The following is a 72,089-nucleotide window of genomic DNA, read 5'->3' on the forward strand; positions in this document are numbered from 1 at the left end:
CTTGAAAATACTTTGCACGCCAACATAGCAATGATCAAAATAAAACATTTCCGACTTCTTCATTTCAATTAGGTAAAGAATGGCATTTCAACCACATGAACAATTCAATTCAATTCTATTCTGAATTCTATTCAGCAAAAATACCCTGTCGGCGTTGCAACGCATGCATCGTGAACTTGTAGATCTTCCGCACAGATAGTATAGCTTTGGGGGACTTCAGTCAACTCTAAGTATATGGTTTATGTGGTTATTAGAGTGACTTCCTTTCTAACAAATGTTTGCCCAAAAGTTGGTTTTCCGTGAAACCCCCTCGCCTGCAGTGGACCATAATGTTTATTAAGTTCATTTTCAATATAGGGGAAATCTAACGCTAAGTTAAATCCACACATGACAGTATGCATAAAATTCCCTGGCTGTTGGGTGGCATTATTAAACTGAGCTACGTAAACCCCCCACACCCCCCCCCCCAATCCCCCACCACCCGTGACCACACAAGAGTCAATTTGCTCAGCGCGTCATACCCTGGTGTTTACAAACAAATACAGAAAGAGTTTATGTAATGCATTTATTTAAACAAGCCCTAAGAAATGAGCAAATAGATCATTCTTAGGGATTCTTTGCTTTGCAAACATGCCTATTATAGATTAAAGTTTGACAGCATGCCAAAGTTATCAAGGTAAACTAGCACGCTGAGTGACAACTGAAAGTGGTTTCTCTTTGTTCCAGAGAGAGAAAGAGCACGAGAGAGAGAGAGAGAGAGAGAGAGAGCGCGCGCTAGGGAGATAGAGAGAGAATGCTAGAGAGAGAGGGAGAGAGAGAGAGAGAGAGCGCTAGGGAGATAGAGAGAGAGAACGCTAGAGAGAGAGAGAGAGAGAGCACTAGGGAGATAGAGAGAGAGAACGCTAGAGAGAGAGAGAGAGAGAGAATCACTGTCTGTATATCTCTGTCAGTGACTGCAACACAACATTTGAGCCTGACAGATATATATATCTCGCTTTGGCAGATCTATATTTTTATCAGTATCGGCAGTTATGCACAATATGCAGCTGATGTGTCCTGATGTGTTTTAAGTCCAACGTTTCAAACGTTTCCAAAGATAGTCTGTCTACAAGCTTCTCAAGGCCTGAGCTTGTATAGAATAGATCAGCTCATTTTGAACATTGTTGAATAGCTATGGGCTATTGGGCTTAAGTGGGTATACTTATTTGTTCGTTCAGTGTATAATTAAACTTTTCATTGAACCAATAATACATTTGTATTTACAGTATGTGTTTATTTGTATCTATTGCTCACAAGTTGAACATTCTCAAAAATAAACTTTAATCAAATCACGTGTTCCAAACGCATTAAAAAAAAATCCCATTGAACAAATATCGGTCCAAAACATCAGTAATCGGTGGAATAGACCTCTCTGAAATCGGTGCTTGACGACATGCAGACACGGGGGGAAAAAAATCGGTCGGTCTTTAAATGTTACACATAAAGTCGTCCCTCCTCCGGTCCAGCCGTCTCGGCGGTGGCGGAGCGCCATGTTTTACCCCCCCCCCTCCCCTCCCCTCCTCCCCCACCGAGAGCAGCGGAACTACCATCAATTTAGCAGTGGAGGACGTGGCCGCTCCCTTCAAGGATCAGCACAAACAGGCTGACCTGAGCCAGACTCTCTGGGTTCACCTCAGAGAACATCCATCAAGTGACACACACACACACACACACACACACACACACACACACACACACACACACACACACACACACACACACACACACACACACACACACACACACACACACACACACACACACACACACACACACACACACACACACACACACACACACACACACACACACACAGCGCTGTGTGTGTGTGTGTGGATGAGGTCAAAGCCTGGCATGCTCTCGGTGTTGCAATGGGCAGGTCACATGCAGGGCAGCGCTGTTGCGAGTGGATTCAAGATCTCATAATAAAATAAAATAAACAGCACGTTCCTGTATTAATTTATTGCTGCCTGTTGTGTATCGTTTCATCGCCGTCGTTGTTGTGTGTGTGTGTGTGTGTGTGTGTGTGTTTGTGTGTGTGTGTGTGCGCGCGCTCTCGCGAGCATGTGTGTGTGAGATCAGGACTGTTTACCAAACTCAAATACTATTGTTTTTCGTGGAGAGATTAATCCGTTTTAATACAGAGGGGGCAATCGGCCATTGTGTGTGTGCGCGCGTGCGTGCGTGCGCATGAGGGCGTAGTGCGCGCATGTGCGTGTTGGTGTGTGCATGTGTGTGCCTGCAGAAGACACAGACCACCCCTGCAGTGGTAGGTAAAGAGTGGGTCTGTCAATGAGCATTTGATTTGTCACTCAGCAGACTCCTGCCCTGACTGAGTCACTTAGCAAGGCCCCACCCGCCTCTCTCTCTCCCTCTCTCTCTCTGTTGGCCTGTCTCTCTCTCTCTCTCTCTCTCTCTCCCTCCCCCCTACCTTTCTCTTTTCTCCACCTCAACACAAGGTGTACCCAAGGGTTCACACTCAGGCCATCGATGTTGACACACATGCCTGGGTGCGCGTGTCTCACACCCATGTCTTTCAGCCACTCGCATTAAGCCGCGCTAAGTCAAAAATCATCATAGATTCCGTGGGCCGCCTCACTATCAACGTATCAAGGCGTTAGTTAAGATATACCGGCAGTTCTTTACATGGGACGACCGTTCCAACCTAAATATAACCCAAATGTTATCGACGGGAGTTCAGACCGATCCGTCAGTAACGTGTTACATGTAAGCTCATGCTCGCTCGGCGTTCCAAAAGGAAAACGGCTTTAGCGAAATTCCCACTAAGCCCACAAAAGAAGAACGAGCTATGCACTATGGTGGTCTTTCCCCTTTACTCATACAGTAATTACAATATGAACATCTGCGCTGTGAATTGCGGGCGAGACATGCACGGAATATTTATATTGTCCCCAAATCGTGAGATTGTACGTTTAACTTTCAAAGGCCAAGCCTTTTATTTCTCGCACACCTACTCAGCTGTGCCCAGCTGAGTCTGAAATGAGAGGACCATGGCGTAGGTATTAACCAAAGCCACATCTGAGGTGCACCGCAAGGCTCTGCAGGTGGCAGTCAGTATAGCCTGCTCAGAAAGAGGGCTGAGATCACACGGGAGCCTGTTTATTGTGCACTTCTGGCCTTTTAGATAGTCTAGATAGAAGAACAGTACTGGTTCTCAAACATGTTCATGTGTGACAGACACTCAAATGTGGGTGTGGAGCGGACTACCATATGAAAATATATATGTATATATATATATATCCACATTAAATGTTCAAGATTTTTCAATATGTTTCAAAAGTAGCCGTAGTACAAAATAAGATTAACGGTGGTCGAACTCTTCCTCATTTTGTCATTCCATTGACAAGGGTTCACGCCATTTACTCTAATTTCGCTCTGGATAAGACTGAATAAGCCTAAATTGTCGTCAATTGATTTAGGATGCAGTTTACTTTCGGACATGAGTCAGAGAGTTTCATTGGCAAAGCGAGCTACAGGGGACGGCGCAGTCACGCAAGGCCTCGAGGGTGTGGAAGCCGGCTACTGTACACGAGGCCAAACCACATCAAACGCTTGATTAATTGACGGTGTGATGCTGCTGAAGGGGAAGCAGGATGGATGGATTGTTGGTGTGAAAGGCACTCCTTGCACAGTTTCTGTTTCAGCCGTTGAACTTTCATCCCACGTAGCGTTTGGAAACCTCATTTACAGCACAGAAAGCGACACTTAACAGATAGCAACGGCTCACCACTCCCTCGGCAACAATGCATGTCTGTCCGTACTGGTGCCATGAGACACAAAAAAAAAAGAAAAAGAAAAAAAAGGACAAACCCCTGTGTTGTCTGGAACTCAACGATTGACGGTATGTAGGTGCTCTGAATGAAATGCAGGTCAGGTGAGAGTACATTTTCCCATGACAGAGGAGGCTTTGAAGACAAACGTAAAGACTTCAGACAAAGGTGTGAGATTATTTCCGGCGCTGAATATTTCTCCCACATATCTCTTAAAAAAGCGCCATCGAGTCAAACAGGAAAGCGGTGTGGGGCGCATTGGAGAGTCAGTTGTCTGGTCGAATACTGACCGGCGAGTAGTTAAGACAACATTATACACCAGGGGGGTGCCCAAAAGGTAGATCACAAAGGCTGTGCAGGTAGACCATATGACATGACCCTAAACAATATTTAACTTCAATATTAAAATATATATATATTAAAAAAAAATGCCACTTGAATTAAGGTGACTTGATTGATTGACATCAAAAGGGCCTGTCAGCTCAAACCCACAATGCAATCTTTTGTTTTCAAGAGTGTTGCTGTGCACACATAAGTAGCATTACAAATTAAATACAAAAGGAAAAACAAAAAAACCCTACCTAGTCCATTATTCCCCCTCTATTTCCCATTCCAAGTGCATTTGTCTTATACTGTATGGAACGCCAGCGCCGCTATTCCAAAGCCCCTCAGGTACACATTTAAACTATTTTCAGCAGGGGTATAATAATTGTTTCGGTGGGTAGATCATTTTGAAAGTAGCTCTCAAGTCAAAAAAGTCTGGGCACCCTGCTATACACTATATACTTTGTTGTCCGTTGTCTCTCAGTAGCCTAAACTGTCCCCCTCCTTTTCCCCTCTTGTACACCAAATCTCTTTGTAGAAAATAGCCGATCTACAAGCTCACACACAAATACAATGCTGCTACTTGTGACGAATGTGTGCCCCAGAATAGGGACGATACACTAGGGTTTATGTGGTGAAATGTTTGCTGGGATATCTCACTTTGAACATGCGGTCGCGTAAGAAAACGGCAGTCGAGAACAAGTTTGAACGTCGGGGTCGGGGATCCGTTTCCGTGTGACTTTCAGAGAGGCACAGAGACCGGCGCGAAGGTGTCCATTGCTCTCTCCCGAGCAGCTAATTGATATGGTGGTGCAGACAATGGGCGGGTGGGGTGTCACCCCGCTCACATTCCACGCATGCCAGTCTGTCTGTCAGTGACCCTGAAACGGAGCCCACTTTCCCAATTAGGGTCATTAGTGTGAGCCAGTAAGTGCCCCGGTCACACATGGCTGACAAGCAGGCCCACTCTGGCACTATGGAAAGACCCGGAGCTCAAAACTGCAAATAAAGCCCTTTGTTTTGGCTTTTCACGCAGTGCGGCCCGAAGATGTCCATCAAACCTGCATCCAGGGGGGGGGGGGGGGGGGTCTTCAGTGTGGGATGGAAATTCGGGTGGTTCTTCTTGCACTATACAGGGGGCAGTTCTTTAAAAAAAAGGTAATGTTTATGTTTATGTTCACGCGTCATGGAACGCATAGCTTTTTCAACAATTTCGTGCAAAATGTATTTATTCATAATATACCTCCTCCCACTTGGCTCAATATTCCGCAAACACAACATCAATTTCCACTGTTACGCGGACGACACCCAGCTCTATGTCTCCTCCACACCTACCTCCACCCTCCCCCCACCCTCCCTCTGTGCCTGTCTTCACGAAATTAAAGACTGGTTCACCTCATCCCTCCTTAAACTAAATGGCAATAAAACCGAGTTAACCCTCATTGGCACCAAATCCTCACTCACCAAGCAGCCCAGTTTTACACTCACCATAGACAACTCCTCGGTTTCCCCTTCCCCCCAGGTCAAGAGTCTGGGTGTCGTCCTCGACAGCACCCTATCTTTTCATACCCACATCAATAACACCATCCGGTCAGCCTACTTTCACCTCCGCAACATCAACCGCCTCCGCCCTTCACTCACCCCCAACAACACTGCCATCCTAGTCCTTTCTCTGGTCACCTCCCGCCTCGATTACTGTAACTCCCTTCTCTTCGGTCTCCCCCACAAACTCCTCCATAAAATCCAACTGGTCCAGAACGCTGCAGCCCGCATCATCACCAAAACCCCTGCCATCTCCCACATCACCCCCGTTCTTCACCAACTCCACTGGCTACCCATCAAATACCGCATAGATTACAAGATCCTCCTCAACACATTCAATGCCATCCATAACCTCTCCCCCCCATACCTGTCTGATCTCATCCATATCAACACTCCCACCCGGTCACTCAGGTCTGCCTCCTCCACCAACCTCACTGTTCCCCCAGCTCGTTTGTCCACCATGGGGGGTAGAGCTTTCAGCCGCTCTGCCCCTCGCCTCTGGAACAGCCTTCCCCCCGACATTCGAAACATGGACTCACTCCCCACCTTCAAATCCCACCTCAAAACTCACCTATTCAGACAAGCTTACTCCCACCTTGAGTAAAAGTCTGCTGCAGGCCTTTGTGTGTATTTTAAACTTGCTTTATTGTATTGTATTTCTTTTCTGTTTTGTTAGGAGACCTTGAGTAACCTGAAAGGCGCCATATAAATAAAATGTACTATTATTATTATTATTATTAAAAGACGATGACAAATTGCGTGGAGCATTATGTTTCGGAACACAGAGATCACGTACTGTCTGCACGAAGCTGAACGTAATGGATGGTGTTGCTTAGACAGCGATAGGCCTCTCAATGGCACCAAAACGACAGTTGATGGCAGTTGCTTCATCGCTCCATTTTGGACAGCAGACCACAATATTCATTATAGTACCAATATGTTTTCATGGTCTCCCTCAACGGAACACTTCCTAACCGCCATTCCTTGTTCGTACCATCTGTACGAGATTACAGGCTATTAACATTGTCAAGTCATATGGAAATAGATACCGATTCCGTGAATGGTTATTTTCCTATATTATTCCTCACAATAGTCATTATTGCGATGGGACCCATTTTAGATCCGGCGCAAAGAAAAGAGGGCATTTACATCTGCGGTCGCCCTTTTTTGTTGTATCGCCTTTAGCGAAACGCGACCGCGCTAACGTATCGTAGCAGATGTTGTTGCTCATTTGACTGCAAATTTGGCTGGGCAGTGTTGGATGTGCTGTGAAATGTCATCTGCGCTGATGCGATTGGGTCAGCAGCAGCACCCAATCTGCGTACTGCGATTGGTTGCAAGAGTACTGCATCCTGGAAAATATCCACTCATGATCAGCGAGTTCTACTCGATGTCACGTCATTACATGGTGGTGGCATACAAAGATGCACGTGAGCATTGCATGGGCTTAGAAACAAAATAAAGGTTTGCCACACTGTAGCTCGCTTTTTGCATATTTATTCTTGGTACCCCCAGCTTTTCGAGCACAGTGCTCTGCTTTGGACTAGTTAGGCACAACACCAGACGCCATCTTAACCCATTTAGACCTGAGAACACAATTCTACAAATGTCTTCTAAATCTAAACAGTTCTCTGAAAAACCTATCTCAAACTATTTAATGTCAAAGAGCCCAAAAATGGCTGCCGACCCTCATCTGAAAATATGTTGTTCCAGGGGACCCCCCCCCCCCCCAGAGGCAAAGATTTGACTCAAAAACGTTAGCTCTGAAAGAATATATATTCAAAGATCTACAAGCTCATAGAGTGCCGCATTATGAGCTTGTAGATCTGCTATTTTTCAATAGCTAAAGTATAACAATGCTTAAAACACCAAAAGGCATTCCCGTCCTGAATGGGTTGAATGAATGAATGAATGAATGAATGAATGAATGAATGCAATGCAATGCACAGGTCAAGTGATCACCTGACCATTGTGTGCAATGACCATTGAAAAGATTTGTAACATTTTCATACAAAGTGAAATACACAAAGGCCTATATTAATTAAACTCAACATCAGAAGGAAACCTCTCTGTGAAACGCTGTTGAGCCTAAAAAGCTGTCACAAATTCACAAAAATGATGAAGGTGCCCCAGAACAGAATGTCAAGACAATACAAACAGGATAACCCAACATTTCTAAACGGTTAGAAGTACACAGTCTAGGAACGGTGATGGTGACAGTTAAACCGAATATGGTGAACAGACAGAGGCAAGCTGTACTAATTACATGTGTTTAGTGAAATCCTAGGCCTCCTCAATAATTTAATCAAGATACAAGGACTATTATGTATAGAACTGTGAATCAAATCTACTGTATAGCTCTACCATTTGAAGGTTTTGATGTTTTCATTCCCCTGCTTTTCTTTTCCATGATACGACTCTATGGCACTTTTACAGTAGGCCTATATGACGACCATCCGCTGTGTCTGTGCAATCACTGAAACCATTAACTGGAACGACACTTTATCTGCCTTTCTGAGATAAGGCATGTTGAGAGATTGCGGGCCGGCTGTGGCCAGACACCCGAAACGATCACTCGTCAACTTTCAACGTTCAAGAAAAACGATAAAGGCAAAATTACTGAAAGAGAAATCAAAGGAGATTAACACCGAGGCCGCTTGACAGACTGCCGGTGCAGCTGGGGAGTTGCATGGGACTCATCAAGTCTCACACACACACCTCAAGCTGAAGCCAAAGGTGCTGAAAGGTGCTGAAAGGTCCTCGTGTAACAGATGGTATACTACTGTACAAACAGTGCGTTTCTATTTCTACAAATGTTAAAGCTGCAATCCGTAAACTCTTATGTCCCTCAGTACCCCAGATTCAAACCAGAAATCTACCACTCATCCAAGAGGAAATGCATGAGATTCATGAGGGGGGCCGGGGGTCACGGCCTGAACAGTTTATGAACCCTTGTCGTAACCAACACCAGGGTCAAAATGTCTCAATGGACATTTAGAGTATAGAGGCCATGCTCTTCCAACCACTGCAGATGTAGGCTACCACTTATACTCTACCATGTGTAACGCCCGGGATTCGAACTCGGGTCTCCCACGTGAAAGTCCAACATCTTAACCACTAGACCAAAGGGATATCCCTATATGGACCGGGGGAGATATTAGACTTTTGAGGCCATCAGGCAGAGGCTCTGAGCCACACTCTGCTACACATGCACATAATTGGTTACCGGTAATAATGGAATCAAAAGGTTCTATTTGGTTCCATCAGTAGACCCTCAGACTTAAATTGCTTCGGCATACCTCAGTAGTATGTAGTCCACAGCACTAACTAAAGCGCTTGAATATTTCAAATGATCACTCAAGAGTATGTACTGAGTGACCAGTCGTACCGACGGCGCGTATGTTTGTTTGACACACTCTCCGCCATAAAGAGCTTGTTTGCGCAGAGATCCTCCGACTTACGGCACATCACACCCTGAAATGTAGAGCCTTTATAAAAGCTGCCGTTTGATCTGTTGATCTCAGCGCCGTGTTGTGGAATCGGTATACAGAAATATAGGCCAGCCATACCTTTGTTTGTAGAAGTGCTTAACCCATTTTGACCCGACGTCGAATTAATTTTTTTTTATTTATTTTTTTTTTTTTTTCTGAAAAACCTCATGTTTCTATATCGGTGGTTCTCAATATTTCATGTCAAGAACCCTGAAAAATGTATGAAATTGGCCGCTGACCCCCCCATCTGAAAATGTGTTGTTTCAGGGACCCCCTCCCAGAAGGAAAGATTTGAGTTAAAAACGTTCGCTCTGAAAGAGTATATATTCAAAGACTTGTGCCACATTATCACGATTTTTCAAAAATAGCAGACCTACAAGCTCGTAGCGCGCCACTCGGTGGCACGCTATGAGCTTGTAGATCTGCTATTTTTCAATAGCTAAATCACAACATAACAACACCAAATGGGGTTCCCGCACAAAATGGCTTAAAGCTGCAGCCCTGCCTCCGCAAACAAACTGCCAGTGTTGTTGTGTATGACTTCAGCTGTGAAGTCATCCACACGATCTAACAGTATGGCGGGCGAGGAGCCATATTTGCTTAAGCCAAGGTATAGAATTGCTATCATTGTTTTTAATATTTGATAAAATAAACATGTTAATGGTGTGGTAACAGTTCAGTCATCTTTGGACGCCATTAAAATGGGGACATTATAAGTATTATTATCATAATTATTTTATGTCGTTAACAACACTGCACTCCAGTGGACAATTAGAGATATAGCATAGTAGACCCACACATGAGCAGCATAGAGCAATATTCTCAGACACAGAACTCTATCTTTGAGGACATGCAAAATCATAAAACACAATAATAAGAATATAAAACATGTCAAAGGGTACAAACACATATGCGTGTGGCGGTTTATTAGCAGCACATCCTCCTTACCTGAGCAGCAGAGCAGTCATCTTATTGTTCTTATCGTTGTTTCCTGACAGGTGGCTTCAGAATCAGCAGGTTGCGTCTGGGAAACAAGGCAGATATGAAAGGTCATAAAGCCATAACTCAATGTTCCTATTGAGGAGACGTTACGTATATATATATATATATATATAGAGAAGCACCTGCAGGCTGGCTGGGACAACGCTTTATTTCACAGTGGACAACCAATGGCTGTGGTTAAACTCAGGGGTTAGGAAGAGAGCAGGTGTGTATGTGCACGTGCGTGTGTGTGTGCAGCGTGCGAGAACTGTATCTACATAGCCTTTTCATCCCAAATTGCGAACAGAGGAGCAAACCATTAACGCACCTGTGGCGTTAACGGTTCCTACTACAGTAGCCTATAAGCAACAGCGAGACTATATTACTCAAAACAACACCTTTTTCTATTTTATTCCCCAAAGTTATACACATTATTGTTGTAATAAATATAATATATATTTGTGTATAATACGCTACTGCTTGTATGAATAGATCAGCTCATTTTTAACATTGTTTAATAGCTATGGGCTTAGTGGGTAAGTTATATCCCTTGACTCCTTCAAAACCGCTCTCAAAGGGCACCTACGGATGGCTGCAATTCGAAACTGGCCTCTGTAAAATCTGAATCCCCCCCACCGCTCCCCCCCCCCCCCTTTCCCCTCACTGTATATGTATCTTTTCCCTTTTTGCTTCCTTTATGATGAATTCCTGTTCTGTTCTTTAACTACATAGAAGTGTCTATTTGTATGTCTCTAAATGTTTTGATGAATTGAACAATGTGGACCCTGTTGTAAACAAGTGTAATGCTTAATTGGTTCGTCCACTCACAGTTAACAGTCTTTGCATTGAGTTTGTGCTTGAAATGTACTGTAATTCTACAAACTGTTAATAAATATTTCAATCAATCAATCAATCAATATATAGTTCAGTTTGTGTTTATTTTGCTTGCATTTACTTATTTGTTCACTCATTGTTTAAAGTTTAATGCTCTTTACATTGAACCAATAATAATTTTGTATCTATCTGCACTATAGTATCAGAAAGGATTTGCGTTTATTTGGATTTATTTGTTTGCTTATTAGGCCTATTCCAAATAGCCTGATTTACACCGTGTGAGCTTGCAAGATCTGCATGCCATTTTCAAAACATCAAGAATGTATATATTTTTCTACATTCTTAACAACACAAATACATATCAATTTGGGGATCTTTTAGAAAAACTTTGAGAATAGTGTCAAGTGTCTCTGTCATATGTATCGAATATTAAACAAGGTTTTTGTACAATTAAGTCTACTCTACAGACTTAACGAACAAACATACACAAAAGTTATTTTTTGTGATCATCATCCCAACCCAATAATTCAGATACCACGCACACGCACACGTCACGCGCACACACACACACACACACACACACATGACACACACCAAGTGTAATGCTTAATTGGGTCGTCCACTCACAGTTAACAGTCTTTGTATTAAGTTTGTGCTTGAAATGTACTGTAATTCTGCAAACTGTTAATAAATATTTCAATCAATTCAATCAATCAATCAAACAAACACACAGTCTTAGCAATTGTTGCTATTGCTAATGTAAAAGGTAGCCGAAATGCGAAATTAGCCCCACTATAGCTAATGTTTTCCATCATGTTGTAAAACGTTCCTAGAGAGTAGAGATGACATTACATTATAAATATAACCATACCTGGACCAGCGTAACCTGGTTATGAGACGCTGATGTCAGCTGCTTGCTTGAGTTGCTTAACTTGCTTCAGCACGTTGGCTATGTTGGTGGGCGTGTCCACACAAGCATGGTCACAACAATTCACAAATAACCCTCAACGTGACCTCGCGACTCGCGTAGGTAGCGGTGACGTCATGGGTGACGTAAGCTGTTGACGTCACGTCCGACATTTATACCATGTTCATTTGTTGACAAACTAGAGGTCTGGGGCTGCTACGTGGCCCTCACACCTCTATCTTCTCTCCCTCTCTTCTCCCCTCTCTCTCTCTCTCTCTCTCTTTCACTCCCCTCTATCTATCAGTATCTATCCTTACAGTAGGCCTACCTCTACCCCCTCCTTCTCTCTCCCGCTCTCTGTCCCAGCCCCTCTTTCTTCCCATTATCTCCACTACCTAAGTTATAGGCTGGCACAAACAACATGCAAAGCTCAGTCAATCAATCACAAAGTGACGCAAATACTCAATTGTATATATTAGAGTTGGCACGGCCTCATACAAAAGGCAGTGTCAGAAGCAAACAGGACACAATTTAAACTGAGCCAGAGATGCATACACAAAGGGACACAGAGACAAGTAACTGACAGACAAGAGGGATAGATTGACTAACTCCCCAATCTAAAACAACAACAACAACAACAACAAACACTGTACACCCATAATCCACCCCGTGTCATGAACAGCATCACTAGAATGGAGTCAGAGCCAGCAACCACAGGCCACAGTCTGAAGGTGGCCAGTCATTACAACAGCATACGGGAGGATGGACTGGCCGTTCGTCGCAGAAGCAGGATCGTTCACATGAGAAACTTCAACAACTGGATCAAGAGCGTCCTAATCAGTGACACACTGGGCAAGGTGAGAGAGGCCACCGCCACCGGCCAGACCCAGAGGAGCATCTCCGTGCTGGACCTGGGCTGTGGGAAAGGTGGCGATCTGCTCAAATGGCAGAAGGGACACATCGGACACCTGGTGTGCGCGGACATCGCAGAGGTTTCGGTGCAACAATGCGAGAGTCGCTACAAAGAGATGAAGAGGAGGAACGGCAAGATCTTCAAGGCACAGTTCATCCCCGCCGACTGCACCAAGGACGTTCTGTCAGACCATGAGAACTTGCGTGGCAGGCTGTACGACGTGTGCAGCTGTCAGTTTGTGTGCCACTATTCCTTCGAGTCGTACCGCCAGGCCGACGCGATGCTGCGGAACGCCTGCGAGTCTCTCCGACCCGGAGGGTTCTTTATGGGAACCACTCCAGACGCCTCCGAGCTCGTGAAGCGCCTGGAGTCGTCCGATGGTCTGGAGTTCGGCAACGAGCTGTACAGCGTTCGTTTCAACCGCAAGGGGGTGTATCCCCCGTTTGGGTGTCAGTATCACTTCAAACTGGAGGGCGTGGTCGACGTCCCCGAGTTCCTCGTCCACTTTCCCCAACTGGTGGAGATGGCCAAGAAGTACGGGATGAGTCTGCGCTACAAAAAGACCTTCTCCGAGTTCTTCGAGGAGAAGATCGCGGAGCGACAATACCGAGACCTGCTGGTGAGAATGATGGGCCTGGAGTCTTACCCGAGTGACCGGAGCAGGTATCCAGCGACTGACGGAGCACCAGGGGAATGCGAGCACCACCACGCCGAGCGACACACTTCACACACTGCTGGAGTCAGACTGCCTCTCGGGATGCTGAGCCAATCAGAGTGGGAGGCAATACGTTTATACATGGTTTTTGCCTTTCAGAAGGATTCTCATTCTCCTGACTTGACACAGAGAGAAGAACATAAATAGATTGATCAGAATCAGACAAGACTTTCTATCACTGTACTGTACTGTCTGTACTGTACTGTACAGGTTTTATGACATGGAGGAGGTGGACGTCATGTCAGATAACATCCGGCCCAGCCAGAGGACTTGAAGCCAGCCAACCAGCTGCCAACCTACAAGGAATCAAGGATGCACCAGTACAAAGAACAATCTCAGCCAATCAACCCAAACCCAAATCCAGAGAGGTAGGACAGATAATTCATTCAGAGCCTCCAGTACATCTCAGCCAGCCAGCAGCATGAAGAAACCTGCTGGCGTGCTTGCCAGACACGAATGACATTGACGTAAATCACGTCCCAGCAAGCACAGTCAGGACCTCCACAAATTAGTATTTAGTGACTAAGTGACGTCTCGATTGGGGCCAGATCAAGTCATACCAAGACTAGTCAGATCTGGCCCAGAACAAGACTAGTCAGATCTGGCCCAGAACAAGATTAGTCAGATCTGGCCCAGAACAAGACTAGTCAGATCTGGCCCAGAACATCACCTGAATTCAACCAACATAGATTCTGCGAAGATGAATCAGAGAGAGTCCGATTGAGGCCATATCATAGTCAGATCGGGCTCAGAATAAGCTATTATTTCAACTGGTGAAGACGTCCTGAAATTGATGTAAAGATCATCCCCATATGGGCTGTGATCTGGCCTAGTTGAATGTCACCGGAGGAGTTGGAGGAGGTCATAATCCGGGTATCTGACACCCACACTAAAAGTCCTATGCGCAGCGTTTTTAGTTTAGTTTTGTATTATCTATTTCATTATATTAATGATTCCAATTTCCATTTCTTGAGAATGGTTCTGTTATATGTAATTTACTTGAAATCTGAAGTCTGTCATTACCAAACTCAATAAAAAAAATCTAGAATAGGCTATAATACATGTCTGTATGTTTCTTATTTGATCCCTATTGTTTAAAGTGCATTAAGGAAGGTGCCATTTCTTATATGGCCTATATAGGCCATATATGAATGTGTTATGTTGACTGTTGTTTAAACGTATTTAATCTATTACCAACAACTGTTTGCATGCAGCTGAGCTGAGTGGACAGTGAGACTGCCCTTCCAGCCTGCTGGGAGGCCTTGGATTTGAGGTGGTAGAGTTGGTCAATGGTCAGTGTACCACCAGAGGGGGACAGTGTGTGTGTAAAGAGGTAGGCCGACCACCAACAATGTCAGATCAAGATCTAATAATGGCCCTGTGTTCATTGTGATTTAATTAGACTAGTGCAGAGATTCTCAAACCTTTTTATATCAGCAAACCATTTTATGGGGGAATTTCTTAGGTGAACCCTTGAAATTAAGCATAATCTAAAAATAAACCATACATCAATTTGTAGCCTTGAATAGGAATATTGTTTTAGAAAATGCATTTGCAACCCTGTGATTCCTGCGTTGTTGAGTCTTAATAATTAATAGCTTTAAACCAAAAAAGGAAATGCATTAAAATGCTATTCAAAAATAAATCTACTATAATGGGAAGGATACGCGTTTCTTTTTTCAGTTAATTAATGTGCTACCCCACCGTCACCTTCCTACAAGACTACCTGAGGCTGTGACACATGTACATACACCCAATATTCACATTCCTACAAGACTACCTGAGGCTGACACATGTACATACACCCAATATTCACCTTCCTACAAGACTACCTGAGGCTGACACATGTACATACACCCAATATTCACATTCCTACAAGACTACCTGAGGCTGACACATGTACATACACCCAATATTCACCTTCCTACAAGACTACCTGAGGCTGACACATGTACATACACCCAATATTCACCTTACTACAAGACTACCTGAGGCTGACACATGTACATACACCCAATATTCACCTAACTACAAGACTACCTGAGGCTGACACATGTACATACACCCAATATTCACCTTACTACAAGACTACCTGAGGCTGACACATGTACATACACCCAATATTCACCTTCCTACAAGACTACCTGAGGCTGACACATGTACATACACCCAATATTCACCTTCCTACAAGACTACCTGAGGCTGTGACACATGTACATACACCCAATATTCACCTTCCTACAAGACTACCTGAGGCTGTGACACATGTACATACACCCAATATTCACCTAACTACAAGACTACCTGAGGTTGTGACACATGTACATACACCCAATATTCACCTTCCTACAAGACTACCTGAGGCTGTGACACATGTACATACACCCAATATTCACCTTCCTACAAGACTACCTGAGGCTGTGACACATGTACAATTGTACATACACCCAATATTCACCTAACTACAAGACTACCTGAGGCTGTGACACATGTACATACACCCAATATTCACCTAACTACAAGACTACCTGAGGCTGTGACACATGTACATACACCCAATATTCACCTTCCTACAAGACTACCTGAGGTTGTGACAAACATACACCCAATATTACCTGAGGCTGACACATGGACATACACCGAATATTAGACTACCAATATTCAGCCACCGAGACTATTCTGCCGAATAGCCTAACATTCGGTAATCGGTTCAGTTGATTTTAGAGCCAAAACTGAATAGTCAAAGAACCAGGTTTACCTTCGTTAACCTAGTTTTGTTGTGATGACGTGATCAAAATGTAATCATGTCTTTTGCCATTATCATCATGTAGCTCTACAAGGTACGGCCATGAAAACAATAACAAAAAACATAATTTTAATCAAATTTGGCTATTCGGTTTTGGCCACAAATTCTGGCCTATACAAGACAGCCCTCATTACACCAATTATGAAATTGCTTTGCGGGGCAATGAATTATGATCAATGATAGAATTGATATATGGAAACATGAATTAAATCATACTATAATTATAGTTGTGCAATGTTATCACTGGTTTGAACACATAAATGAAAGAAACCTTCCAGGTACTTTATTGACAGTGAAATATGCATGGCCGTGAAAGACACAATTGGACGGCAAACCATGCAACAATTAATAATGCAGCATTAGAAATGTACATTTGTAAAACTTCGTCATCATTAAAAACAGAACCCAGGACGCCACTGACAGTTATCTGTAGTCAGTTGGACGATGGAATGCAAAGGGATTTTAGTATTAAAATGCCATTTATCCTGTAATGTGAGCTTTGTTAAAGTCGTTAGTACTGCAATGACAACTGTTGCGTAGTCAAGACATTCGTAAATGGTAAAATACTAGACTACTACCCATTTCAACTGTTAATGTTCAAAACACATTCTTAATTAATAAGCAGCATCACAGGGTCTCAATTTCAAGTAGGAAGCATATAGTGGCAGGAAGTGTGATATGTTTGATACTGTACTGTATGTGCAGTGGAGGTGGACACAGTAGGAGTGCATTTAAATGGTTTGAGCATCTGCACTTTACTTGAGTGTGTTGTAAGCTTGTAGTCTCACTCTTAAATATTCTCTATTTATTATTGTGAAAACAAATCTCAATTATTTTGGAAAATGTCTAAATATGTATACAGCAATGCACTGATGTTAAAAAAGAATGTGTACTTATTGTACTTTTGAATAGAATGACTTCAGTACTACAGTACTACAATTTGACAGAGCAATTTTCAATTATCTATGCTTTGAATCAAGTACCGGGTATGAGTACTTTGTCCACCACTGGTCATGTCATACGTGTGGTCATGGTAAGATCGGCTGAGAAACAGTATCATACCGTAGTTGACCTTCTAAAGAACCATGCCACCGTCAATACGTCATTGGCCAAATATTGTACAAAATGTCCTGTTACAGGCTTTATTCTCAGACTTCAGGTATTGTAAACTTACACCTTTACATTACATTTTCCTCTCTAGTTCTGACTGAGCTTACCTGAATATGAGCAGTTGAGACGAATAACCATCTAATCCATAGTAATAATTATGGATAAAAGGGGTCAGGACAGAAAGGCTGTTTCTGGGAGGGGTCCAAATAAATGATGCACTTGTCTTAGACTGATATTTGTAAATCAATGTAACGAAACATCATTGGACGGTTTTATGATCAAGCAGGGCGTTCATTTACGAATTGGACGGTTCATTGGACAGTTTTATGATCAAGCAGGACGTTAATTTACAAAAAAAAGAAACAAAAGTAAAAATATGTGGATAAGAGCTTTCTGCCCGACAGCAACGGTAATACTTAGTTGACTGTAGTCCTCCAGGGCTCTATATTAGGTCCACTTGTATTTCCCTCTACAACAAATATCTTCACCGAAAATAGCAGCTCACAATGCAACACATTGTGAGATCTAATAGGACCGCTATTTTCGCCCAAATGATCATACCAGAATGGGGACGGTGGGATTCATGTGGTTAAAATGCATTAAATGCAACGGTAAAGTAAATCTCTACAAGTTGATTTTCATACCATATACTGACATGAATGGAATACAACGGCATCCTCGAAAATCAAACAAACTGTGTGCTTTGTAAAAATGGTCGGCAGTAATGTCAAGTATATACCGTGAGTCGTGTGGCTCTTTTCGACTACGACGGGTACAAACCCCAGAACCTTCCATAATATGAAACTTAAAGCTGTTGTGAAGTTCTGATTTGTTTTTACAGTCATAAAAAAGCTGAAAATAGCCGATTTACAAGCTCACAAGCTCTACAAGTTCTCAGTTCTGTCTTATGGCTTCCCAAAACTCAGGGTTTCGTCCTGAACGGGGCCCAAATTAGGTTGTGGGAACCTCAACTGTAACCGAGAAGGAAATAAACCTGGAACACGGCGTGGCACGGCTCTTAGTTCTTGCAGTCGAAAAGAGCCAATGGTCAAGAGGATAAACATGCCAGATGGTCGTTATATGGTCCTTTAAACACTTCCTCAGACATTAAAATACAGTTCTACTAATGTTCAATAGTAAAAAATTAGTGCAAAGACAAAACACTTGTTGTAAATGTACTTTGTCCCTTCTTGCTGCGTTACGCAGCCTGCGTAGCAGTGGTGGGCAGAAAACACAGTGGCTTTTTTTTCTCCTTCTTTCTCTCAGCTCGAAATGAATGCACTTAAACCCATGGGAAGCAGGGTGGGAGAGCGTACCTATGTTCCCTTAACTCAACCTGAACCCCTATCATAACCTTAGCCCCAACTCAACCTAATAACTCCTCAGTGATTCTCAAACGTTTTTCATTTCAAGGACCCTCAGTGTGATATGCATGAGGCCAAGTATCCCAATTCGATACAATTGTCTATCTCTGGGACCCCAATCTATGCCATGAAATCCTAACTGAGTGAAATAAATGTAACCAAAATGGTGAGGGTTTTTCATTTGCACACACTCCCTCAGTCACAGACCCATAACTCCTCAATGACCCCTGGGGGTCCCCGGACCCCACTTTGAGAACCACTGCCCTAAACCTAACCCTAAACTGAGGGAACATAGGGCTGACCCCAGGAAGGGGTCATGGAACGAGTGAGAGAGAATTTAGAACACAGTGCAGAATGGTGTCTCTTTCATGTAAAACTTTTAGTCGGGCTACTCTGTCAAGAAGAACGGCTAATTCACCACTTAAAGGGGGACATGAAACCCAGGAATCATGGGTCTTCACGTGGGTTTGGTGGCGTGGTGATGAGGGTCCATGGATCTTCACATGGGTTTGGTGAACGTGGCGAGGGACCATGGGTCTTCACATGGATTTGGAGAACGTGGCGAGGGACCATGGGTCTTCACGTGACTTTGGTGGCGTGTTGAGGGACCATGGATGGACCTTCACGTGGGTTTGGTCGTGTCGTAGGAGCGGATCACATCAGACTGCGAAACGGCTCCATTTTCATCCTGAGAGAAGGCGTATCCGTCTGCGCGACAAAACAAGACTGCGCGTTACAAATCATTCTACAACCCACGTGTAGAGAGTGGGACTTTACAATGGAACCAGCCAATGACACTAGAAACTAGATGGTCACTGAATTATCTTTAAAAAAATAAAATAAGAAGAAATCCATTTCATCAAGAAACCTGCATAGATTGACACAACCTACTAACAAGGCGGTAGAAGAGAAATCTAGTAGTCCAGAAGGAACACGATTCCACACGATTAGGAAAATATTTAGAGTTCTAAAAACGCCTAATCCTAAAAGTTATAACAACGTATAGGTGTTCCAGGTCTAATTGGGATAAGGTGGCAGGACAGAAACGTGGTAGTCTGGATCAGCAGGACCAGAGTTAAGAACCAGTTAAAATAACAAGTTGTGGCCCAGGCGGTGGCGTAACCGTCTGGGCACCCGACTGGTAATCCAGTCGCAGTGTGCCGCGGGTTCGACTCCCGAGCCCGACACGGCCTTTACTGCATGTCTTCCCCCCATCTCTCTCCCGTTTCCTGTCAGCCTACTGTCTGTCCCTTCAAAAACTAATAAAAGGCGTAAGCCGCAAAAAAAATATCTTAAAAAAATAAAAAATAACAAGTTGATATAGGACAGAAAATGTAGTTTGGATCCACACAACCACAGTTGTGAATCAGTGAACTTACTTCATCACATGCCAGTGTCGCATGACGGAAATAGCCAATCTACTATTTGATCGACAGCGGCTATTAGTGTGCAGATCGGCTATTTCCGTGTGACACCGGTGTACACCGTTTGCATTTAGCAAATCGTTGCCGTCAGGCAGAAACCTCTCATCTCCATAATATTCAAAAGTAGCAGATGTACAAGCTTGAAACGCGGCTTTGAGCTTTTAGATCTGCTATTTTTTTATTTGAATCCTGAAAAGTAACAGTTTTGGACATAATGAGGTTTCCACCCGCCAGACACGATATACTAGTCCTAGGCTATTTTTGAGAATTTTCACCTATAATGACATTCCATAAATAGGGACGCCATAGTTACAGTTTAACAAGGTGGTAGAATAGCTACTGTAGAACCACTACTTTGACAAATACCAACAGCAGCTGAATCCATGGACTCCCATAGCACACAACGGCATTAAACCTAGACACACACACACACACACACACACATACAAGGGGTCTGTCTACCTACGTCACTATGCAACTAATCTTCACACACATTAAGTTAGGGGTTAAGGCTGCAACAATATCCCAACCGAACAAGAACGAATTTCGGTTCCCTCAAGGACAACAGTGTTTTATACCGCCTCACGAGTCGACTCAGCTAAGTTGATACCCGTCATTCTGTCTGGATCTCCACTCCACTGTTTATTTTCATCATTCGATGTGCTTTGATATAAGTTGTTTCGGAGATCTCGCCATTTCTGCCGACAGACACAATGTATAAAGTGTGCACTATCTCTCTCCATTAATTAACTGCCTTCCAGGTTGTGTTTGTCGCAATGACACAGACGAGGCGAGTGCTACAGTACCTTTGACTGGCGTCCGTTGCAGAAGACATGTCATGTTGTCTTCATTGGGTTGGGGAGGAATTGGCTTGTGCCAGATGGCAGGTACAGAGGCACAATAAAGTGGAGCTAACCCCTCCAATGCATGGCTTTCTGAAATTGCGTTATAGGCGTTATATTTGTTTAAGGCAGTTATGATGTAATTAATTATTTGCCAGCTAACTCTAAGGACTTTAGTGTTTGTTTTATAGCGCAGTAAACGTAAGACGTCTTCTGGCTGACAAGCCACTGAAGGAATCTGTTGGTACCTTCACCAAAACACCGGGACAACGCGAGTATTCTGTCAGAACATTGTTACAAGATCGACAAAGTTCTGACAGGCACTGCCAACGTTCTTAATTTAGTTCTTCTTCCTATTCAATCCGAAACAAAGGTTTGAACGTCGGTTGGAGTATGCTGCAGCCTTACGTCTACCTAACGACGCCACCATCTCCTGTGAAACAAACTGACCTTCAGACTGGGAATGACAGAGTCATCCCTTGCATGCCTGTCAGGCGACGGGGGAAAGAATGGCATTGTGGGTAAAGGCAGTCACACAGTATTCACAGCAGTGGGAATGAAGTGCATACTATGTACATGGTTTGATGATTCCGTGAAAACAACCATGAATGACCATCACGGCTGTGTGCATGTGTGTGTGCGTGTGTGTGTGTGTGTGTGTGTGTGTGCCACTCACGCAGCATATTTTGTTGGATGTTCTCCGTGTGACAGGACGTGTCGGACGTTCTTCTGAAAGCATTCTTCAGACGCAGTGCTCGTTCTGTCAGGCTGTCAACACCACACGGAAACACCAGACAAGACAGAGTTAAACTGTCCTAAATGTTAATTGAAATGTTGATTGATTTATGTTATTGTCTGTATTTGTACGTATTGTAATTGTATGTTGTATTTTGGACTTTTGACAATCTATGGTTACTTTACTGGACACCATGTGAAAAGCAATAAATACAGTACATACAAAAGGACAAAGTCCTAAATGTGACGGCACGAGAAATACTGGCCAAAGCTGGAACTGTAGGCCGGGCGGTATTGAACTGTAGGCCGGGCGGTATTGGAACTGTAGGCCGGGCGGTATTACAATTTACAATTTAGGCATTTAGCAGACGCTCTTAATCCAGAGCGACTTACAATAATCAAGAACAAAAGCATGGGAATACATCACAAAAGCATTTATCATAAAACATGTGTAAGCTAAGAAAGTAACAGTGGAATATCTATATTATGAGACTATACATATAAACTATATATATACTACTATGCTATGTACTATGGCGTGCTATGACTATATACAATGCAATTATAGTGCCGTCTACATAACATGCTATAAGTCTGTATCAGATGCTATCTAAGTCTAAGTCTGTATCAGATGCTATCTAAGTCTACAGAAATGCTATCTAAGGGGGTAGGGTAAGTGCTATGGGCCATGATGGAGTCTAAAAAGGTGGGTTTTCAGACTACGGCGGAAGATTGGGAGTGATGCTGCAGTTCTGACTGCAATGGGAAGTGCATTCCACAGTTTTGGAGCCAGAAGGGAGAAGAGTTTGGGACGTGTGGAGCGTTGTCCCGCCGTTTTTAGTGAGGGTACTTCCAGCTTCCCTGCGTTGGCTGATCTGATATTGGAACTGTAGGCCGGGCGGTATTGAACTGTAGGTCGGGCGGTATTGAACTGTAGGCCGGGCGGTATTGGAACTGTAGGCCGGGCGGTATTGAACTGTAGACCGGGCGGTATTGGAACTGTAGGCCGGGCGGTATTGGAACTGTAGGCCGGGCGGTATTGGAACTGTAGGCCGGGCGGTATTGGAACTGTAGGCCGGGCGGTATTGGAACTGTAGGCCGGGCGGTATTGGAACTGTAGGCCGGGCGGTATTGGAACTGTAGGCCGGGCGGTATTGCTCGTGCATGTAGCACGAGAAAAAGAGCGCGCAGCTGGGGGTTTAACACAGCGCGCTCGTTCATGAAATGATTCAGGCGCGAGTTAGCACTTCCGGCATTTTGAACACCAAATGTTTGGTGTCCAAATCGAGAAAATGTGGAAGTAGAGCCGCGGATCCTTCAAACGCCACTGAGCAACTTCCATTGAAATGAATAGCTGGCATAACTCTATGCCTTTAAGTCACCTTTTGCTGAGCACCACAGTTCCTGGGTCCTGAGAGCTGGCCTCCAGTTCCTGTACCTCATCCAGAAGGGTCTTCCACACGGCCCTCCTCACCCTGGAAGGGACAAAAAAGATATAATAAAATAAAACCATCCAGCCACCTTGAGAAGATAGCAGATCTACAATCATTTCCCTATATTTAAAGTGGTTAAGACGTCCATCTTCTGTGAATTTGTGTGTTTGTGAACATGTGTAGGCTATTTCTTTTTTCTTTTACATGTGCATCGCTTATGTCTTAGTCGCAAGTTTTGCATACATTTCATGTTGTATGTTTTCATGACTTTCCACGGGTAGGAAATGGGAAGGGTAGGGATTAAATGGCGATGCAAAGAATGCTTGACTGGTCAATACAGGAGATGTTCCACCCAATGAGCCAGCAGCAACAGTCCACACGCACGCAACTGCAGAAGACAGCCCCTTTACACCTCTGGAGAAGATCTCTGCTCCCTCTAACTGCAGATTAATTCAAAGTATTTAGACCGTATTGAGAGTACATGGGAGAGTATTTAGCTCACACAGAGAAGAGCACGTCCAGTAGCAGAGATGTGATGGGGATGAGCAGCAGAGTCATCCAGAACACGCCACAGGTGTACATCACCCCGGCCTGGAACACAAACCACACAATAATACATTCAATCTACTGTACATCAGGGGTTCTCAACGTTTTGGGCTGGGGACCCCCAGAAATGCTGTGGCCAGTGGCTCTCAAATTTAAAGTGGGGCCCAGGGACCCCTCCAGGGGGTTCCCAGCAACATGTGTTAATGCAGCCTGAATGCGGATGTACTGTACAAGACCAAAGCGTGCTCACAGCGTGTCACATCTGCTAAAGAATTTTTTTTATCTTGAAAGCGTTTGAAAAAAATATAATAATTTTGTTTCTTTTTTGTTTTTTTTCCTTCTTGTCTGGGAGCTTTCTCTGTTGCTGCCCCCTCCCCCTGGAATGCACTACCCAACCATTATGAAATATGCCCCCCTCTCCTTCAAAACCACACTCAAAACCCACCTCTTCAGGATGGCCTTTCCTAGCTGAGGCCGAGGTATGATGTCCCCCCCAAACGCACGCCTTTTATCGTCAATATTTATCTATCCAATAAAGACAGAAAAAGCCCCAAAAATATCGTAAAAAAAAAGAGAAAGAAAAGCACTGTATGAATCTATCAGCTATTATTATGTGGTGTGTACAGTGTGTGACTGTGTGTGCAGTACCTCTCCAGGCATGTCGGGGGCGATAGGGACGGTCGGCCACAGGTTGGAGTAGAGCCAGAAGAAGATCAGCCAGAGGCCCACACTGCCCCACAGAGAGACGTGGCTGAACTGTGGAGGCGTGCACGCGCACACGCACACACACACACACACGCACACGCACACGCACACACACACACACACACACACACACTTCACGTTTCCCAAATTTCAAGGTGTTTGTAACACCGACAATGGCTACTTGAGCAGGCGGTCATCCTAACTCACCACGGTCCATGACGACATCTCCAGGCCAGCTTTCAGACACACAGTGACCACCACACACTGCAGGGAGGAAAAAAAGAGGCACGGCCACATGAACCCCCGGAGCCGCCACCATTTTGGGCTGTATAGACGGAAATGATCACGTCTAATCTATAGGCCTACTGTACGCTTAATTACGTCGGTGTCCCACAGCCAGGGGGCGGCCTTAAGGATCGGGAGGCCCCGTTCATGACGTCATCATTTTAATAATTCATAATTATAAAAAACAAACAAAAAAAGCTTTGTGTGTCAGTGTGTATTATCGGACGCATGAACAGTATACACAGCCAAGTAGAAAATACACAAAAGCAGCTTGCTTGATTAAACATTTTTTTACTTTAAGGTATAACTGTCAGCGCTGCTAGTGCAGTGAGTGCACACACTGGGAAGTGGGAACAATTACTACTACCGGTACTACTAATTATTATTATTTTTTTCAATTGAAACGATTGAAACACATATAAGGCCGCCAGTGCCCACAGCGAAAATTGCCGGTCTACAAGCTGGACTGTGACACTTGGTGAGCTTATAGGTGGGTTATTTACACAAGTATAATCCAGTCTCAAGTGATTAATTAGGGTGGTTACTGTAGGGCCTAGGCAACACATTATTGTTCTAGGTCCGAGAACTTTTATGTCACCTAATGTAAACGTAAAGTGACAATCACAATATGTAATATAAATGGCAAGACAGAATGCATAAAAAACAGAAGAAGATGAGAAGACTGAATTAGTTTCCAAGCGGCTTCCTCGCCTGCTCACGTCACCAGAATTGCAACTTTCTAGTTAACGTATGCTGTAACGATAGTGATCATAACGTGCAATGTTTATGCTGTAACCGTACCACAATTCCACAAAGCCTGCAACATCATTATTTACCCACAAAATTAGGTTTTTGTATAACATAGTGTACTTACTGTATAAATCATGTTCCCTAGCAGGAGGTAGTCTGATGTCCTTCCATTCCATGACACGGTGTCTGCAACATAGAAACAATTGTCTCGGTTCAGTTTGATCCAAACATGGTTTTGTGGCATTTCGTTTCGGGTGCTTTTAAATAGACCATAATGCTACGCTACATGTGTAATGTTACATTACGAATACACAGCAAAAACAAAAAGTGTACACTTATTAGAGGGTGGTTACCCTGTCTCTCCTACACTGTCCCCCTCTCAGCTGTCCTACTGTCTGTCTCTCCTACAATGTCTCCCTCTCAGCTGTCCTACTGTCTGTCTCCCTCTCAGCTGCCATACTGTCTGCATCTCCTACACTGTCTGTCTGTCTGCATGGACTAAAGCAAAATAAAATCTCATGACTGAAAAAGTGTTGTCAGGACAAGGCCTAATATGTGCTGTGCTGTGTTTCATAAACAATTAGCACAATATGTAGAATTAAGATGTTTTGGTAGCCATACAGCCAACCAGTTGAAGAAATTACAAATCGATGTTAAAGTCAGCCGTACCAGCCTTGACAAAGAAAAACGATTTTTGTATTGCATAATTGTGTATATATATAAAAATAAATAAAAAAATATTGAAAAAGAACTTAAAATAGAACAACAAAAAACGTAAAAAAAATGAAAACGTAAAAAAAAGAGAAAAAGGTCAGTGTATGCGTGTGTGTCAGACTGCCACAACAGCTGCGTTCGCTTCCCGCGTTCACGCGTCTTACTTGTACGATGGCTATTCAAAGATAGCAAGAAGCTCTACATTAAGCTCACAGCGTGTGACTTCGTGCCACGCTGTAAGCTTGTACATCTGCAATGTTTTTCTTTTAATAGCCGATCGAAAAGCTTGCTCAAGTGGTGAAAACCATGTGGTAGTGCTGAGTGTACCGTGCTTGAAGGCCAACAGGGGGAGCCAGAAGAGAATGATGGAGTGGAGCAGGCCATTCAGACAGTGGGCCCCAAACACCTGCACAGAAGGAACCAGGGGGGCAGTCAGACAGATATTTCGTGAAGCCACTAAGGAAATCGGGACTTCCTGAAAGTTCATATAATGGCCTGTTGTGGCGCTGTCATTGGGCCCAAAAAAACTGACTGTATTAGACTGTATTACCTTAATAAACATGGCCATGAATACTTTCTGCGTCCAGTCACTAGTTAAAAGTCTCATTTCTCATTCTTTTTGGAAAATGATGGTCCCATTTATTTAAATAATTACCATAAAGTCGCGTATGTTCTGAGGGGCGTGGCTACCGTTACAGTCTATGATCGGGAGCCACCCCCCGTTCAGTCAAAATAAAAACCAACGAAGAGTAAGGGGGGGAAGTCCTGCCTCGTTGTCTGGGCCAGCCAATGGCCAGCTGGGCCCAAACGGAGCCAGCCAATGGCGGATCTAGAAATATGGCGACTTACAGTGCAAGGAATTACAGGCTTCATTTTACGTCGATGTTAGACCCGGGGAACGCTTTGTCCATATTTTTTACAGTCTATGGAAGGAACACATGCATGGGTTTCTTTTAACCACATGAAGCCCTAGCATTGTCCCTATTCTGGGGAAATAGACGATCTACACGTCTCAACGTGACACATTGTGAACTTGCAAATCTTCTATTTTCAGTGCAGAGATCTAGACATACGTAATTGATTTCTGATAGTGATCATTGGTATAGAATAGATAGTGTTTGACTAAATGGGGCTCCCCGCAATTAGCAGTTATATCCAATCAGTATGAGGGAATTCATACAGGATACAGCATAAACTACAGTGAAAGTGGAAGTGATGACACAAATAAATGAGCGGACAAAATAGAAAGTGGAAACACTATCAAATTGAAGGAGCTGATGAATGGGTTCTCTCTCCTGATACGGAAAAACAAAACGTTTTTTTTTCAAAGAGCCAGAGAGACAGGGAGACCCGTTATTACTGAACAAACACTCTATACAGTAGTAGTAATGATTATCAGAATATTATACTTTACTTTTTCCACAACAAAAAAAACAACCTTTGTAATATTTATATACGTATTTCACATTCACATTATTGAATGAATATGTAATATTGAGTGAATTAATTATTCTGCCATACAAAGCCAAAGTGCAGTAAATACATTACGTTTTTTGGAGACACTTATTTGTGTATCCCAAAAGTAAAATAAATTAGCCTTTGTGATATCACTTATATATGCCAATCTCTCATTTGGCTGATCAGTTGACACTTGAAAGAATTTAAAGAATAAATAACCGTGGGCGTATCCATGTGCACATCGCGTGCACATCATAAAAACTTTTTTTTTGTAATCTTAAAAACAATATATATATAAAGAAATTGAATTGATTTTTTATTATTTTTTTTTATAACGTAATTTTACGTCTTGGCACAGGGGGTTTTACTGCTTAAAACGTAACTAAACGGTCCTGGCACAGATTGAGCTAAGTACCGGTACATATTTGTTTGTAGTTACTGTACTTTGGCTTTAGTATTGTTGTGGTCCCAGGTAGACGAACATGGTTGGAGTTTGTACCTTAGCATTGAATCCCTGGGCGGTCTGAGACGTCTTGTAGAGCTCAGGGTACTTCAACATGGTCTCCTTTTTGCAGCAGCGCTCAAATATCCCCAGAGCCAGAGGAGGCATGGCTGTGAAAAGCTGGCAGACAAAACACAACAGAGCCAGAGGAGGCATGGCTGTGTGTGAACATCTGGCACACAAAACACACAGAGCCAGAGGAGGCATGGCTGTGAACATCTGGCACACAAAACACACAGAGCCAGAGGACGCATGGCTGTGAACATCTGGCACGCATCAAATGTACATCTTCATGTAAGGCAAGATGACACACTCTGGTAGAGTCGTGTGTGGGTTGTGGTGAAACTCCAAATACTATTGGTGAGATATCTTCACTAGTAGTTGCTTGATTAGAAATCCAAAATGAAACCCGTAGCACACAAGTAAAACACAAATGATTCTGACAATACATAACATTTGACACAGCTTAAAAATAAAAAATCGCTTTGGCCTGATTTTGCTATTTGAATTACGATCGGGATCTTCAGGAAAAGTTGTCCTTTGTATGACTAAATATGCAGTGTCATGTTTTTTTTTTATGTGCATTGGCTGAATCCAATTTGTTTGCATCCATTTATGTGCTAAACGAGTGACTTTGAGACATGTTTCACTGTTCAATGTAAGTAGACAGTTTAGCATTATCCATTTCCAATCAACGGAGCAACTATACTGAAGATATCTCACCAATGTATGGAGTTACATCATGACAAGTTAACTACACAAGTTCAGAAGTGGGTTGTACACATCCAGTTCGTCACTGGTGCTGGACAAAGAATAACAGTAAAAAATATATAAGTCTGCAAAACATCATTGCTCCTAAAAGTGTTTTTCTGTTTTCGGTACATTTCAGCCAAGCATTATGGCCTTCATCAAAGTTAACTACACAACCCAACCCTCTAACCTCCTAACCTAAGTGTAATTTTTTTTTCTTGAACAGCATTTGAGTATTTTATTCTAATAGTTAAGAGTCAGAAATAAAAATAGATGACTTACCACATTGTAGAGTCCGATACACCAGCGTTCGAACAAGATCTGTCCAGAGAAACCGTTTACAATGGCAAACCAGATCTGCAAACACAAAAAACGTTATATGAATATGAAAATGACTAAATTGCTGGACTATAATGTTGTGCTCTGGGCCAGCTGTGACGATCTAACTTGAGCAGCTCTGGCGACCACAGCAGTACAAGTACTATGTTCTACAGTAGTAGACACCTCTATGATGTAGACTAGGTTAGGGTTGTCCTGATCGGATCGGGTGATCGGAAATCGGGGCCGATCACATCATTTTCAAATGATCGGAATCGGATCGGGAGCAAAAAAAAAAACGTCATCGGGACATGCCTAGTATCATGATATTAGACTGGATATTGTCTGATTTGGGATATTGTATTATTGTGATATGGCATAAATGTGTTCTATAAAATAAGATTATCGGATCGGGAAAAGTCTGTATCGGCGGATGCTCAAAATCAAATGATCGGAATTGGATCGGGAGCAAAAAGAACCCGTGATCCCTAGTTCTACTGTAGTAGTACCTCTATGATGTAGAGCACTATGTTCTTGTAGAAGCAGTACAGGATGCACTTGGAGACGCGGTTGTAGTTCCATGCTCCGTGCACCAGCAGCAGGTTCCGCAGGTACTTGAACTTGAACGATCACAATGGATTCAAAACAAGACAAACAGTAACACAGCGGTTACAAACGAATAAAGACAGAACGAGATGAAAACAAATGTCCTCTGCTTCGAGGGAGGTGAAAGTTATCTCAGTATAGCAGAACTGATGAGTTTACAGGTTTGGCACAAAGCAGCGACGCTGCTTTGTAAGAAGCAAGAAGCTGGCACTGATGAAACTGGACAACCCACCTCCACAATTTTTTTTTATCTCTCAACCACACCACACTCTAGTGCAGGGGTTCCAAAGCCATGTTTGGGCTCAGATGATTAGTGTAATAGGCAACATTGTTTTCTCATTTAACGGTAAACAAACAAACACACAGAATATAAGTGTATACAGGATATCTCTGCACATTTCTATTTTCTAAAGTTACAATGTAATGACTTTTAAGACCTTTTTAAACGCCAAATTGGCCAATGTGTCAAATATTATGTAAGAAAGAGGCAAACATTGAAAAACTAGCTGGCTATTAATATATATTTTTATGTCCTAAAATATGTTTTAGGACCGAATCAAACTAGATGCAATAATGCCTACAATTCCAAGTGCTAGTCAGGGTGGGGGGGTGGGTGTCCCAAGTTCAAATATATGATTATTTTGAGGTGGCGCGGCCTAAAAAAATGTGGGAACCCTTTTATCTGGCGCCGTTCACCTGAGCGATGGAGTAGTCCGAGGAGTTGGCGGCCTGCAGTCCCTCTTGGCCGGAGATGCCCACGCCCACGTGGGCCGTCTGGATCATGCTCACGTCGTTGGCGCCGTCGCCGATGGCCAGCGTGATTACCTTCACCTGCTGCTTGACCAGCGCCACCACCTCGGACTTCTGCAGGGGAGACACCCTGCGTGCAGGCAGGACGGGAGGACAACGTCAGGGGACCGGCGGCGTGCCGAAGTATAAGGAGCCGTGCCTGAGGTGGCACGATCTGACGTTTGCCACACCGCGAGGCTGGTGTGTGTGTATGTGTGTGTGTGAGTGTGTACCTGCAGCAGATGACAGCCTTGCAGGAGAGGGCCAGGTCCAAAAAGTGCTGTCTGGCGTCGGAGCTGAGGGCGTACTTCAACGTCTGCCCGTCAATCACCAGGGCCAGCTCGTTGTCCCTGTGGAGCCGCGCCCCCAACACGCTGCAGTTATGAGTCAGGGCCTCCCGCGTCGCCTATATGACACACGCATGGAACAATGACGTCAAATAGAATCTCATGACTGAAACCTTTTGTCAGGCCAAGGGCCGATTCATACTCCTATTTTAGAGCTGAATAAAAGTCGGTTCGGCGCTGTAGAGCCTACAATGTGACGTCATTTGAGGTTCGGGAGGCGGGTACCGTCCTAAAGTCAGCTCTTCAGTGCTAGTGACATTTTCTGACGAGCTGAAATCATTTCGGCACTACAGTGCCGAAAAACAGCGGTAAAATGGGAGTATGAATCGGCCCCAAGTCTGAACTTTAATCTGAACTTTAATCCATGCAGACACGCGACATTCTAAATCCTACAGTACATGTACACGTACATGGACAGTATCTTCATTGATGACCAGCAGTCCCATGCTCTTCTTCAGCAGACTGCAGGAATAACCTGAGAATCAATCCAGGAACACAGAGCATGACAGGATACTCAAATAAAGGAGCCTGTGCATTAAGTGATATGTCATTATTTAAAACGTTAGGGTAAGTGATTTCATGTAAATGTCATGCCTGATTAGTTACACGCCTTACTTTCAGCTTTAAGGATTAGGCTCATACATCACAGTCGTAAAACACGGATGTCCTCACAAGCATAGTAACACAGACGTGTGCGTGCGTGCGTGCGTGCGAGTGCATGTGTGCGTGTCCTCCTGACCTATGTTGATGGCAGTCTCCTGCTTGTCCCCGGTGAGGATCCAGATCTTGATGTGTGCTTTAAGCAAGGTGTCGATGGTCTCTGGGACTTGGTCCTGGAGTTTGTCCTCAATGGCCGTGGCCCCCAGCAGCTGCAAGTTCTGTGTGGGAAAAGAAAAAAACACCAAGTATCACCTAAAGCCTGACTTATACACATACTTGTATACATTATTAATTTGGGGGTCCCTTGATATGAAAACATTCGAGAAACACTTCTGAAATCACACTGTCAAATGAAGGCAATTCTAATCCTGGTGGCTTTTTTAGGATGTAAAGAGCCCGGCTGCCACCTAGTGGTTGCTTCTTTTAACTGCAGTGTGTTCTCTTCATAATCATATCCAACAAGAGGAGTAATTCAAGCAGTTGAGATAGTGAGATGAGACTGAGGTGGTTAATGATAACAAATTATAATCCAATTACCATGATATGAAATAGGCTGTGTAATGAGTCATTTTGTTTTTGTTACTTTAAGTATAGGTTGATGCCAATACATACCGGTATGTAAGTAAGTAGCCTTGCCGAGCCATGAGGCCCATAGGGCAGGAGCCTATCTCCTGTTTCTGTAGCGTGAGGCAGCTTGTTGTACAAGTACACCCCCTGGACATGATGTACAAGTACACCCCCTGGACATGACGCTAGTATGTCACAGGGACTTACCCCCAATCCAACCCTTGATGCTGAGTGTCAAGCAGGGAGGCACTGGGTCCCATTTTTAGAGTCTTCGGTATGACCCAGCCGGGGATTGAACCCCGACCTCCCAGTCTCAGGGCGGACACTCTAACCACAAGGCCACTGAGCTGGTAATACCGCTATGTACTTTGACTTAAAGGACAACTTTAGTTATTTTCAACCAAGGTTCATGTTTTAGGTTGTTATTAGGGAAAGTAAAAGATGAGTATTATTATTTTTTTCATTTGCTGCTTTCTTTCATTTTAGCGATTTTAGCAATTTTTTACAAGGGGGCATTCAAACATGGGGCTAAATATGTATTTTCTTTTACAAAATGTTATCTGACTGACCTTCTCGATGAGGTCGTAGCTCTCTTCCATCTTCAGAGCGCGGTCACTGAGCGAGGTGGCTGCTCTCCGGTGCACCTCGCACCACGAGGAGTAGCTCTCCTCGGATACGTCGGCCACGGCGTAGCACAACGTCCTCAGGCCTGGAACGAACGCAGAGACACAGACGAGGAGAATAATGTGAAGAGTACAGAAATGTAAAACGTTACAGCGTCACACAAAAGCTAAGTTTATTATTCTAATAATTGGGGAGTTCCTGTGGATGCCAGCGTGGTCGCTAGTGATTGATTGATTGAACATTGTATTAACAGTTTGCAGAATGGGTACAGTTCAAGGAAGGTACAGGTCAATACAAAATCTGCTAAGAGGATAAAACCAGAAAAAGCACTAAGACTTGTTTCCATAAGGGTCCATCATTTTCAATTCATCAAAAACATTTAAAGACATACACACTTATATGCAAAAACAATCATCACATACACGGTTAGAAAAAAAGGCGAATGTGTACAGTAAGGAGTGACTAACACATAACGTACCTGGGGGTGATAGGGCTTTATTTGCTGGCTCAACACTGTGGAATGCACTCCCCATTAGCATCAGAGAAGCCCCCAACCCCCAAAAACATGAGGACGATTCTACATGCCTTCTAAATCCTGACAGTTTTCTGAAAAACTCTGAAAATATGTTGTTCTGATTTTCGGCTAAACCACTTCATATATGGTGTAAAGGGGGGTGGGGGGGTACGAATATACTGTATACGTAGCTGGCAGATAACCATGGGGGGGGCTGAAACAGGTATATGTGTGTCAGCGTTTAAACGTGGTCACCGACTGAAAGCTGTGTGTACGAGCAACACGTTTACCTTCCGTAGCAAACTGCTCCAGGTGCACGAGCGTCACCTCACTGTACTTGGAGCTGGCTCCCAGTCTCTCGTAGATCACAGAGTCCTTGCACACGCACACGCGCGCACACACACACACACACACACACACACACACACACACACACACACACACACACACACACACACACACACACACACACACACACACACACACACACACACACACACACACACACACACACACACACACACACACACACAGAGAGAGATTAATAGTCTGATGATCTTGACGAAAGACAAGTCAGCTGATCTACAAAATGTAGATGTAGATCAGATCATTTTGGCATGCAGTGAAGAATAAATCAGATCAGGGCATCATGTCCTATCACAGCCCACTGAAATACATGTTAGTAAACCTTAAGCAACTGTACATTCCAGTTAACTAAAATCTTATGTTAATGTAGTCAACATTTCAGATGACTAAATAAATAAATAAATATGACTAAATTGAATTTTATTCAAAAGTCTATGACTAAAACTACATAAAGATTTGCTGTCAAAATGAACACTGCTGCTACAGTGGAGCCAAAGACAAATTCCCATGTGTGAACAGTAGAATGTTAAAGGAACCCTAAAAGAAGTACAATGTTGTAGTACTTACTGCTCCCTTGCAGTAGAGTCGAATTTTCCCAGATGGAGTTCGCATTATCACCGACATCCTTTTCCTGGCACTATGACAACAGGACAAGAGGGCTCACAAAATTATATTTACCGATACGTATTATACAGTCAGACAGCCAAGACAAGATACAATAAAACTCTAGATTCAAAACAGATGCTGAATACATACTGGCAGACAAAAGGACAGAAATAAAGGCATAATAATAATTAGGGATGCCAGTAAAGGATAATTTCCCGTTAGCCGATAGAATTATCCGGGGTAATTAACGGATTTTTTTTTTTCTTTCCAACCCAAAATTAAATATGCACGTACTGTTGGCCTACACTGAATTAACATGGTAGGCGAATGGTAGACATGTATTTATGCTCAAACAAAAACAGCAGCATTCAGCAATACAAATAAATTGTTTTAGGCTTAATCAAATAATAAAGTATAAAGGCGTCGTCTTAAGGTGATACGGTGACCACCGAAACGGTCGTTAGTAAAAACAGAGAGGTGTGTTTGGGTGAGCAGCAGTGAGTCGCTTGTAGTTTTCGGTGGTCACCTTATCACCTAAAAAGGCCTTTAGTCAACAAGCTCTTCTACAGCTCTATGGGAAGTTTTCTGAAAAACCCATGTTTATATGTCAGTCTTCGTCAAACATTTTCATGTCAAGGATCCCCACAAAGATATATGTAATTGGCTGCGGACCGCCACCTGAAAATATGTTGTTCCAGGGACCTCCCAAAAGCAAAGATTTGAGTTAAAAACGTTTGCTCTGAAAGAATATATATTCAAAGATTTGTGCCACATTTTCACGATTAAAATAAATAGCAGATGTACAAGCTCGTATAGCACGGCACCGGCTTGTAGCTTGTAGGTCCTGAATGGGTTATAAAACTAAATAATATGTCAAGATCGAAGCAACCTACCACTGGCCACTTTTTATTAAGGATGATCAACATGTGGACGTGTTCTGGAGTCAGTCGCGAGTGCACAGTTCTGTTAAGTGTACTGTTAAGTTTAACCCTGCCGCCCGGGTGGAGAGAAAACTCTCTCGGAGGGAACCGAAGTCCCTGGTACTCGGATATTGCCTGGCTAAGGTAGCCAGTGTGGGGAAACTGAGGCTGTTTACTTTTAATTCCAAGGGAGATGAACTCTCCCGCAAGTAGCTCTTCACTTCATTTTCTGACCCAGTGTCCGAGGACGTAACGTAATGTCCAACAAGTAGCAGTCGGATTTGTGCTACTGTTTGCGTTCTCGTCTGTGCGTAATGGCCTACCTCCCTCGCTCCAAAGCTCGCATAGCGTAACAGCAGAAATAATATTTTTCTCCTTCTAGTGTCCTCTCTTAGACTATTCTCTTGCGCCTCCCCGAGTCTGTTTAATGTAATGACATAATAAACGAGGAAATTAACTGTGAAAAACATATTCTGATATTTTTTAACGAGTGGCTAACAAGCCGGTTAACTGTTAACATCCCTAATAATAATAATAATAATAATAAAATAATAATAAATAAATAAATGTGTTACCTTGTAAACTCAAGAACAGTCAGCAACTCAAACCTCTGTTCCACTCCAAACTGTACAAAAGAAGAAGAAAAGAAAATAACAATAATGAACGAATGATGTCATCATTCAAGTCAGCAGATTGATCCACTTCAAAGCTGTGACGTTCTGAGCGTGTTGAACCAAACCTTAATAATACTGCAAAATCGGATTCAGCCGAGTCAATTTAACTCCAAACCAAACCAAGTACCAAACCAGGTACGGCATTCTTTTTCAGTAATAAATGTAAACTTCATTTTGCAACTACCCCACCCAAACCTCTGCCAAAGTGAGCTTATGAAGGTTTTGTTTGAGTTGTAACTCACAGCCTGGATGATGACAGAGTCTGGGGTTCGACCAGCGAATACAAAACCCAGGCTGCTTGCAGCTCTCACCAGCGCTCCTTCATCTGGAACAAACACAATACAGTCATCATTGTATGGTTGTTAAATGACATGTAAACCTTGTACCGCCATATTTTAAGGATTATGTTATACTTTAGCTATTGAAAAATAGCAGATCTACAAGCCGTAGTACCGCGGCACTCGGTGCCGCGCTATGGGCTTTTGGGCTAGTGGCTAAAAAATACAACTAAAGTTTTGGACAGGTTTCCACCCGACAGCGATGATAAAATTACTCAAATGCAACCATGAGGAGCATCACTGAGTTGTGTGAATTGTCAGTAAGCGCCGCCACGCTAACCTTCAACACGGCGGCCACGCAACGTTCACACCTTAGTATGGCATTCTTTACCGTGCACACACAATACGAGTGGGATTGTGGGCTGTAGGGGTAAACGAATGCATCGTCTGGGTGCTCAGGAACAGTGTTTAAACGCATTTAGACCCGAGGACGATTCTACAAATGTCTTCTAAATCCTGACAGTTTTCTGAAAACCCCCATGTTTCTATGCCAGTGGTTCTTAAACATTTTCATGTGAAGGACCCCCAAAATGATATGCATTTGGCCGCCGACCCCCCATCTGAAAATATGTTGTTCCAGCCAGGGACCCCCCCAGAAGCAAAGATTTGAGTTAAAAATGTTAGCGGGCTATGAGCTTTTCAACAGCTAAAGTATAACAATGCTTAAAACACAAAAAAGTGGTTCCTGTCCTGAAAAGTTTAACACATTACAGGTGCATTTGGTTCCATTTCTACAGTCACAGAGTTAAATTAACACTGAGGATTTTACAGTGTAGATCGCTTTTCCCCCAAAGAATTCAGCTCAAGACCAAGAAGACAAATTTGGTGTCTCCCACGAGAACCCGAACTTACAAAAATATGTTATGAGTTGACCACGTAAGCCCTATTCAATAGTGAAAATAGCAGATCTACTGTACAAGCAAAATAATGCATATCATTTTGGGGGTCCTTGGATGGAACTAGCACCTGGTGAGGAGGCCTGGTAGATGATGGAACTACAGTACCTGGTGAGGAGGCCTGGTAGATGATGGAATCTTCTGTCTTTTCAGGAACGGCAGTGTGACATACTGCCATCATGGTCAAAAACTCCTGGATGACTGGTGCTGTGGCCTGGACACACGCACACACGCACGCACAATACTTGTTTAGGGCAGTAAATTACAACGTAAGACGTCATCTGGCTGATATAAATACTGCCCTCACTGCGCCACTCACTTCAGAAAAGTGTGATTTTATGTGTTTGCGAGGGTAAAATAGTCAATTGCTAGGGTCTAATAGCTGGTTGATATGGCAAAACAATGATAGCTATGGCTAGAATACTGTTGTTAGGGTGGTCTTTAGGGCAAAACACTCCATGGCTAGGGTCTAATAAGCAGTTGCTATAGTGAAAACATGGTTGCTAGGGTCGAACAGGCGGTTGCTAATATAAAATAGGTGGTTGCTAGGGTAAAATAGTATGTTGCTAGGGTCTCATAGGCGGTTGCTAGGGTAAAACAAGTGGTTGCTATGGTAAAAACATGGTTGCTAGGGTCGAACAGGCGGTTGCTAAGGTAAAATAGGTGGTTGCTAGGGTAAAATAGTCTGTTGCTAGGGTCTCATAGGCGGTTGCTAGGGTAAAACCATGGTTGCTAGGGTCTAACAGGCGGTTGCTAAGGTAAACATATGGTTACTAGAGTAAAACCCTGGTTGCTAGGGTCTAAATAATAATAATTTTCATAGCATTTGTATTGGTTGCCCTGGTAAGTCATTTGTTTACATGGTTGTGAAGGTAAATTATTTGTTTACATGGTTGCCATGGTAACTCATTTGTGTACATATAGAGTGCATGGTTATTAATGGTTGCCATGGTAACTCATTTGTGTACATATAGAGTGCATGGTTATTAATGGTTGCCATGGTAACTCATTTGTGTACATAGAGTGCATGGTTATTAATGGTTGCCATGGTAACTCATTTGTGTACATATAGAGTGCATGGTTATTAATGGTTGCCATGGTAACTCATTTGTGTACATATAGAGTGCATGGTTATTAATGGTTGCCATGGTAACTCATTTGTGTACATATAGAGTGCATGGTTATTAATGGTTGCCATGGTAACTCATTTGTGTACATATAGAGTGCATGGTTATTAATGGTTGCCATGGTAACTCATTTGTGTACATATAGAGTGCATGGTTATTAATGGTTGCCATGGTAACTCATTTGTGTACATAGAGTGCATGGTTATTAATGGTTGCCATGGTAACTCATTTGTGTAGAGGCCTTGTGTGACATCACAGCCTCCCCCCTACATAAGCAGCAGCACGTGCAACATAACAGCATTCTCACAGAGCGTGTTGAGTTGACCAGCAGCATCATCATCATCCACTCTGAGAAACACCGTCTGATACAGCCCAGTGCTAGCCTAACGTCAGTTATTTACCACTTCAGTGTAACTGAACTGTCCAAGTGAAGCCGACACAACACAACAATGTCTTGGGCGTTGACAATGGAGAAGGAGGAGGCTGCTGCTCAGCTGCTGGGCGGCATGCAGATCAAGGAGGACACCACGCCAGGGAAAGAAAAAGCCGTGGTTTCCGCAACCGGAGCGCCGGCGCCGGTGAAAGCAGAGGCGCCGGTGAAAGTAGAGGCGCCAGTGAAGGTAGAGGTGCCAGTGAAGACAGAGGCGCCAGTGAAAGTAGAGGTGCCAGTGAAGACAGAGGCGCCAGTGAAAGTAGAGGTGCCAGTGAAGACAGAGGCGCCAGTGAAGACAGAGGCGCCAGTGAAAGTAGAGGTGCCAGTGAAGACAGAGGCGCCAGTGAAGGTAGAGGTGCCAGTGAAGGTAGAGGCGCAGGAGGACAGTACCGCGCCACAGGACAAGGGCGACAAGGCGGCCCAGTCCTACTTGAACAAGGCCGTCCGCAGCAACCTGGTCAACTGCACCAGCCAACTGGAGGTCGTCAAACGTGACCCCACGTCTCCGCTGTACTCGGTCAAGTCCTTCGAGGAGCTCCAGCTCAAGCCTCAGCTGCTCCAGGGCGTGTACGCCATGGGCTTTAACCAGCCGTCCAAGATCCAGGAGACCGCTCTGCCCATGATGCTGACGCAGCCTCCGCAGAACCTGATCGCCCAGTCGCAGACGGGGACGGGCAAGACGGCCGCCTTCGTCCTGGCCATGCTCAGCCGCGTGGAGCCCGAGCAGCGGTACCCCCAGTGCATGTGCCTGTCACCCACCTACGAGCTGGCGCTGCAGACCGGCAAGGTGATCGAGCAGATGGGAAAGCACTACCCGGAGGTGAAGCTGGCCTACGCCATCAGGGGCAACAGGCTGCCCAGGGGCAGCGTGCTGCGGGAGCAGGTCCTCATCGGCACCCCGGGCACCATGCTGGACTGGTGCCACAAATTAAAGTTCTTCGACCCCAAGAAGATCAAGGTGTTTGTCCTGGACGAGGCCGACAACATGATCGGCACGCAGGGCCACAAGGACCAGAGCATCCGCCTCCAGAGGATGCTGCCCCGGGGCTGCCAGATGCTGCTGTTCTCGGCCACGTTCGACGAGGGCGTGTGGGGCTTCGCCCAGCACATCGCGCCCGACGCCAATGTCATCAAGCTGAAGCACGAGGAGGTGATGCTGAAAAGCGTCAAGCAGTACTATGTGGACTGCAAGAGCCAGGAGGACAAGCTGGAGGCCATCTGCAACATCTACGGCGCCATCACCATCGCCCAGGCCATGATCTTCTGCCAAACCAGGAACACGGGAGACTGGCTGATGGAGAAACTGAAGGAGCAGGGCCACCAGGTGGGGCTTCTCCATGGAGACATGCGGCCGGAGGATAGAGCCCGGGTCATGGAGCGCTTCCGGGACGGCAAGGAGAAAGTCCTAGTCACCACCAATTGTCTGGCGCGAGGCATCGACGTCGAGCAGGTCTCCGTGGTGATCAACTTTGACCTGCCAGTGGGCAAGCACTGTGATCCCGACTACGAGACGTACCTGCACAGGATCGGACGCACGGGCAGATTCGGCAAGCGAGGGCTCGCTATCAACATGGTGGTAACTGGCGGCAGAGACATGGACGTCCTGAAGAGCATCGAGGAGCATTTCAACCATAAAATTGAGAAAATGGGCACAGATGATCTGGATGAGATAGAAAGAATCACCGGAACGGTGTGATGGCAGAACTTGATGTATACTGATTTAAACCAAAACTATTTCTAACTAACTAACTTCTATACTGGTGGTCATGACTATCAAACAAGCAACAGGACAAAAAAACACACACAAAAACACCATACACTTTAAAGAAACTAACAAAACAACATGCAAGCAATCGAGAGAGCACACAAAAAGGTTGCCAACTGCCAATGACGGAGAATAAGTTCCAGCTAAGTTGAACAGGACAAAGAGACGTTTGCCGTCTTCAAAATGGAAAGAACGCAGAGCACAGGAATGTGCTCAGTGATGATATCCACCAAGCAAGTAAGCAGCATAGTGAGCATACAAGAACATGGAGATCCCTCAACTCTGCTACCAACTGAACACCTTTACTACACAAACATGTCTGCAAATGAGAAGATCCTCTAAGACTATCTTCTGCCAGGGCCAGGCCATATAGACATTTTAATCCTATTAATGTAATTGATGAATGTATGTGCTTTTACAAATAAAATGTATTATTATTACCATTATGAAGATTTCTGCTTCCATTTTTTTCTCCACATTTTTTCATATATTTTTCTGACATACTGTACAGGTTCTGTAGTGTTATTACTTTATAGTAGTGCCACGTAGTTGGGTCATCTTAAAATCGTCTCATAAGATTTGTGCTCTCAGCTCTCAGAGGTGACTCTGTATCGTTTACGTCAGTCACTCATATTTGATACAGTCCGTTTCTGGCGAAAACGTAATAAATTCCATTCGCTTTTTTTGCCGTCAGTTGATCCTTCATATTCATATGAGTCGATTCAAACCACCAGGATCATTTGTTTATATTTGGGATGCAGTTCTTATTTGACGTGATATATAAAAGAAAAACGACTTTCAACTTGGACTCCCCATTTTAGGCAATAGGTGAGAGTTCTAAGGATTTCTAGCAATTAAAGCTGTCATCCATCCGTCCGTCAGTCAGTGATGTCGATGGATTGCATCCATAACTAATAAAACAATGATTTTAACCGATGGGGTTTATGGTATAATATGTAAATACAGTATAACTAGTACTCATGTTATGGTAGATAATTATAGTCATGTTTGTAATTTGTATGCATGGTTGCATAACTCACATGGTTTTCTTGAAGATTAGAGAGTAAGGTAGGATCATTGAAATGCCCTTCATCAGCTGACTCCATGTTGTGCCTTAAAGAAAACATGTATACAACATGATTAAATCAGTAGTTCTCTTAACACGTGATTGCATGTTAATATTGATTATAATGACAAAGAAGAGTTCAGAGCAAGACACGTTGAACCATGTGTGAACTCTAGCGTCCATGTCATCATACTCGGCAGGCATATCAGATCCACACACAATTATGAGGTTTGCAGGTGTAAAGAAGTGGGGTAAAGTTTGTGCAATTTCCATAAGAGAAAAACGTGGAGGGAGGACAGGGTGAGCAAGGAGAAAAATCAAACGGTAAAACTATGCCAAAGAGAACAAAAATCAAGAGATATCTACATAATATCAGTACACATCCTATATTTAAATTGTCTACTGGGGGGGTCCATCATCCATGTCACTCCGACTCAGACATAACCATAAACAAACCAGTATACCGGTACGCCCTTATAGTTCTAGGCTCTAAGACAAGTTAGCTCACTGTGTTCTTTTAAGTCACAAGCAGCTGAAAACTCACCCCCCTTGGATTTATTGATGTATTATTTTGTTTTATCCAGTTTACATTACATTTTTATTAACTGTCATTTTGCCAAATTTAGTCCAAGGAGTGTTTTTCATGCTAAACTAATGCTTGGAATGGATTCAGAATCATGAAAACACCCTAGTTTGAAACGTCACATTACTTACACATACACACTTAAGCATAATGAAATTTAGAAAATATTGCCTTAGGGTATTAGCAGTGTGCAGATTAGGGTAGTTTTTTTTAATCCTGGCTAGTAGACCTACTGTCCTGTCAGAATCAGTTGAGAAACAAAATAATCCAATTTTGTCCAACCTGAGAGGAATTTTTTACTTTATTTACTGGACTAAGAGCCCCAGATCCGACCACTATGTCCACATCTGGACGGATGTGCATATACCGACGGACCTTTTTTTTTTTGAGTGGTGCAACCACTCCAAGGAACATCTTTAGTACCAAATATGACTATGTTTAGAGTACCAATAGGGGGTGCTGTTGCACCACTCGATTCAGTCTGATCAGATTCTTTTTTTTTAATAACTTTTAACAAACATTTTAATGAAACATTTAAATTATTTCAAATGAGCCAGAGATCAGTCCTTTTTGGCAGCAGCCTTTCTCATTGCGGCCAGGACGTTGCCGAGCTCTTCACGCTTTCTCTTGGCGCGGACGTGAGTGCCAATCCTCTTCTTGATGAACTTCAAGGCTCTCTTGTCCTTGGACACCTTGAGCAGCTCCATGGCTCGCCGCTCGTACGGAGCAAATCCACAGACTTCGCGGATCATGTCGCGCACAAACCTGGAATGTTTCGCGAGACGGCCGCGCCTGCGGCTGTGCTTTGGCGCGGTCACATTCCTGGTGACGGGGTGGCCTTTGCTGAGGCCTACGGCCATAGGGTAGCGTATTGCCATGTCGTATTTCTTCAATGGCGGTCAAACTTGGCGAGGACTGGAGGTGAATGCGGTGCCTGCCGCCGAGTCCTTCATATATACAGTACGCGGGCTGTTCGGAACCCCCGATCTGACCGATATGCCCATATATGGGCATGCCAATAGTATGCTAATGACATCAGGTATCTCCATATATGGGCATAATAGGAACACAGGTGGTAGACAGACAAGATACATAGATCTCCATATATGGGCACGGAAGGGACACAGACAGACGGGTACAACAGGTATACTCTGACAAAGTCCGGACACCAACTGTACATGACTGAGACACATTGGCCGGATGCGGCAGTGCGCCGTAGCTTGTACAGTAGATGTGAGGGTCGGGTATGTCCATACAGTATATGGGCATAGCGGGTTTGTTCATGGCCATGTCTGAGTCATAGTTACATGTCTATAATTATATGGACGCAGACAGGTTAGTTTATGGTCATGTCAGAGTAATAGTGTCTATATATGGGTGCATCATATGGGTGCATCAGGTTTGTTTAACTGTGTGACGAAAGCTGTTCAGAAATCTGTAGGTTCTTCCTACAGCAGGTGGTGCAATTCCATTTAACAAAGAATATATACGGTGTATATATACTGTAGGGTTGAAAGTGGTTAATTAACTATTGCGTAGAGTCCGTCTATTAAAACCTATTCAGACAGAAGCTCTATTGAACCAACCAGGAGAATAGTGGGCGAAAGAACACAGCTCGTGTCTGTATGGAGGACGCATGTCTCACCCGTATGTGAGCCCAGCGATGGTGCACTTCTTAAACTGCATCACGTTACACGTCAGCGTCCCCGTCTTGTCAGAGAAGATGTGTTTGACCTGAAAGAAGAGCAGCGAATGTTTCTGACTGCTGACCGCTAGACTCGAACAGACTGGACTACAGGACCTAGGGGGTCCTCAGAGTTACTCCAGGTGGGGGGCCCTGCAGAATCTTTGTGCGGGGAACATTTGGGGGAAATGGCAGAACTACTGCTTGTACGACCCAAACCTGGGTCCCCCTGTGGGAAACAGTACCTGTCCAAGTTCCTCATTGAGGCTGGATGTTCTTGCCATGGCGGACGTGTCAGTGGGCTCGTGGTGCATGTCTACATCCTGAAGACACAAAGCACAAACATTCATCAGCAATTCATGTCTTATTGGGCCCCGAAATGAGGCAGATACACAGTGTTGTTTTCGTCGACTAAAACTAAGACGAAAAATGTTCGTCGACTACCTTTTCTTCACTTCACAAACTAAATAAAAACGAATATATGATGACTAAAACTAAGACTAAATATACTGACAATTTCGTCAACAAATAAAAACTAGACTAAAATGTTAGTAAGGGACTAGTGGACAAGAGATCCAGTTTTATTCTGGGTTGCATGCTGAAAATAGCAGATATACAATCTCACAACAATCTGAGATTGTATATCTGCTATTTTCAGCATGCAACCAAAGTGTAAAATATGTCATTACAACGACATCAAGGCCTGTCAAAACACATTTTAGTCGACTAAATCAACTGTAGATTTAGTCGACTAAAATCGTATGACATTTAGTCGACTAAAACTAGACTAAACACTAGAACATTCCAGGTGACTAAAATGTGACTAAAACCAAGTGAAAACTATTCAAGAGACTATGACTAAAACTAAAATAGAAAATTTCTGCCAAAAACAACACTGCAGATACATAAAAAACATAGGAAATGCATCTTTTATAGTGGCAGGTGTGTGTGTGTGTGTGTGTGTGTGTGTGTGTGTGTGTGTGTGTGTGTGTGTGTGTGTGCGCGTGCGTGCGTGTACCCAGTTGATGAAGTAGGCCTGGATGAACTTGATGACCTCGAGGGTGACCAGGAGACTGATGGGGATCAGGTTGTTGAACAGAATGATGAAGGTCAGAAAGTTCAGGCCAAAGTTGGCGGCGCTTCCATCTGTCACATGATCAACACAAACCAATCACAATGCTTCCATCTGTCACGTGATCAACACAAACCAATCACAACGCTTCCATCTATCTCATGATCAAACATGAACAAACCGCTCACCGGTTACAACAATGTCAGAATAGAATCATTCCTGAAGACCAAAAGCTTCATATTTCCCAGAGCCAAGGGGATTCCCTCTTAGGCTAGTGGTTAAGATGTTTGGATTTAGAGTCCCTTCCCACACGGGAGACCAGGAGCAATTCCCCCAAAGTGGATTGGTTGCGAATGCCACCGTGCTACGCTGCTACCAAGAGCAAGGAAATGTTTATTTGTCTAAATTAAATGACACTCACTGAAAGGGATTCTATCAGCATCTATAACAAGTAAACTCTATTAAACATGTAACTAACACACACACACACACACACACACACACACACACACACACACACACACACACACACACACACACACGTTGACTCTGAGCAATATATTCTCTATTGGCTAGAAATGACACATCAGTGATCGGAGGTGGCTTGGGTTTTCACAAACTGGTCTTAAGCTATTCATATCCTGGTGTTTAAAAATCGACCTAACAGTTTCCATACACCAGTTGCACCAACTAGCCTTAAAGTCTTCTTCTCACTACTTCTGGGTGTCAGTCTTAAGCCTAGTCAGGAACATCATGTTGCAAGCTCGGCCTGCCCTACACAGAAACAGCGATGTTTTGATCTAATATTTATTGTGGTCAAGTTCATTCTGGTCTTCTCCCGTGCATTGAATAACATTAACTGCAGGAGTATACCGAATATTTAGATTTAACTGTCATTACTCTTCATCGTGTGGAGTGAACATCTTCACTCCTGTTCAATTAAGACTGAAAGAGTTACATGAGCCAATTCAGTATGAGTTTGTGTTACAGTGTGCCATTAATAAATGCACTTGACTGTAGTTCAGCACGGTCCTTGGTGTGATCTCCATGTCCCACTTTGCTGTTAATGCGTGTAACAGTCCAAAACAATGAAAGATAATATATTGGTTTGGCTTTAGTTAGGACTAGGTCTAAGTTTGGTCGGTGCAACCAACATGAAGTAAATTCTAAAAGACTGCTTGTAACCGACTAATGTCTCTTTTCGATTATTTGAGGTGTAGCCCAGAACCTTTTTGTTTATGTTTATTAGCCCCATTAAAACCTGGAAAGCATCGGTGTCATTTTAGATTTTTGCGTAGGCTATTCAAAAATAGCAGACATACAAGCTCACAGTGCGTCACTTCGTACCACGATGCAAGCTTGTACATCTGCTATTCAAAGTGTGAGAACTACTGATTTAAGTAGGCATTTGGCGTAAAACGTACTCATTTAAAAAAGCTAAAATAGTTGATCTACAAGCAAGTTCTAGATTCCTAGAACTCAGGGTTAGTACCACCTCCTGAACAGGGCCCAAAATAAGCTTTTCTGAAACCTGGCTATTATAGCGTACAGTATAGAAACTAAACCATGAAATACAGTCCACGGCACGGTTCACCTTAGTTCTTGTAGTCGTAAAGAGCCATTAGCGATTAGGTTAGGTGTAAGCTGTAAAGACTAGTTGGTGCAAACGGGTTCAGAATGTCTGGGGAATGAAAACGCGTCTAAAGCAAGGAGGGCCTTTTTAGGGTTAGGGTCAGGGTTCCCCCATTTGTTTTTACCTGGAGCTGGTGGTGACACAGCAATGGCAGAGAACATACAAAAACACACATTACACATCACAGCTAAAGATAAACATGACCTGTACTTGTAATACAGTACCGCTGTGTACATTACGTGTGCATATATTCATCTTTCACTGAAAGCACGCATGACATTTGGTACAGTACTACTACAGTGGCACTGTGATCGTATTACTGTGCTGTGTGTGTGACGTGTGTGTGTGTGTGTGTGTGAGTGTGTGTGTGTGTGGATCATACAGTATTATGTGTGGACCACGTCGGCTGTGCGGCACGTTTAAAAACAAACAGCGGCTGTGGCACAGCGCGTCGTTTTGCACAGTCGACGAACGGCACTCACAGTTGAGGTCCATGTACCAGGCGGCGTCTCCCACGCGCCTCTTCCACAGGCTCTGCCCCGCGGAGCAGGCCAGCGAGATGGCCAGCAGGCAGCCCACCAGGAAGAGGATGAGCCAGTTGGTCAGGCGCTCCACGCTGGACAGCTTGAGCGGCGGCCGCCGCGAGTTCTGCATGAGCTTGGTGTCGTGGCCCGTGTACACCACCAGGCCGTGCACCCACTGGGTGTTCCGGAGCGTGGCGCCGCGCAGCAGGATCTGCTCCGAGCCCACCGGCACGGGACTATAGGGTGGGGGGGGGGGGGGTGCCAAGAAGGAATACACACTTTTTGGTGAGTTGTCTGCACTTTTTGGTGAGTTGTCCGGACAACTCACCAAAAAGGGTAAAAGGGGTGAGTTGTCTTGTCACCCCAAGGGAATGTGTTCATTTTAGACAGCTTTTTTTTAAAGTCTTTCTTCTTTCCGCCATTAACCCATTGAATCTGTCCCCCTTAAGATACAGTATACACCATGAGGAAAACTTGAGAGAATGTCAGTTTATATTAGTGCAGATTGAAAATAACTGGGCGAACATTTAATTTTTGTAAATTGTAAAACTATGCCTAACCCTAAACTTATTTCTAACTCAGTAAAAAACTCAGTAAAAAAACAAAATGAAGAATAGAAGAACGGCAGCACCGAGCGGTCTGCGCGGGCGATACCTTGAGAACCACCCGCAGTAGAGTGATAAAAATGATCACCTGTGTCCGTCCAGCCGGACGCGTCCCACAAAGTCGTAGAGGTGACGGTTGGGGCTCTCACACTCCAGCTGACCACTGAGCTGCGTCAGGCTGGCGGCGTCCTTCAGCCTGGCGGTCACCTGGAGACCCTGTGGGGGGCCGAGGCCACCGTCGTTACGCACCGAATGAAGCTCAATAAAACCTCACGGCTGAAACATTATGTGTGGTGTGTGTACGTAGTCCTAATGTGTGGTTTGTGGAACAGTTTGCTAAACTTTGAGGCATAAATTAGGGCTTAAATTGATAATTAAGTAACTTGAAAATAAAACGTAGTAATTATTATAGCAGAATATAAAGTACACAATTTGTGTTTGAGATGTCATGGAGTACGAAGTATAAAGTACGAAAAGCTACCTCAAAATTGTACTCAAGCGCAGTACTTCAGTAAAGATACTTATAGTTCATAGCACTGAAGACGGATGAACTAAAAGGAATGTCGAACAGTGTCTTGCCTGTCGTATCTTCAGGTTGGTCTCTCCATCCAGGTTGGAGGTCTCGATGTAGCACATGGCATGTGGCTCGCTGTCGGTGACAACCACAACACAGTGCTCGTTAGTGACCACATCAACAGGCTCTGTGCGTGACTGTAGTCCCAGGCGTTAATTCCCCATAGCCTTGTTTGACTGGCTTTGGACGGGAAAAGGTATGCGACCTTCTGAAGTGAAAACCCGGGACCACAGCGATGCGCGGAGCCTATAGAGCGTCGCAGTCCTGCCCCCCCTCGAGAGACCCAGAAAAGAAATCCCTGTTCATTTTTCTCATAGACTTTTCAGAAAGTATTTATTTAAAGTTGTTTACGCCACGGACAAAGCCAACTCTTGTCATGACAAATCATGACAACAAACACAATTTTTCGAAATGAAAGGGGGCGGGACTGCGACGCTCTATATAGAGTAGCAACAAGTGGGTGCGTGGGGAGTGGTCCCTGACCTGGACGACAGCAGCACGAGGTCGGCAGGAAGTGGGTCCCCATCGGCTGCTCTCACTACATCCCCCACAGTCACCTGCAGAGCACACAGCACACCAGCAGGGGGAGACAACACACACAGACACTGATTTTATTTCATTGACCTTCCATAACTGTGTGTACAAATGGAACAAAATGGAATTGTGTTTCACTTACAAGCATGTAAGGAAAGCTACATGCTTCAAAATAATAGCATGATGCAAGCATGCTACTTGATCGGCTATTTTTGAGGGGCCTCTCCTCCTATATTCAGCTATTAGTGTAGATTTTCGTCTTCGACAAACCCATTGACAATGAATGGAGATGTGGACGAGCAAATCGTCTATTTCTGTCCTACACAAAGACAAGAGAATTTACGTCATATGTGTCTGAGCAAACACACATGTTGATGATGCACTATGATAAGAGCGCCCCTCACTTCGCACGGGTGTGATTTTTGTAAACTAGGTCCTGGACCTCACACCACTGAGTTTTGTTTGTTTTTTAAATAGCGGATCTACAAAATCGAAGCGCATCGCATCATGACTTTTTGAAAGCTTATAGATTGTAGAATAATGAGCTTGTAGTACTGTATATGTGGATCTTGTTGAACCCCAATTAAGAACAGTATTAGATTTCCAAGACCTACCTTGGCCCAGTCAACACTCTCCCATGTCCCACTGCGCAGAACTGGAGGAGGAAAGGACATTTTAACATTTAATCAAAATAGGATTATCTTTGATCTTTTAAAAAGATAATCCTGCCTTTAGAATGCAGTGAGTGCCTGCCGTGTTCAGTGGGTACAATTTCATCCCTGTCAGGTGGACACCTTGCATGTCGACAAAGCATGTCTTTACCATTCGGGAAATGGTAAAGACAACCTTTTCATTGGTTCAATATTCACCACAGAGCGGGTCGACCTTCTAGTATTGTATAAGATTGTGTTGCAGGTTAAACTTTTTTGAAGATTTCATAGATAGCTTCGTAGACTTGTCTGACAGCACTATCATGAGTGCTGTCAAAGTTCCTTTCACACAGAGATTTGACGGACCCCTGGTGGGGGAGTAAATCTGGGGGCCCCTGTTAAAGACCCATGATGTAGAGATGCAAGGTTCCTGCCCGACAGCAACGATAAGGAGACAGGTAAGCTTTCTGGACATCGTAAATGTAAAATAATAAAGCGTGTCTGACCTTTGGCTTCTTTCTGGTTCACCACTCTGTCGGCTTTGTGCCGCTTCTGTACACAAACAAACAGATGACGTATAGTCCAATTACTGCTGCAACTAGACATCATACAGTACGTGGCTACGTAACTCAGTCAACTAGGTGCCAGACAAGCTAATGCACAATAAGATCTGTGTATGCTGGCTGTGGGTGTGAATGAAGTGCTGCTATGATAGACTGACTGACCAGGGATCAGATTACTGCAGCACAATACAAATGTGCTAAATGTGCTGCAGTAATATATGGGGGAACATATATCCTCGTTAGTCAAGTGAGTCGAGAGCAGAGCACACTCACAAAACGAATCAAACGAACTGTGGAAACTCTGTGGAATCAAAGTGCACTGTGGCATGTGATCATGGATTACATATTCACTGAGGTGAAAACACAATTGTCTCTTGCTGTAGGCTACTACAGCTGACATCTCGCCTATACTGTGGTGGTAGTCTGTCTGGTAGAACAGCATTTTAGGGTTTGTCAAGACAGCTTTTGAGAACATTTGAAGCGGGAAATAGACAAATATTGATTATATTTTATCAACACTTCCTGTTGTGTAGCACTGGACGCACCTGGCATAAATGACTGGACTACTTTCATTACTGTAAGCAATTAAATTCTTTGTTGTGTTACTTCTGGGTATTTTTTTTTATTGCATCGGGGTCTAATCACCCGGCCGGGGTTTATTTCTCAATAATGACCCCATTGATTATCCCAATTGCCTAAAACATTCTCATTTTGAGCTCTGAGTTGAGTTTTTGTGTCTTAAATGTTAGGAAGTTGCTCCGCCTCTAACTGTGTCACAGTCACTCACCAGGTCTTCAATGATCTCCTTGAGAGCCGCCACCAGGAGGATGAGCACCAGAGGAACCAGGGTGGTCCATCGCCCCGTCGGAGACACGTCTGGGATTTGCTACCAAACGGGAGACACGGAAACCAAAACACACACCATGGACATAAGAACATAACATATACTGTACATTGAAATTAGTCTTTTGATGATCGATATGGCAAGGGGCCATGGTAGCTTTTATGGGAGTCCCAACTATTTCAGGCATGAAATGAAATGAAATGAAATGACCATTTAACATGCCCTCTCCCAAAAAGGTAATACATACAGTATATCACTGGTTATTTTCCAAATTGGCCTGGAAAAAACATCAGGTGATCACAAGGGGAGGTAAATGTAAATTCAGATGTTTTTTCCTTTTTCTCCATTGTACTTAGAAGTACCCAGGACTTTTTCCTGTTATGCTTTTAGCCTTAATGTCTGACTGTACCTCGTGCTGATTACATTACACACTAATAAAGTATTCAATCAATCAATAAAAAAACACTGGTATGTTCAGTCAACTCAGCAGCTCACTCACAGGGGGGAGGAAGGCAGTAGCCGCACGCACACATGCGTGCGTGCTACACAATATGAACCGAGTGGTATATTATATTGTTATTATAATACTACTGTACCAGGCTTACCTGCAACAGAGCGATGAACAGGAAGAAGGAGTTGGCGGCTCTCCGGAACTGAGCGAACAGGAATCGAGGCAGGAAGGTGAGGACATTGTACTTTGCAGTGCTACGTAGGCGTGGAGGAGGACACCACAGAACCACACACACACATCATGTCATAGGGGTGCAATGAATCAATAGTTCAAAAGAAATTGATTTGATCGATTTATTATAAAAAGTAATTTGCTTTAAGAAAATACTTGATTTGGGGTATTCTTTTTTTTTATTTCCCCACTCTCTCTTTAATACAACATAAATGGATAGCGATGTCCAATAGCACAGTTTCCACTTTCGAAGTAGAAGTCCCTATTTTGGAGCCTGAAATCCTGAAATGTTCCCCACAAAATCAGTCTGGACTTCAGCCCATATCCCATTAAAACCGTCCGTGCCGGTCGTGGTGTGCCAACTAGATTTGTTTAGGAACCTTGTCACGAAAACGTTTGAGAACTACTGATTTAGAAGGCATTTGTAGAATACCGGTAAGTCGCAGGTCTTAAATGAGATACAGGAGATTATCAGAAATAACAACAACATGACCAGGCCAATCAGGGACAATCATTGTAACAGCTGTTCTTTATTAATTACCTAACTGTATTAGTGCAGAACTTGGTGCATTGAGGCTGACTGAAGAGGATGAGCCTGACGTCGTCTTCACTCTGTGACGGCGAGTCATCCGTGGATGCGGCCGCATCCTCTGTCCTCTCATATCCTACAAACGGGAAGCAAGGTTATTGGTTATTATTATAAATAAATAACTCAAACTGGAATTGAGAACAAACACAGAAAAAAAAGATGATAACTAACTGAAACTGTATTGTGTGTTTACAAACTAAAACTAATTAAAGTCAGACAAAATGTCGTTAGTTTTAGTCTTTATCCCATACACAAATTGTGTATGAAATCTATCTTTAACTGTGGCAGTTTTCATTGTGAACACCTTTTTTGTATGGTTTATTTTATTATTACACAATACCTTTTCTGGCATTTGTGAATCTCGCCCCTGACAAGTGACAAATACTCCATATTATGACATTAAAAATGTCACAATGTTCACAAAATTAAATGACAGTACCAAGTATCAAAGCAGCTATAAAAACTAAATTCAATGGATAAACACAAAGTAAAAAATAAAAAATAAAAAAGATGAAATCTAAACTATAATACAGTAACCTTGTGGCGAAGGACTGTCCATTCAGGAAACATGTAGACACTTCTTCATGCATGATTGTCTATGCTCCTAATGGCCATTACTGTACTCTCTGTGTCTACCACTCCTTTTCTCTCCATTTGCCTGGGCTACTGTCAACCACACCCTCTTCAAGCGAGAATAGATACATGGATTAAGTTTGTTGTCCTGTATAGACGATAAGCAGTGGATAATCCAAGTAACAGATCAATTATAAAAAATAACCGATAATCGTAAAATAATAAATACATAAAGATAGTCGAAATACCCCATCTACAAGCTTTACAACGAGGCAAAACGCAGAGGGAAAGCGAGCTTATCGATTATTCGACTAATAAGAAACAACCCAAAAACATTGATAGAATATCCGCCGAGACATTCGATAAGCCTTGACGCAAGGCGTATCTCGAAGCTCTCCGTGTGTAGAGTTCTACTAGACGCTGTCAACCGGTCAGGCTAAGGAATCAGTGTTTGAAAGTGTAACAGCACCCTGGACAGTTCCTAATCCGCTGCCTTGGCTGCTTAACTAATTAGCTCAGGGTGTGGTCTGGTGCTTCAAGATCCTCTGGCTTACATGACTGGATGAATGGGACATGTCTTTTACTTTGTGGTAACTAAAGAGTTACACATCCAAATACTCAAATTACTCATTTACTATTTAACTGAATGATGGATACAATGTATGTAACCTAGATACCATACCCTGATGGAAAATGCAGTTTTACTTTTTTTTTTCCCTTCTTACTACAGTATGTTCATTAGTACTTTTAATACTAGTTTACTAATTACTTTTACTGTCTTGTACTGTCTGTCTTTGTTTCATTTGTCTTGTTCTGACCTTGATTGGGGGGGAGGGGGGGGGATATTTACATACAGCAAAATGTACACATGTTTATTCATTGCTGCATCAACAAAAATAAAAATAAAGTGTTACAAATTACTGCAACCTCGCCTCCTCTGCCCTCCATGGCAAAATTGGTGACCTTTAAGTATGGGACCATCTTGTGGACTAACACATACCATACCGTAGCACATTGAGGTCGTGCAATATGTGATCTGTTGATACAAGGACGTTATGCGAAGTCCGTAAGTGGGTCACATATTGTAGCAGGTCAGTCACCAATTTCACCGTAACACCACCATGCTGAGGGAACCGAGAAAACTGAATATTGAGATCCGGCTTTTGTACTTTCAAATTCACTTTGGGAGTCACACTGTTGGAACTAAACTGAAGAATTGTACTAGACCTCTACTCACTAACATTTCAGAGGTTAACATTGTGTTCTTTACTCAATTACATTTATTTGGAACATTTAGGTAGATTTTGATTATTACCACAAATTATAAATCAACGAATTAATTTGGATTTTAGGCTACCCAGCTGTATATAAAGTCATCAGGTGACCGGGGTGAGAGACATAAAATGTATACATAAATATATTTCACATCGTTGATTTTCTTTTTTCTGTTCCTCCTTGTGTCTGGAATGTATCATCAGTATCATATCCGTAAACATCAGTACAGCTTGGTTTTGAGACTTTTACTTCCACTCTTCTTAATGGGGAAGCTGCATAGTCTGGCAGACTGTCTGGGTTGTGGAGTGGGAAATTTGGTATATACGGTAGTCTTTTTTTATTGGCCTAAAATATTGTCTATATACTGTACATACATTCATGAATCCCCTTGCTGACCGTCAGCTGTCAGTATTGAGCAATTTTTATAGGGGTTACCATTAACATTCTAAGGCAAAAATGTCAAACTTTCCTTATGCTTTAAGTAGCATGTGACATGTCAAACTAGGGGGTTTTCATGATTCTGAATCCATTCCAAGCTTTAGTTTTGCACAAAACACAGCCATAGCCACTTGCCCAAATGTGCCCAAAAATGTGCTGCCCTCATCCCATTAAGTGACCTCATCATATGTTGGCTATGCCATAGCCGTCATGGCTAAAAAAAACGGCCATAGCCGCTACGTTTTTAGCCCAAAAACGTTTTTTTGTGCAAAACTAATGCTTGGAATGGATTCAGAATCAGGATCATGTAGTGTTTAATTGCAGACTACAAATGGGGTCCTTGACCTGTGGTCCCAGTACACCAGGAAAACGTGTTATAAAGATTATAGATCGTGACTTACTTTAACCTAGCCATGACTTACTTTGACCTAGACATGGTTGTACATGACGCTCTAGACCTAGAATGCCTGTGATCATTTAATTACTTAATTTTCATGTGAAATACTGTACATACTGTATGAAACAACAAGAGCCGTTCTAGGGCTAATGACGCTCGTACTGTCATGTTTCAGGGCAAACTTTAACCTTAGTGTTTTCTACTTCAGTTTGACAAAACAAATACACAAAATGTATGAGAATAATAAATATATATCAATTTAGCAGTCCTTGAACATGATTGAGAGCCACTGCATGAATGCATGGTAATAACAATGTAATGTAGGTTATATATTGTAATAATAATGTAATTTAGGCTATTTATTGTTATCCAGTGGCAACTAAGCGAGGGGCTTATATATAAGCCATATACCTTTGAGTCGTGCGCGGAGGTCAGACAGGCTTCTGCCCAGCGGCATCACAGCTCCGTGGAGCCCGGCGAGGGGCTGCTTGTTGCGGGCTTCGTAGCCTTCAGATGCCGCATGTCAGTCAGCACGGATCTCCAGTCCGGGTGAAACGCTCCAGCAGGCTGTGTCAGTCAGTACTGTCAGTGTCACCCAGTAGGGTGTCACCCCTAAAGTCACACCAATAAGTGTTCCGTGTCGCTGTCGCATGTCACGTTATTGAAAATCATTTAAGCACCAAGATGCTGATGTTACTGACGGTTAAGAAAGACTCACAGACTGCTTTAGCTTGCTGTTTATTTGTTGTGTAGCTCTTCTTCTTCTTCTTCTTCTTCTTCTTCCTCTTCTTCTTCTTCTTCTTCTTCCTCCTCAAGTTTCTCTTCTTCTTTGCGTTTAATACTTAGAGCGATTACTCATAAAGAAAACACTACTGCCACCGTCTGACATAGAGCAGTGGTTCCCAAACTTTTTCATGTCAAGGACCCCCAAATTGACACTAATTAACCCACGGACCCCCATTTGAAAAGATATGCCAGGGACCCCCATAAGAGAAGATTTTTACCTTTTAATTTTCAAGGACCCCCAGTTTGACATGCATTATTTAATGGTGTAACGCGGGAACCATTGCCAACTTATGCCCTGCTACTATATTGCCCACAACCTATTGGGTGTGTCCTTACTGAGTGTAATGTGTTCTGATTGGATCTCAGCTAAGAGAGTTATGTGTTGTGTTCAGTTCAGCCCGCGAGTATTGAGTTGTCTTCCGGATCCCAGAGTGTATGGTCGTCGAGTGAATAATCCTCCGTCTGTGCCAGGGACTAAGGACTGACAGCCACAAAGACTGTTTACAGTGTGTTTACAGTGTATATGCGTGAGCTACAGTAAAGTTCCTGACTGCCTGGAAATCCTTGTTGTGGCATTATTGCACCCACTCGCCTCCAACATCACATGAAGTGTAGTCAAAGTAAGTCCGCAACAAATGGTGTCTGAAGTGGGATAAAGTTTGATCAAGTCATTCAAGTGCCTACAGAAAGGACTGTTGTACCCTGTATGCTAATGCTGCTAGCCTACAGCTGCCCTGCTGTCAATGCTGTGGAGAGGGACGTCGCGGTTACCGGGTCACGTGACTGCAGACCAGTCTGGTCAAAACAAGCTGATCTACAAGCCACTGGTCCCCACTTCCCCCAGCAAGAGACCAAGCACAACAGCGAACCGCCGAACGTAATCGCCGCCAATCTCCGCCTGGATAGGTGAAGTAATAATAATAAAAAAATATAAAAAAATAAAAGTTGGAAAAAGTTGAAAAAACAATAATAAAGAGGAGATCATGTCACAACAGCAGAGAGGTGAGGAGAAAGCAGGTGCTGCAGGTGCTGATCAGGAGCAGCCACCAGCTTGGTTGGGCATCTTAATGCAACAGATGCAGCAACAGATGCAGCAACAGATGCAGCAGCAAGATGAACGTTTGTTGCGAGTCCTAGAGAGGCTGGAGGATGCAGCCATAACTCTGCAAGGGCCTCAACCACAGGGTCTAGACCAGGCAGACATTAGTCAAGACCAGGGAGCACCAGCCTCTACTCCCTCTTGTTCTTCTGCTGATGTCTGGAACGAAATCCTTATGTCCTTAGAGAGAACGGCTTGGGAGCATGGGTGGAGCTACGCAGAGAAGCTGGACGAGCTCTATGAGCAACTGAGTGCCTCCGAGTCTGAAATGTGCTTCGTCTACTCCCTGCCAGAGCATGTAAGAGAAGACTACGTCCTTCTCACTGACCAGCTGACACTGCGTTACAGTCAGTCTGTCCCACCTTCTACTGTTCGTCATCACCAGGTAGGACAGCTGCAATTCACAACGGCCACAGCTGTGGAGCGGCCTGCTGCTGATGTAGCCCTTCCAAGCCACACCTCAAAAGTTGAACAGCAACATGGAAGTTTCGATGGACCGGGCCTGATTAACGATGCAAGCGGGTCTGTGATGCCTCCGCAAGAGGGAAACGACACCAACCCCTCACCAGTCATTGCTAAGTGTGAGACCGGATCCGACTTCATACTGGAAGCTGATGGAGCCTTACAAGAGGGAGGAGAGATGTTCATTGAGGGTGAGCCAGTGTCAAGCTACATCACTGGGAATTCAGTGGGGAGCAAGACAGTCTCCAAAGTGCTTCTCCTGAACCCTCCAACCTTCCCACTGGAGCCAGCTGACCTGACCGACAGCGTACACTCAGGCCATGGCCTTGTGGACAAGGATAAAGAGATGCCCATTCAAGTCTTTAAACTGCCTCCCCTCAGCACCAACCCACTGAGAGACCCCTGTCTTGGGATCAGGGGAGCCATGGAGAACTCTCCCCCGCCCACCCTAGAATGGCAGCAAACGGTTGATGACATTGCTGAATCCGGTGAGGTGCAGACACCAGACAAGGAACCTCCTGACACCTCTGCTAGGCAGCTACCGCCAGACAAGCTTCCAAAGAAACCTCCTCCTGATCTTCCTTCCCTACTCAGCCTGCATCCACCAGAGAGTCTACACAGCCTGCGTCCACCAGAGAGCCTACTCAGCCTGCGTCCACCAGAGAGCCTACTCAGCCTGCGTCCACCAGAGAGCCTACTCAGCCTGCGTCCACCAGAGAGCCTACTCAGCCTGCGTCCACCAGAGAGTCTACACAGCCTGCGTCCACCAGAGAGCCTACACAGCCTGCGTCCACCAGAGAGCCTACTCAGCCTGCGTCCACCAGAGAGCCTACTCAGCCTGCGTCCACCAGAGAGCCTACTCAGCCTGCGTCCACCAGAGAGCCTACTCAGCCTGCGTCCACCAGAGAGCCTACTCAGCCTGCGTCCACCAGAGAGTCTACACAGCCTGCGTCCACCAGAGAGCCTACACAGCCTGCGTCCACCAGAGAGCCTACTCAGCCTGCGTCCACCAGAGAGCCTACTCAGCCTGCGTCCACCAGAGAGCCTACTCAGCCTGCGTCCACCTGATAATCTACTCAGCCTGCGTCAAAAGAAACCTCCTGACCCCCATACTGTGCTCATCCTGCGCCCACCAGAAAACCTGCCACGTCTGCATCTACCAGAGACTGTGTCCAGCTTACACCCACCACATACTTCATCGAGCCTGCAGTCAGCTGGGCCGGACAGAGGTCGGTCAGGTGACCAAAAAGGGTAGGCCAGTCAACAGGCTTGCCCACAAGGATAGCTCGGATTGAACTGAGACATTGATCTGAGACACAGACGTCTAACTAAATGTTTCATGCACAATTATTGAGTTTTGGTTTTGAATAGGGACATTTTGAGTTTCAGTAAATGACAAGAAGTTAATTTAGATTGCCTAATGAAGGAATTGGACAGTTTGTTTAAGTGAAAGTTCAACATTATTGCATGCCTGCTGTTTATTGTGTTGTGTGAAATGCTTTGTGTTGATTAATTTGAGATGAAGGTGCTGAAGGGACTCAGCACTCTAGAGGGGGGGTGGTGTAACGCGGGAACCATTGCCAACTTATGCCCTGCTACTATATTGCCCACAACCTATTGGGTGTGTCCTTACTGAGTGTAATGTGTTCTGATTGGATCTCAGCTAAGAGAGTTATGTGTTGTGTTCAGTTCAGCCCGCGAGTATTGAGTTGTCTTCCGGATCCCAGAGTGTATGGTCGTCGAGTGAATAATCCTCCGTCTGTGCCAGGGACTAAGGACTGACAGCCACAAAGACTGTTTACAGTGTGTTTACAGTGTATATGCGTGAGCTACAGTAAAGTTCCTGACTGCCTGGAAATCCTTGTTGTGGCATTATTGCACCCACTCGCCTCCAACATCACATGAAGTGTAGTCAAAGTAAGTCCGCAACAATAGTCTACGGACCCCCATTTAATGGCATTTCTATCTCTGGGACCCCCAATTTATATTGTAAAATCAAAGTAAATTTAACTCTGAGAGTGTACAAATGGAACAAAATGTGTACACTATCTGAGTTACAGACCCATAAGGGTCCATTTGGTTCCTAACTCATTTAGCTGGGGACCCCCTGGAACTCCCTCAAGGAGCCCACTTTGGGAACCACTGACATTGAGTGAACTGAGTAACTGACACTCCACGCACGTTTTACAAACACTTAGAAGAATGCATTTATATTTTAGTGGCGAGTAGAAGACCACCATCTTGCAATGGGTCTGGTCCACAAGATTCGATACACCACCAAGATACCCATGTACCTGTCTAAATACTTCCTTAATGTAAACGAAGTCCATACCCATAACACCAGAGGGAGTGCAACAAACCATGTACAACCCAGATTCGGCACAAACAAGGGACTAAATTATTTTCGCTCCTATGCCACCAAAATGTGGAACGCCCTACCAACAGTCATTAAGACATGCAAATCCCTTGACTCCTTCAAACCCGCTCTCAAAGGGCACCACGGACGGCTGCAATTCGAAACCGCCCACCCCTTTTTCCCCTCAACATGAATAACATGAATTTTAACAGTTTTTAATATTTAATATCATATTGTCTATGTCCCTCAAACTTATTTATAATTATTTGAGGCGAGCCTCGATTACCACTCTGATAATTCTGATATAACCAGTCCATGGCATTTCTTTTTTTGCTTCTGAAGCCGTTTTAGCTGCAGTACCACAATGTCCTGCAGTGGTGGGGGTGTTGCCGATATGCAACTTATTTAATATTTGAATCATTATAATACTGATGCCAGATAAACCCAGACTGAAGAGAGGGAGGAATTATACAAAGTAGGGTGACATTGATGACAACAATTACGACCAAATCAGTTGAGCTGTTCCTGAGAGCAATTTCCATAAAAGCCCCTGAGAAATCCTGATTGTTCAAAATGCAAATTTGTGGGGATAGAAAATACACAGGAACTAAAAAAAACTGACATTTTGACATTCTTACCTTATATAGGTTGTTATAATGGTATGGTCACATATGAACCCCTATAAGGGGTCAATAAAAGGCCAATAAAAAAACTGAAATTTTCAACTCCACACCCCTGGCTGCTGGACTATGACTTGACTTCACAGGATTAATCAGTCATCTCCACAAACATTCAGACAGAACCGAATGATCCCAAGATTTAATACGTACAGTACACATAACAGTGAATGTGTTCATGTTGTGAATTAAAATGAAGAAAAAAGGAGAGGAGAGAGGAGAGGGGAGGGGAGGGGAGATTGTGATTACATGAAGTACAAAGTCTTCTTCTCCATGTGGGGTCTGGGTAGTGGTGACGCCATCACGATCACGTCCCTCTCCTCTCCACCACACAGGCACGCAGGCAGGAGCGAGGGCAGCCCCTCTACAGCTCCTTTTTGACCGCTTCAGAAGAGAGAAAACACAATTTATTTCACTGTTTCGGATAAAAATGCTTTTTATTAAACAACGCGGGATGCAGAAATTCTAATCGCTGGAGCTGCAACTAACTAACACCCGTGGGACAAATTGTGAGTACTTTATTGTCTCCACCAGGCCGAAGGCATGTGGGGAGAGTATGTTTTGCACTCCGTCCGTCCGTGTGTCCGTCCGTCCGTTTGTGTGTCCGTCCGTGTGTCCGTGAACAGCTAATCTCGGCCACCGTTAACCCGCTCGATGCCACATTTTGCACACACACTCCCTGGATGCCAACGATGAACCTCTGCCCCAAACTTTCCAGAACGGCCTGTTATAGCGCCACCAGGAGGCCGCTTTGTGCAAAACAAGTTTTTGCACAGTACACCTACAGATTTTGTCCAAACATCGCGCAAATTGGTACACAGTCTCTCTAGAGCTATTCAACGAAACGGCTCTTTCAGATTTCTCAAACTCCATCCTGATTGGTTAACATTGGCTTCCAAAGTTCACAGGAGTGCTCAGTTTCAAACAAAATGCTGCAAATCATGAACACATAGCGTGATTTCCGTGACATTGTGCACCCACATTCCCACTAGGCCGAGGACGAAATGACACATGAACAATTTCAACTCAGCCTCAAGGTGGCGCTATAACTGGCCCAAAAGTGTTTTTACCTCTAACTGCACGGATCTGTGGATAACTTTGTATGCCAACTCCCTAGAGGCCAAGGAAAAACCTTTGCCTGGAATTTTTCACATCTGCTCTTTATAGCGCCACCAGGAGGCCGACATATGTAAAACACATTTTCTATTATTACTCCTTCAGATTTTATCCAAATTTCACGCAAATCGCTACACATGATCTCCATAGTCATGTGATCAAGACAGGTTTTTTTGATTTCTCATATTCCATCCTGATTGGCCACGATTGGCTCCTACACTTTTCAGGAGTAGCCCGCTTTGTACAAATCGCCACAACTCCTCAACGCAGCGTCCGATTGCGATGAAACTGTGCACGCATATTCCCACTAGGCTAAGGAAGAAATGCCACTTGACAGTTTTCAACAGCCTGATGGTGGCGCTACAACAAGCCAAGTCGCGTCATGCACTCGCGCACACACACACACACACACACACACACACACACACACACACACACACAACCGGTCGATGCCAAATTTTGCACACACACTCCCTGGATGCCAACGATCAACCTCTGCCCCAAACTTTCCAGAACGGCCTGTTATAGCGCCACCAGGAGGCCGCTTTGTGCAAAACAAAAACATTGTACCTGCATCCCTCCAACACCAACCTCCGGCCCAAATCTTCCTCAACAGCCTGTTATAGCGCCACCATGAGGCCACAACCTGACCTGCCCTGGTGGAGACCTGTGCCGATTGGCACTTTATCTAGTATTTGAATTCCGAATGTTTATATATACGGAAACGTTGTAAATGTAGCGAGCGCCAAAAACAGGGTGCAGTTACTTCATGACTCTCGTTTGAATACGAGAGTCATGAACCATGGCTAGTAGATCGGCTATTTTCAAAATGTTCTCTATAATATTTCAATGGGTCTGACTCATGGCAATATTATTATTAAATAATAAATGCCATGTTCTTGTTTGCTCTTAATGCTAGACTACAGAACTGGAGACCACACCATCTGTCGCCAGGACACAACAGTTGAACAGCATGGGCAGCCACTGCCAGCCAGACAACCCAATGGACGAGAGGCATCACCCCAAATGAATGTCTTGCGACTGGCCATGACCAACCTTGCGGGGGCCATCTGGAAAACCTTGAACCGTCTTGCGGGGCGGCAAAGGACGCTGCAAGGCATCCATGAAAAAATGGAAACTAACATTTTCTGATGCATGTGTGGCGAACCACAAACAATGGACCACATCATGAGATGTATCTATGCTCCACAAATCCACAATGTATTGGAGATGACATGGCTGAACCAAATGCCGCTGCACTCGCCTGCACCAACCACTGGAAAGAGAGGATGGCCAGACACGAAGAAGAAGAATGCTAGTAGCCTATACTGCTTGTGTGCGTTCATATTGTTTGAGATAGGTTTAGGCCTTTGTGTAGGCCTAGTGTACAAACAATACATGATTAGGTTACTCCCCTATTTTTATATTTTATTTATTCACATGATGGTAAGTATTGATGACAAAGCAAACAAAAAAGCACTGGTAGTAGTACATTCCAACTATGGAATTTGGGTGCAAGTCCCAGCAGAGCTCTCAATTTCTGTCTCACTGCTGTCCAGTTGTATGTTCACGCTGTCCAGTTAACAAATTAAGATCAGGTCATCTGAAATCCACTTGTTTAATTGTAGACACATATAATATGTGTCTACAATTAAACAAGTGGATTTCACTTGGTTGGACATATTTCCAACCAGGACCAGATAGCTCAGCTTCTGCCTCAGCCAAGTGATTTCCAAGGCAACCCCACACCTGCCATTTGATTAACCAGCCCACTTTTCACAGTCACTTTACTCACTTTGCACTCTTCAGAGTCAGACACAGTCACACAGGCAGACAGAGATCTCCATGTGGGAAGTAGACAACTTTCGTGAGTGTAGGATCACGTTACTCCAGTCACAGACAGACGGTTAAAACGGGTCCTATGACAAAAGGGTATTGCATACTAGGTTCCCAACTTGCATCGTTCACAAGTAGGCCGGTGGCTTACGGGGAGTTTAAAAAATAGTGAAAATGATTTATTTTAGAAGCAATCTGATCTATTTTTGAGGGTCTCCTATGTGCAGATTAAACACAAACATTTAGGACGCGCAAATTGTTTCCCGGAATGAGATGATGTATTATAAGTGGCCCTCAGTTCACACATGTGTGATTTTTTTGTTTGTTTAAATGTTCTGCAGTGTGGAATAACTTAAGCGTTATCATATATCTGTTCTGCCTACATTTTACTATAGCCCATTATATTATAACTAGCCAACCTACTATTAGTTATAAATTATATTTGGTATATGAAGTTATTATATTATTACCAAGTTAGTTTCACATAATTCTATCTACTTACTGTAGGTATTCTAAAAGAATATAGGCTAATCCATGTTCATGTTTCCAATACTCTGAAATTTGATACACCAGGGCAGGAGGGGGAGAGAGTGCGCGCGCTGCCTGCACGCACGCGTTTACGCATGGAACATCCCCCCTTTTAGATACAGGTACAAGTACAACAACGAACGTGGATTAAACACGCCGAACTTTTATCAAAGAGACAGACTATTAAACATCCCGCAGAATTCCTGGAACAACTTTCCTCGTTTGATAGGTTCCAGAAAAAAGGTAAGAATCGATCAGTCCACATGATGTTATTTAATACAAACAGACTTTTCTGTTTGGCTGTACGGGCTGTCCCGTACAAATGGCAAATGGTGGCTAGTTGCCACTCTGCCATTGACTTAATGGCAAGATGGCAGCGGAATTTATATTACTGTCATTCATATGTTTTTAAACTGCATGCTCTAGCTTAACCTGTTCTAGATAACTCTACATATGCTATGGTTTCATGTCACTTTTATTAGTTAATTTAACTACTGATTGCATCACTATCAACAGATACACCGGCTAGTAATCTGGCCACAACACCTAACAGAAGTGGCTTTCCCTTTGGAACATCCCTGAAGCTGGACGTGCCCCGGGCAGTTGTGGCCCCTCAAGTCAAGGAACCATGTGACTCTGGTTAGTTTAATATTCATCAACAATATAGTTGGCTCTCACAGATGGTGTAATCCTATATGGCCCTAAAGGTTGATACCAGCAGGGTGCATTAGTATTGGGCTAATGGTAGTCCACAGATTCCACAATAAGGTCTCCAGTAATTGGTGGCAAATGGCAATACATTTGTAATGGCACTTTAGTTGTGAATTATTAGTAACCTGGGATCTTAAATGCATTTGACAATTATTCTAGCACCCAGTGGATCCAGTTCACCAGCCCCCAACATTCTCACATCCTCGGGTAACCGAGCACCCAATGGATCCAGTTCACCAGCCCCCAACATCCTCACATCCTGGGGCAACCGAGCACCCACTGGTCTGGCTGCAGGTAGCCATGCTCCCAGTCGCATGGCTGTTCAGCAGCAAAGCACCTCGTCCTCTGCTCAATTACCTTTCCAAGCCCGCAGGTATGTCTGGTGATAAAATGGTTAGTCTCTTTAGTTGATGCTGTTGGTTTAAACTAAGTAAACCAGCTACTATTCTGAGGTGTCAACTTTATTCAGTTACACTCTGTACAAAACGGACTAGATTTTAATGCTATTCTCAACCATGTAAGATTGTATGGCATACTCTTGGTGATTATTTCTGGTTGCTCTGAAGGATTTTAAAGTGCAAGTCAGACGAGCCTGACATGGTTCCAGACAAACGAAGATGAGACCTTGCCTTAAATTTGGTGCTGGCCTTAAGGATATCAAATTTCACACGGACTCCTTTCCACCAACCAGTGGAAAAGGGGTCACAGTGCATTCAAAGTTATCATTTCCTCTGTGGCGAATACCGTTGCTGTGTGTCCGTTAGGGGCACATACGGTTAATAATGTAATGTATCGTATACCCTTGGGACAGGTGTCTTTGCTTGCATTTGGACCAGTTTCTTAATGACTAATTTGCACAACTAGTGGGTGTCATGGTTAACGGCTACAAATGAATGTGTGATTGGAAAAGTTGTATGATAAATGTTCGCATATTCGAAAACGCCACCATTCTGGCAAACTTCTTAACTGTTCATGATGGCACAGAAGCATAACAAAAGATCACGTGTGTACGGTGCTGAAATACACAACCCTTGGCAACTGGTCATTTATTTTTCAATCTAGTAGCCAGCCAGCTAGGCGGTCCGATCCTACTCCTCTTAGAGGCAAGCGTCCAGTCAGACGAAGTACCATCAGGAGTAGCCAGCAGAAATCTGGTTTTGCCCGGAGGTCACTGGCAGCAGCACCTGTACGGTGAGTAAAGGCATTTTGACAACATGTAGTGGGAAATTCTGTGGGAACCCCCATTTGAAAGATACATTTTCTTCCACTTAGGTCACATTCATACCAGAGAGCTTTGCTGCGATTAAAACGAATCCTGCTGCGCATTGTCAGAAAGTGCGCTTTGTTTGGCAGGTGTGAAGGCTCATTCGAATCCTAATGCGCAGCAAATAACCGCATTTTACTCCGCCCAAAAACGTGGGTTTCGCTTCGCTTCGAATCGCACTTGACTACGATTCGGTGCAGGTGTGAATGCAATCCGCAGTAAATAAAGGAAATGAAGCAAACATAATGTGGCCGGTGAGGAGCTGAACACAGTTGGAGACGGTTAAGGCATATTTTACGCAGCGCAAAGATGTCCCGTTACTGTGGATAGACGTGGTCGAATAAGGAGACTGAAGCCCTGATCGAAATGAGGACGTGTAGGCTACATTAATCAATTGCTTAAGAAAACACATAAAAACACTGCAGTGTATTATAGCCTACATAATATTCTGTCTGTCTGTCTGTCTGTCTGTGCGTGCCGTAAACATGGAGTGCTGTCACTGTGTGGGACTGGGGAGTTATATCAGTGCGCTCATGCAGCGCTGTGCCTCCATGCCCAAAAGAACTGTGTGTGACGGCTGCGTGCGTAGAGAGAGGGGGGGGGGGGGGTCCCAGACGGCACGACACATGCACGTTATGAGTGTAATTTTATCACCATAGATTTCACTGTGTAGGCTATAGTTTATGAACGGAACACATTGATAAAGGTCCCCCCTGGTGCGTTTCCAATTGCTGCGAATGTCAGTGTGAAGGCAAACCGCAGCCAATTAAATATGCAAGAATGCCATTTCCCCGCCCATACGGATCTGAGTCTACCGAAGTATTAGGTGAGAATCTGACCTTAGACCAAAAGGCTCTGAGGACCAGGAGCTGGTGCACATCAGACGGCTACAGATGAAAGTGGCTGAACACCGGAAGAAAAATGAGGCCAGCTACAAGGCAGTGTCGAGTGGCCGTGAGTGGGAATTCAATTTATGTCAAAAGATTAAAGTTTGTGACCACGTGAGACTTAATTTTCTTTGCTCCTCCTAATTTATTTCCTGAGTTCAGGTCACCTGCCAAAAAGGATGGCCCTGTCCACTGCTGTGCCCAAAGAGTTTCACTTCAGTACAGACGGCAGGGTTAAAGCAGGCAATACATCTGACTCCCAAAATAAAGTTGCTTTTGTGTCAATGCTCCGCAAACACCCATCCTCTCCGGTGAGTGACTTCTTGCACTGCGTCTGTCACCATCCACCAATAACCAGTCTAACGTCTTGCTGCATATGCATACAATGTTCTGAGGTTGGAAAGGCTGTCATTTCAGGTAAAGGCCCCTAAACGCACCACGGTGCCCAAACCATTCAACTTCTCACAAGGGAACAGGAGGAAGGGGGAGGAGCCTGTGCCTTATGTGTCCATAGCTCAGCAGGTTGAACGGTTCCACACACACACTCCTGATCGCTTCCATCTGCGTAGCCGTCGGAGAGAAGAGAGGGGTAAGCATGCAGCAGGGATGACTTGACTTATCCTGCATCAGAACTGAGGTGACTGTGCATAGTTTTATGTGCAGCTAGTCACCTGCACCATCTTTATATCCTATCCCAGTTAACCTAATTGCCACTGAAGAGTTTGAAACATGTTGCCACTGCCGGTCCTATTCCAACTAACGTGTGTGTGGTGTTCTGTTCATGAAGGACCATCTCCAAAGAAGGCAGAACAACTAAAGATCACTCGGCCTCACAGCCCACGCCTGATGACTCATCAGAGGATCCGCCTCACGACCGCCAAGAGTAGTGCTGAGCTGGAGACGGAGGAGCTTGACGAACTCAGCAAGTAGGTTTGCATTACAGTGCCATTTTCTTACTTGTTGGGTTACATTGGGTTAATGTCTTATGACGGTGCCTTTGCTGACCACCATGTATATTTTCAATAATTTGGGACTATGCTAGTTGCACTTCTAAAATGCCACCTGTCTCTTCAAGGTTTAAGTTCAAGGCTCTTATACTGAACAGTGTTCTGGACAGTGTTATGAACCCCAAGAAGCCAGCTGCGAAAGAGCCCACAAAACCTGAGGGCTTCGATTTGCAGATTGAGAAGAGAATCCACGAGAGGCAAGCCACCAAGAAGACTGAGGAGGAGGAGCACCATGTCTTCCATGCCCAGCCCCTACCCTCAAAAATATTGGAAGGGGTGGTGGTAAGTTTTAGTGCAACCCTTTGAGTCTGTGTGGAAAGCTGCATAATGTGGCAGTTCACCCTGCCACTAACAGCACATCACACACATAACACTCCACTACAATACACCATGACACAATAGCCAGGGCCTTGTTCATTAGTTTGGTGAGTGCACACACTAAAACTGCTATTAACATTGTTCCTGTGCTGTTTTCCAAATGTATTGTTTTTCTTTCTTTATTATTTACTATTGTATGTACAGGGGCGGCCTTAGGAATCTGAATATGACATCATTATTTTTTTGATACAGCTGTATATTGACTGTTCAATATCACACGCAGCCATTACTCTCGACAATTAGCAACAACACTGTCGTCCCTTCACAATTAAAGTGTCTCCCCTTTGCCTCCCAATGCTGCACATTTTACCATGTTATTTACATAAAATAGGTGTAACTTTACTAACATATATAACATTAACATTGTGGGAGAGAGCAAGGCAGTGAGTGAGCGAGAGAGAGAGAGAGAGAGAGAGGGCCAAGTCGCGGGGGTTGACTGAGGGGACTTCAGTGCATTGTACTTACCTATGTAAGTACAATGCAAGGAATGAGTGCATTCGCCATGTATCTAAAGGAAGCCTGATCTAACCACTCTTTTTTCTCCAGTTTATTCCTGAGTTTAAGTTTACCCTATTGTTTTAGGATTTGTTTATTTAGCCTTATTGGGCTTTGTTTAGGGTTAATTCACCCAATGGCTCCTCAATTAGCCAGTGGCATATTTTATGACTAGCTTGTGGCTTCCTGTGAGGTTTAGGTTTAGCGTTGGGATTTAGGTTTACGTATTTGGTCTATACTTTAAAACTAGATATTTTTTGGTTATTGGAGTTTCCATTTAATAAAGAAAAAAAAAAAACAGGCTCTTCTAATTAACATTTATATGTCAAGGTGTCCCTGTCATGAGTTTTTCTTTTGTTTCCTGGGCCCGGTGTCTAATGGCCCATTGGGTGTCAGTGACACCGAGGTTGGCTTGGTGTGGAATGTGCTAATTTGTCCCCTATATTAGAAGTCTGATTTCCATTAATTGTTGGCTGTGTTTAGCATGTATATGGCTGTGGAGTTTTGGTACAAAATCAAAACAACTTGTCTAATATTTTGGCATGTTTAAACCTCCAGGAAAATCCGTGTTGAGGTTCTCGATCCATTGTTTTTCATTAAAACGTCTTTGTCCTACTGTCCAGTTGGGATTGTGTTGAAGTCCAGATACTTTTAGAGCTTCAATGCCATGTGCCATGTAATGTTGAACAATCCTTTTAGTTGTATTTTTTGCATTGTTAATATTGTATCTGTGTTGTCTCAGCCTTGTAGCTATTAGATTACCCGTTTCTCCGACTAAGCCACATTTTTCACATGTGATTAAATAAACACAGTTGCTGGTGCTGGCTGTTATATGTTGTTTAATCTCCAACATGCGTTTTGTAGTTCTATTTGTAACTATTTGTTTGGGTTTGAAGTATTCTGGTCTCTGGCGTGCTGGTGTGTTGATTCCCTTTAGCTTGCTGTGTACCAGATAGTCTTTAAGATTTTAGTTTTTTCTGTAGGTAGATATAATCTTTTTTTTTTCTTTTAAGTTTCGCTAAAACCGACTGCACGGTTCAGCCAAAACTGCATTTTTTTGGCAGAAGAAGGAAAAAAAAAAACTAACAATAACAATAAAGGACCAAGTCCTTTCAGGACAGCTTGGTCCTTTAAATAAATAAATAAACATAGAAATAAATACACAATAAGGAGAGTTCCACCGTGTTCAGTTTGGAACATACAGACACAGGTTTGTGTTTCCACCGCATTGTGTTGGACGGAACAATTGTCATTGTTTGATGCCTAGCTGAATGGTTAGAGAGCCTGTCTGGAGAGAAGGAGACTCCTGAGGTTTGAATCTCAGTAAGTGATGCTGAGAGGTGGCTCACCATCAGGTGGGATTTGATGTTGATCCATCATTTCTTGATCTTTCTGCTGTTCCTTCGTCTGGAATGTGGTCTTGGTTGTTATTGTTGTTGTCGTCTGTTGTCGTTGGTTGTCATGGCTGCCAGTTCCCACCTGATGTTGTGTGGGAGTTCTGATTGGTCCAGAGCGTACTGATTAACTGCTAGCTTACATAACGTCTTAAGACAAGGACTCAAGTGTAAGATGAACAGCTCATCAGAGATAGTGTGATCTCCTTTCCTTCCTCCAAAGAGGATCATATGATCTCCCACAATGCAACAGCACATACCATGCATTGGACATGGTCCTTTCCACTTGGGCTCAACCTTCTTCCAGGAGAAGATCTCTGGACTGCATTTCCACACATCATTGAAAGTCTGGTTATCGTTGCAGCCACCAAATATGTACAGCTCTCCATTGTAGGTAAATGCTGAATGACACCAGCGTCCTTCTGGTAGAAGCTGTGCAGACGGTGTGTTCAGCCAGAGGTTTGTCTCTGTGTCAAACACTCTGAAGCTGTTGTAGACCTCCTTGTCCCTACGGCCCCCGAATACAAACATCTTGGTACCAATGATGGTAGCAGAGTGAGCTAATGAAGCAGGGGGTGGAGTTCCTCTGGTGTTGATTACAGACCAGGACATTGTGCTGGTGTCCAACTTGTACATGTCATTAGTGCATTTAGTCCTGTATGTCTCTCCTCCGTGGATAAACATGACCTTCTCCAACACACAGGCTGAGTGGAAGTACCTCCCCTCTGGAACAGTCCCAGAAACCCTGGGATGGAACCATCTGTGGGCGTCGACATCAAATGCATAAAGCACAGTTAGCACACTGCAGTAAGGCAACCCTCCCCAGAAGTAGACTGTATCTTCAACCAACACAGCTGTGTGGCCGCGGCGCCTGAATGGAACCTCAAAAAGACAGTCTCCTCTTCCTGGTTCCACTGGAGGTAACTTCTTCCAGCATAAAGACACTGTGTTGAAGACATGGACATCCATCTGTCCCACGTTGAACGTCCATACACAGCCTCCAAAGGAATACAGTTTGTTCCTCACTGCTACAGCAGCATGAAAGACTCGCTTTGGTCCTCCTGCTTTGGAAACGGTCCAAGACAACATCACTCTGTCTGTCTGTCTGTCTGTCTGTCTGTCTGTCTGTCTGTCTGTCTGTCTGTCTGTCTGTCTGTCTGTCTGTCTGTCTGTCTGTCTGTCTGTCTGTCTGTCTGTCTGTCTGTCTGTCTGTCTGTCTGTCTGTCTGTCTGTCTGTCTTATCTCGCTCTATTGTCTCTCAACGTCATTTTCAACACGTGCATCATCTTATATCTTCTGATGTGACATCACACGAGACACAAACTGTTGCCATGCACGCCTTAACGACGGCAATTAGTGCAGCTGTTCTTCATCTGCACCATTTGAACTCTATTGCTATATTTATTACTTCATTGCGGCTACCTTGGGGTCTATGAATCTATGGGTCTATGGATCTATGGGTCTTCCACACGCTACAGGGTTCCCTAACACTGAGCTGTGTTGTATTTTGAGGCTGTGTGTGTTTGTGTCAGGGGGGCCTCCACCCTGAGGGTGGAGGGCCCCCCTGAGGGTGGAGGCCCCCCTGAGGGTGGAGGCCCCCCCTGAGGGTGCAGGCCCCCCCTGAGGGTGGAGGCCCCCCTGAGGGTGGAGGCCCCCCTGAGGGTGGAGGCCCCCCCTGAGGGTGGAGCCCCCCCTGAGGGTGGAGGCCTACAGTATATTCCCTGACTTCTGGGCAGAGGCAAAGCACCAGAGGAGTGGCTCAGGCGGCCTTATATGGAGGGGGAGATCATGATTGATCCATGACTGGACCATACCATTACCATCTGTGGGTTTTGTTTAAGAGAAGAGTTATGATATGAGTACTTGTTTGAGTAATATGGTCAATAGACCAGATGTTAGACTGCATGGTGTTTATACCATTTTGGGAATTATATATATTGTCTTTGGACATGGACTAAACTGGGTTGTAACTTGTAAGTTTCAGACAGGGATGGTTTGGTCTAGTGGGAGGGGCCTGGCCTTTATAAGCAGGAAACCTGCCACTGCCCAGGAGTCATTGTAGGGCTGTACCTGGAGCTGTGAGGACCTGTAGCCAACCTGGCCAGTTTATTATGTGTACAGTTTGTTTTGACGGGAACCACCTCCATGTTTTTTGGACACAACTAAGGTGAATAAAAAGCAACTGATTGCATCAAATGAAGCTGCCTAGACATTTTCAATGTTTTGAGCATTCCAGCTAAGTGGAAAATGTTTGAGTAAACTTTTTGAGTATTTTTGAGTAACTTTTTGAGTATTT

General features: G+C 44.0%; 4 protein-coding genes across 5 annotated transcripts; 2 read left to right on the forward strand and 2 right to left on the reverse strand.

The window, feature by feature from the left end:
- Window positions 1-12,601: 12,601 nt before the first annotated feature.
- Window positions 12,602-13,684, forward strand: LOC310877761 (mRNA cap guanine-N(7) methyltransferase-like; the record flags this gene model as incomplete). Its single annotated transcript, XM_083791710.1, has 1 exon — window positions 12,602-13,684. One exon carries the CDS (start codon window positions 12,602-12,604, stop codon window positions 13,682-13,684), a length of 1,083 nt encoding a protein of 360 aa, XP_083647836.1.
- A 2,920-nt stretch (window positions 13,685-16,604) lies between these two features.
- On the reverse strand, window positions 16,605-55,562 carry LOC310878151 (phospholipid-transporting ATPase IA-like). Of its 2 annotated transcripts, XM_083792302.1 has the most exons (35): window positions 55,209-55,562; window positions 52,067-52,190; window positions 51,449-51,548; window positions 50,787-50,885; window positions 49,943-49,988; window positions 49,401-49,441; window positions 48,736-48,809; window positions 48,258-48,327; window positions 47,767-47,894; window positions 47,032-47,309; window positions 44,863-44,990; window positions 44,090-44,167; window positions 43,806-43,894; window positions 41,552-41,624; window positions 37,295-37,400; window positions 36,195-36,277; window positions 35,854-35,903; window positions 34,320-34,389; window positions 33,677-33,761; window positions 32,818-32,957; window positions 31,761-31,899; window positions 31,432-31,496; window positions 30,908-31,080; window positions 30,582-30,765; window positions 29,789-29,899; window positions 29,244-29,318; window positions 28,209-28,331; window positions 26,579-26,657; window positions 25,662-25,723; window positions 24,710-24,766; window positions 24,446-24,553; window positions 23,754-23,842; window positions 23,201-23,293; window positions 21,760-21,851; window positions 16,605-19,525 (listed from the first exon to the last, which is right to left on the reverse strand). In XM_083792302.1, exons 1-35 carry the CDS (start codon window positions 55,252-55,254, stop codon window positions 19,440-19,442), a joined length of 3,444 nt encoding a protein of 1,147 aa, XP_083648428.1. In that variant the 5' UTR covers window positions 55,255-55,562; the 3' UTR covers window positions 16,605-19,439. The 2 variants fall into 2 exon arrangements, 1 of the variants encoding a protein (XP_083648428.1); XR_014570862.1 differs by lacking the exon at window positions 16,605-19,525 and having other exon boundaries at window positions 24,446-24,548.
- On the forward strand, window positions 39,153-40,442 carry LOC310878465 (ATP-dependent RNA helicase DDX19A-like; the record flags this gene model as incomplete). Its single annotated transcript, XM_083792794.1, has 1 exon — window positions 39,153-40,442. The coding sequence occupies exon 1, from the start codon at window positions 39,321-39,323 to the stop codon at window positions 40,440-40,442; it is 1,122 nt and encodes a 373-aa protein (XP_083648920.1). The 5' UTR covers window positions 39,153-39,320.
- On the reverse strand, window positions 42,721-43,044 carry LOC310878155 (large ribosomal subunit protein eL36-like; the record flags this gene model as incomplete). The annotated part of the gene is made up of 1 exon (XM_083792308.1): window positions 42,721-43,044. Exon 1 carries the CDS (start codon window positions 43,036-43,038, stop codon window positions 42,721-42,723), a length of 318 nt encoding a protein of 105 aa, XP_083648434.1. The 5' UTR covers window positions 43,039-43,044.
- Window positions 55,563-72,089: the final 16,527 nt, after the last annotated feature.

This window comes from Protomyctophum parallelum (assembly GCF_964188405.1).
Source record: "Protomyctophum parallelum genome assembly, chromosome: 20".
In the NCBI taxonomy this organism is placed as follows: domain Eukaryota; kingdom Metazoa; phylum Chordata; class Actinopteri; order Myctophiformes; family Myctophidae; genus Protomyctophum; species Protomyctophum parallelum.

Coding starts and splice junctions, on each gene's coding strand:
- LOC310878151 (XM_083792302.1), bottom strand. CDS start 55,254: ATGCCGCTGGGCAGAAGCCTGTCTGACCTCCGCGCACGACTCAAAG. Junction 44,991..47,031: donor CTGGTACATGGACCTCAACT/GTGAGTGCCGTT, acceptor ATCATGTGACAG/ATGGAAGCGCCGCCAACTTT. Junction 34,390..35,853: donor ACTGTTCTTGAGTTTACAAG/GTAACACATTTA, acceptor CTGTTGTCATAG/TGCCAGGAAAAGGATGTCGG.